The 72089-nt window shown below is 44.2% G+C and overlaps 1 protein-coding gene across 2 annotated transcripts; it reads right to left on the reverse strand.

Moving 5' to 3' along the window:
• Nucleotides 1-17593: 17593 nt before the first annotated feature.
• On the reverse strand, nt 17594-52659 carry LOC141103527 (calcium-activated chloride channel regulator 1-like). 2 transcript variants are annotated; one of them, XM_073593208.1, is made up of 6 exons: nt 52456-52659; nt 40305-40526; nt 31510-31780; nt 30379-30471; nt 20720-20956; nt 17594-18770 (listed from the first exon to the last, which is right to left on the reverse strand). In XM_073593208.1, exons 1-6 carry the CDS (start codon nt 52612-52614, stop codon nt 18373-18375), a joined length of 1380 nt encoding a protein of 459 aa, XP_073449309.1. In that variant the 5' UTR covers nt 52615-52659; the 3' UTR covers nt 17594-18372. The 2 variants fall into 2 exon arrangements, with proteins under 2 accessions (XP_073449309.1, XP_073449308.1); XM_073593207.1 differs by having other exon boundaries at nt 30307-30471.
• Nucleotides 52660-72089: the final 19430 nt, after the last annotated feature.

A 72089-nucleotide genomic window follows, 5' to 3' on the forward strand; every position in this document is an offset into this window, starting at 1 on the left:
TCTCCTCCTGCAGCTGCTGAAAGGAGATGAGAAGTGGGGGAAATGGAAAGATCAGTTGCTCTATATGCAGTCGCACCCACCACACCTCCTATGCAGCTTCTTTCTGCTGCCCCCGTGTGCTCTCCAGCCCCCCTGTACTTTTTCCTTCCCCCCCACTCTCTCCTGGCCCCTCCCCTTGTCCCCACAGCTCAGCAGAGTTCCCCCCTCCCCTCTCCTGCCAGCTGCTGTAGAGTATCTGCATGGAGAGTCAGTGATCCATACCGATCACGGACTCAATCCATTCATAACTGAAACATAGTAAACTGTATTTACTATGCTTCAGTTTGCGAATAAAGGGGCAGCTCTATACAGAGCTATTCCTGTCCATTCATTCTGTGCAGCTGAGGCTGTGCTCTCAATCTCCTTTCTCGTTCTCAAAGGTGAAACATCAGAGGTCTGCTTAGACCCCTGATATCTCACCAAAGCCCAGCAACTCTTAAAAAAAAAAATTAAAATATTGTTTATAAAATAATATTGTAAAACAATAAATAAATGGTAGAAAAATACAATAAAAATTAAAAAAAACAGACGCCAGTGGCAGAACTACCAGGGTCACAAACATCACACTTGCGACCGGGCCTTGGCATTTATGCCATCGGCTCGGAGGGAAGGGCATCAGCTGGGGGTCAGGGGGGCCCTTCATGATTTCTTGCACCGGGGCCCTGAAGGTTCTAGTTACGCCACTGAGTGGGAGTAGCACCTGAGATAAGAGATTGTAACATCTTAAATAACTGTGTGAATTTGAAGTGTTCACTGAATGAAAAGTTATTAAAAGAAAGAGAGTGTTCTGCATTGCACTGTAAATTGTACTGTAAAGTGCCTGTAACTGAAGAATTGTGCTGGAGTGATCTTTTTAAAATACAGCTGGTCGGGACATTTGTTTATTCTGGGTAACAGACCTTTGGCTGGGAATATGCATGAGTTGGTTCACACACAATATGTTCTCTGAAACAACAGGTGGGTGACTGTCCAATGCAAGAAGAAGCGGGGTGGTTCCGGGGGGGTCCACATGGCACCAAAAGCCAACCAATGTGGCCCCTCCTTACAATTAGAGGGGTCAGCAGGATGGGACACATCATCGCCTAAAACATGTGTCAGACTGTAGTATCGAGCTGTGATAGCATCACAGAGAATGCTAGCTGCTTTGTTGATAGCTATCTGTATCCCCATGTAACTTCTTTTTTTTATACACCAAAGATACCATTGATTTGTTAAAAACCATTGATGGGCTTTGTCTCCCTGACAATACTTGGCTGGTAGCGATTGATATTGAGAGTTTATACAATGCCATTCCTCATGATAAAGGCCTAAATGTGGTAGCAAGCCATCTGTGTGAAAGAGGACAACCTGCCTACAAATACAATGATTTTGTTTTAAAACTTTTTTAATTTATCCTCACGCGAAACATTTTCATGCTTAGGCCCTCCCACTACCTCCAGGTACAAGGGGTTGCGATGGGGACACATTGTGCCCCATCGTATGCCAACCTGTACCTGGGGGCGTTGGAGAGGGAGCTTTTCACACGTGAAGACATTTCTGACTACCTGAAATGACAATGACAATGTCCTCCTTTTATGGGCAGGTACTCATGACCAATTGGTGCGATTTATGGAAATGATCTTGTGTAATGATTTTAACCTTAAATTTACCATGGACTGTGATAAGCAGAAAATAAACTTATATATTATCTATGTAGAAATTTTCACTAACCCTGATGGGTCAGTGGGCTCTTCTTTATATAGAAAGCCCTCAGCGGGAAACACAATTTTACATGCCACTAGTGCTTATCCCCAGTCCCTACTAAGGAGCATACCCTATAGTCAATATCTCCGTCTGAAAAGGAATTGTAGCAATGATTCTGACTTTATTCAAGCAGCCCATGAGCTTTATCTGAGATTGTGAGAAAGAGGCTATAGTCACTCTTGCCTCAAAAAGGCATTTAATAAAGTCAAAAAAGCAAGAAAGAAATTCCCTTATTTTTTTCCACTAAACCCAAAATTCTTTCAGAACTAGTTAGAATTATTACACAATTCTCTAAACAGCATAATCCCCAAGAGGTAATATTGGAAAATTCTGGCCACTTCTTTCAGCTGATCCTACTATTAGTAAATTTATAAAGCATTACCCTGAAATCACCTACAAAAGGGCACCCTCACTAAAGGACGAACTGGTGAGAAGTCATTATACTGCAAAGATTGCCAAGAATTGCCAAGAAGGAAGATTAGTGGTAATTGTGATGTCTGTCAATTCATCTTGAATGGTTCGGACATCATTCTTCTCAAGGCCAAACCTATTCGATAAGACATAGAGTCACATGTAAAACTATAGAAGTAATCTATCTTGCCACCTGCCTCTGTGGAGGTTTTTACATAGATAAAAGCAAACGTCCGTCCTATAAGCGCATTAGGGATCATGTTGTGCCAGCTCAGAAACCTCTTATGGAAACAGCTATTAGTCGACACCTAGGTTTATACCATCACTTTGATATCAGCATGATAAAATTTGCGGTGCTTGAACATGTTCCTACACATGTAAGGGGTGGCAGTATAGTATAGACAAAACTTTACTGCGATTAGAAGCTTGTTGGATCTATAATTTAAAACCACCCAGTACCCAGGCTTAAATGAGACTTTCATGCCCCGTACACACGAGCGGATTTTCCATTGGAAAAAACTTGTATGGTTTTTCCAACGGAATTCCGCTCAAGCTTGCCTTGCATACTCACGGTCACTCAAAAGTTCTCTGAACTTTCGACCGTCAAGAACACGGTGACATACAACACTACGACGAGCCAAGAAAATGAAGTTCAATGCTTCCGAGCACGTGTCGAATTGTTTCGGAGCATGCGTAGGAATTTTGCGCGTCGCAATTTGTACAGACAATCGCATTTTAGGATAGGACCTTTTCCCGACCGAAAAATAGAGAACATGCTCGCAATCTTTTGCTGGCTGGAATTCCGCCAGCAAAAGACCGATGGAGCATACACATGGTCGCATTTTCAGACAAAAAGCTCTCATCTGAGTTTTGCTGGCCGAATTTCCGATCGTGTGTACGTGGCATAGGTTTCAAGCTCTTTCTCTAAACCAGCTCTTTTAGCTCTACTATTATTATTATTTAAAGTACTTATATAGCGCCGTCAATTTACGCACAGCTTTACATATACATTGTACATTCACATCGATCCTCGCCCTCAGGGAGCTTACAATCTAAGGCCCCTAACTCACATATATACTAGGGCCAATTTAAACAGAAGGCAATTAACCTGGGAGGAAACTGGAGTACCCGGAGGAAACCCACGCAGGCACAGGGAAAACATGCAAACTCCAGGCAGGTAGTGTTGTGTTGTGTTCGAACCAGCAACCCTTTTTACTGCTAGGCGAGAGTGCTACCCACTACACCACTGTGCCACCCACTATCTTGGCCCTCCCTCTATTCCCACAAATAGTCAGCCCTTTCTATAGTTTTGTTTATAAATGTAGGTAGGATAAAAAAATTATTATAAATAGTCTAATTTGAAATTTGTTTTTGTTTTGTATAATTATGCTTTACTAGGAATATGTAATCAATCATATATATATGTAGTATTTATTCAACCTGTTCTGCGCCCTTATGACTATTGCCTAAATGGGGGCGCAGCCATCCCTGTTTGTTTTGGGCTTTCTTCATTTTGTTCCCCCTGCCTGCTTGCATTTGGAGTTCGACTCAGCCATGCTTGACTGCACGGATGCCCAGGGCATTTGTGGGCCTCCTGCCTGGCAGGGCCCTGTTTTTGTTGCCTTCCATCTCTGTTTGATCCCTTATCTGGTATTCCTGCAATTCGTGGATCATTCCATCTGGTCCCCGGAGGTTGCTCCCTTCCCGTCTGTGTATGGTGTCCTTCCTATGCTCCTATTGGTTGGCCGACGTCTGGGGAAGCTGGAGATGTGGGTGGGGAATGTCCTTGCCCTTGGCCTATTTCCATTCCTGGCATTATTGTCCTACTCAGCGTGTCTGCACAGTCTCTTGGGTATTGTAGTATAACGGACTATATCTGGACCTCGGCACATGCGCTTTAACATTTTTTCATCCGCGCGCGGCCGGTGACGTCAGACGCCGGCCTCGTGGAAGGTATATGAAAAGCCGGCATCTGAGGGCCACGCTTGTATGGACATCTTTCTATAGTGAGTAAACTAGTGATGTTTTGTGCTGAAAAATGTGGTATTACCTTCTATTGCTTGCCAGTATTAGTTGTGTTTTTGATGCATATTCATGGACTTTGGGTGATTTCAAACATTTCCAGTGACCATGACAGGGTCCCTGATAGTATCTGAAGCCATTTCAAGACTGCGCTTTGTTACACACTTACCGATTATATCATGCAGGCCCTGTCTCTCTAATGATGTTAGAAACAGATTGTTGGATTTGTATCAGACACATGCACATGTTTGGTCTGTAATTTCCTACCTTTTGACCCATAGATTCCTTCTTTTTTCTTTGTAGTGCTGTCCATTTTGGTGCCCTAGTGCTATCGCCCTCGGCTCTATTCTCTATTCTTTGCACAGTATGTAAATAATTATATGGAGCTTGTTTAAGCCCTATGATGGACCCATTGTGTCCATGCATTTCTGAATTTTTAATTATTTTATCCATTTTCTAGTCTGGTATTCTTGTAGCTTCTATGATCATGCAACAGTCTTTCTCCATCCTTTGATGTTTGCGGCCAGGCGGGATTATATTGGCGATTGCTTAGGTAAGCAGGTGATGGTTGGAACAGGTTGAATACTGTTTTATTAAAAATTGATGAATTATTATATTAAAATGTACAATGTCAATTTTATGTGATTACCATGTATATTTTCTTTTCTTCTGTTATAGTTTATTAACTATTAGTGTCCTTTAAAGTCCCCTGAAGAAGCCATCACAAGTGAAACATGTCGGGAGTAGACGCTTAATTCACATAAGTTGACCAGATGATGACTATGTGCATTTTATTACTATTATGTTTTTTCTATGTACCAATTAAAGATTGGTAAATTTTACTACATGGTTGAATTTCGTTTTTGGCACTGCTATAATCCCAATACCTACCCCTTCCACTATGTGTCAGACTATGTAATTGCCCATTGAGCAAGGAGGCTGAGAGAGAGAAAAGAGAACATGAGGCGGGTCTGTTGCAGACACTGTGGAGTCGCTGGTGAGTGTGGATGGCAACAAGATGCAAACATTAAAATGTGCTTTGGCTAAAGTGACACATTTTGTGACCCCAAACATCAAAGACATCACACTGGATACTGGGCTGCAGGTAATGCCGAGGTCCGGACTGGCTGTGTGTTGTGCAGGGATGACTGAGGCCTTGATCCCAAATTCCCAATATACACTGAATGCATTGCCCTGATGTCTGCTACTGGCACCTTGGGCCCTCTGAAAGGAATGAAGAGCCTTCATGTTTGAGGTGCTCCCAGCTGGAGGGGAGCCATGCGAGTTGTGGATTCCGGAAGACACCACACGGGAGTTCATCAAGGGTGCTAAGGATCCTGATCAGCAGCCAGAGGATGTGTACCTGGGCTTTGTGGAACTGCAGCTGCATGTGGAGGTGCTGCACTATACCAGACCCACAACTGTTGGACCCTCTGGGTCTGAGGAAGTGCAAAATGTTGTACTTGCAAAATGTGTTAGCACATGAGGACTGGCCAGGGGCTTTGTGGGATGCCCCAAGGGGTGCAGTGGAGCCCCGTAAGGAGACAGTCAGTGAGCTGGAGGGTAGGGATGAGCTGAACACCCCCCAGTTCGGTTCGCATCAGAACATTCGAACAGCCTGAAAGTTCGCGTGAACTTTCGAACCCCGTTAAAGTCTATTGGACTCGAACGTGAGAAATCAAAAGTGATAATTTTAAAGGATAATATGCAAGTTATTGTCCTTAATAGGGTTTGGGGACCCTGGTCCTGCCCCAGGGTACATGTATCAATGCAAAAAAAAGTTTTAAAACCAACGTTTTTTCGGCAGCAGTGATTTTAAAGGAATATTTCACTTTTATTTTTTCACTTTAAGCATCATTAAAACCACTTTCCGCCCGCCCACCGTCATATGACGTCCTGGGCTTTGGGCGGGTATATCTGAATGATGCCTGTAGTTACAGACATCATTCAGATATTGCCGGTCTCAGCCGGCGAATCTCTACACCATAGGAATGATCATAACGGCCGTTCCACCGCTTGGACGTCCCCCCCTCCCGCCGCCCTCCGGTGCTTGTTCCGACTCACCGTTACGATCGTGAGGCGGAGAGTGGATCCGCCGGCGCTGGATGTAGATCATAGAGATTTCCAGCGGACCAGGTGGTCGCCGGAGTCTCTATGATCGCTGGAGGCTGGGTGCAATGTTATGACGTCACGCCCGACCTCTCCATTAAAAAAAAACGGCGCCGCTTCGGCTGGGAAGCGGTGATCGTTTATTTATTTTTTTTTATTTCAGGCTTCCCAGCCTAGTGGTGAGATATGGGGTCTTATTGACCCCATATCTCACTATTAAGAGCACCTGACATGTCATATTGCTATTACAAGGGATGTTTACATTCCTTGTAATAGGAATAAAAGTGATCAAATTTTTTTTTTCCAAAAAGTGTCAAAATAAAAAAATAAAATATAATTAACAATAAAAAAAAAATTTTTTTAAAGCGCCGCTGTCTCCGTGTGCTTGCACGCAGAAGCGAACGCATACGTAAGTCCCGCCCACATATGAAAACGGTGTTCAAACCATACATGTGAGGTATCAACGTGAACGTTGGAGCGAGAGCAATCATTTTGTGCCTAGACCTCCTCTGTAACTCAAAACATGTAACCAGTAAAAAAATTTCAAGCGTTGCCTATGGGGATTTTTAAGTACCGAACATTGGCACCATTCCACGAGCGTGTGCAATTTTGAAGCGTGACATGTTAGGTATCTATTTACTCGGCGTAACTTCATCTTTCACAAAATGCAAAAACATTGGGCTAACTTTACTGTTTTGTTTTTTTTTTAAACACAAAACTGTTTTTTTCCCCAAAAAAACGCGTTCGAAAAATTCCTGTGAAAATACTGTGTGAGATAAAAAGTTGCAACAATCGCCATTGTATTCTCTAGGGTCTTTGCTAAAAAAACATATATAATGTTTGGGGGTTTTATGTAATTTTCTAGCAAAAAAATGATGATTTTTACATGTAGGAGAGAAATGTCAGAATTGGCCCAGTAGGGAAGTGGTTAAATATCCTGCCTGGGGGGTGTCTATAGTATGCCTGTAAAGTGGCGCGTGTTTCCCGTGTTTAGAACACTCCCTGCTCAAAATGACATTTCTAAAGGGAAAAAAATATATAAAACTGCTTGCGCCATTAATGTCATGTCTGGTCCTGGCAATATGTATGAAAATCATTGAGAACCCCCCCCCCCCAAGCCCATTACCAGACCCTTTGGGTCTTGTATGGATATTAAGGGGAACCCTGCACCCAAATAAAAAAAAGGAAAGGCGTGGGGCCCCCAGGCCCTATAAACTCTGAACAGCAGTATACAGGCGGTGCAAACAAGACAGGGACTGTAGATTTGTTCTTAAGTAGAATCTGTTTGTAATTTTGAACTGGTACATTTTTTACGTGTAGCTCCAGCCAAAAAATCTATTTTTAAGCTTTTTGGAAAACATAGGGAAGGATTATCACCCCTGTAACATTTGTTTTGCTGTCTGTGCACCTGTTCCAAAGATTTCACCTCACTTTCTGTCCCAATGACAATTGGATTTTGAAAATGTGGGATTTTTAGTGACACAAGGAACTCTTACAGGAGAGAATTTCCCTTCCTAGGGGTAGATTTCATCTCACTTCCTGTTGTCTCCTTCCGTTTGCAAGTAGGAATCGTTTGTAAGTTGGACGTTTGAAAGTAGGGACCTGCCCTATATACTCTGCAGAAATTTGGGTCTTAGGTGTTGGTGTTGCCACAACACTGTAAACCCTCACAGTTACTCTTGGTGGGCGCAGGAACGGGCCCTGCTGTGAAATATTAGATCAAGAATAGTAATTACATGCCCCTGTTGAACAGGGTCAGAAAAATTGGGCCTTTGGTGATGGACAGTGTGGTGGTGTTGCCACAACATATTAAATAATAAATTGCGGCGCTATACTAAGTACTAAAAGCTAAATATGTGCAACTCTCACCATACCAGGAAGGTCCAAATATAGGAACTCCAGGTATAGATAAAGTCTAAACAATTAATATTCCACTGTAATGTGCAACCAAAGGTCACAAAAAAACAATAATTGCATCAAAAAATGAATCCAAATACAGCTGAAGTGAAGTCCCTATAAATAAGATGGTTAGAGAGAATTGTTTCCAATCAATAAAAGTTCCTCAAAGCTGATGAATAAACAGGGGAACAAACTGCTATAAGATCAATAGTCAATGGGTGGCGACATTGGCTACACCTGGAGGAACTTATTCTGACACATTCTTTTATTTAATCATCACGATTTGGGATTTGTTTTCTATATGGGACTTGTTTATGGAACATTTCTGGGATTTATTTATTGTCAACTATTTTTTTTTCATTTTTTCTGTACACACCTGTTTGAAGAACTGGTTACTAGGTTATATTGTAATCGAATGCACAAAAAAACAAGAAAAAAACAAGAAAAATAGCCCTGGGACTTTAGATGAGGTGAGAGAGGTTTAGCCAATGTCCACAGCGAACACTGAGAAAAAATCAATTTATTCATTTCAAAATGTTATGTAACAGAGCGGTAACAACAATGATTGTGAGTTACCAGGCATAATAGCCAATGTACACAACACAGATGAACGTAAATATACAAAGATTTATTACAAATGTTATACATCAATGAGCAACAATAAAACTTGAAAGTTGCTGGGTCAGTAAATACACATACAAAATAAGATGATAAAATGTACGTACATGTGGACAAGGAAGTATGTGAGCATAATGCAGACATCAATAATACCCAGCATGTACCGGCATAAAACAAGCATCAATAAAGCCCTATGCATTTCGCGAGACCCTGCTCGCTTCTTCAGGGGCGGATGCGTGAATGTTGTATCGAAGTCTGAGATAAATCGCCAAACGCTGGATATCAAGATGGCAGCAGTGTGATGCATCCAGCTCGGGAGCTGAGGAGGCGGAACAAAACAAAGGCCACAAAAGGGGAACATCCGGAGGATCAGCACGGTCTGGATAGGGGTATTTCTCACTGCGGTCTCCACTTAGCCCCTTAAAATTGTGTCTGGAAAATGTCTCAATGGAGTGAAAAACATCCAATGGTTGTCAGTTTGTTCTTAGAGATGTGACCGCTCTATCCAATCGCCAAGTAGTGAATCAAAATCCCAGCCGTGCTGAACGTCCAGATATACCCACAAGACACCGAAGGCTACGCCCCCAGCGTCATGTACGGGCGGTGACGCATGGGCGTCCAAAAGACATCCACCATCAAAGGGGGTGCACTAGATGCTTGTAATCGAATGTTGCACATATTGCTGTGCTTCACTTGGTGCACATACCGTTACTATTGAGTTTGAGATTATTACTTATGCTGCACTGTTTGGACTTATGCACGTCATTTATTTTAAGTGTTTGTTTTCTTTGATTATTTAATTTGTTACAATATTTTCAGACTACCTTAATTAGCACTTATGTTACATTATGTCTTTATGGTGTTTGCACATTTTTTAGATGACATTTGGCACCTGGGATGTGTGCTCCCGATTCTCGGTACACACATAATTGGTTACTTATTATCCTGTTGTTTTTTGCCACCCATTGACTATTGATCTTATAGCAGTTTGTTCCCCTGTTTATTCATCAGCTTTGAGGAACTTTTATTGATTGGAAACAATTCTCTCTAACCATCTTATTTATAGGGACTTCACTTCAGCTGTATTTGGATTCATTTTTTTGATGCAATTATTGTTTTTTTGTGACCTTTGGTTGCACATTACAGTGGAATATTAATTGTTTAGACTTTATCTATACCTGGAGTTCCTATATTTGGACCTTCCTGGTATGGTGAGAGTTGCACATATTTAGCTTTTAGTACTTAGTATAGCGCCGCAATTTGTTATTTAATATCTTGTTTATTGGTGTGTGACCACTGTTATTTGTGGCAGCTACTATTTTTATCTCGACGAGTCTGTGCTATTTTTATGAATTTTCAGTAGTCACCTATTTTTATTTATTTGCTCTCTATTCATTAATTTTTGGTGTGCGCACAAGTATCCATTACTCTCCATATGGTGTTGCCACAACACTGTAAGGCCTCACAGTTACTCTTGGTGGGTGCAGGAACGGGCCCTGCTGTGAAATATTAGATCAAGAATTGTAATTATATGCCCCTGTTAAACAGGGGCTGAAAAATTGGGCCTAAGGCACTGGTGCTGGTGCCACAACACTGCAACCCCTCACAGATACTCTAGTTGGAGCGCAGGAATGAGCCCTGCTGTAAAGTATTGCATCAAAAATTGTAATTACACACCCCTGTTAAACAGGGGCAGAAAAATTGGGCCTTGGCCACTGGTGGCGGTGCCCAGAACCAAAATGTTTTTACAAGCTATCAGCATGAACATTGAGGAGGAAGCGGATAGTCACTCAGCATAACAGGATAGTCACTCAGCATCAGCATAGGCAGTCTTGAAGTCTCACATTAAAAAAAAAAAATTATTCGGTTACATCAGCATCAGGTCCTCGGTAGCTGGTGATCCAAGACTGATTCAGTTTTATGAAGGTCAGCTGATCAACCAATTCGGTGGACAGGCGCACCCTGTGATCGGTTACAAAGCCTCCAGCAGCACTGAATGTGCATTCCAAAAGAACGCTGGATGCAGGACAGGCCAGTAGCTCAATTGCATACTGTGCAAGCTCTGGCCAGTGATCCATCCTCAAGACCCAGTAACCCAGAGGATTTTCGGTGGGAAAGATGTCCAAGTCTGATCTTGCCCCTAGGTATTCCTGCACCATGTGAATCAGACGCTGGCGATGGTTGCTGGAACTGATCATACCTTGGGGCTGCGGACTAAAAAATTGTCTGAACGCATCGGTCAGACGGCCACCTTCTCCACCGCTCCTTCTGTGACTGACCGAAACCTCAGCAACACGTTGTCCAGAAGGACCAGGAAATTGTAACCTCCCAGGCTCTGGAAACGCATTGCACAAACTTTTCTGCAAGGCCTCCGAAGATGTTTCATCCTCTGCTCCCTCTGCGACGGCAAGATAAGGTCCGCAACCTTACCCTTGTAACGTGGATCAAGGAGGGTTGCCAGTCAGTAATGATCCCTCTCCTTGATACCACGTATACGAGGATCCTTTCCGCAGGCTTTGCAGGATCAGGGAGGCCATGCAGCGTAGGTTTGCTGAGGCATTCAGTCCGGAGTCCTCTGGGTCACTAAGGACGACATGATCTGCAGCCACCTCCTCCCAGCCACGTACAGGTCCATGGGTTTCTTGGGACTGTAAATGATCCCTTGAAGACTGCTGCTGATGCTGAGTGCTAGGCTCCACCTCCATGCTGACACAATCTTCCTCCTCCTCCTCCTCCACATCCTCTTCCTGTGTGATCGGAGGGGACGCAGGAACACTGTCTGGATAAAGGGGGCCTTGAGAGGTAAGGAAGTCCTCCTCTTCCTGCCTCTGTTCTGCCTCAAGTGCCCTGTCCATTATTCCACGCAGCATGTGCTCCAAAAGGTGGACAAGAGGGACAGTGTCACTGATGCATGCACTGTCACTGCTCACCATCCTCGTGGCCTCCTCAAATGGTGACAGGACAGTGCATGCATTCCTGATCATGGCCCACTGGCGTGGGGAAAAAAAACAAGCTCCCCTGACCCTGTCCTGGTGCCATAGTCGCACAGGTACTCATTGATGACCCTCTGCTGTGTGTGCAGCCGCTGCAGCATGGCCAACGTTGAGTTCCACCTGGTGGGCATGTCACATATTAGGCGGTTCTTGGGCAGGTTAAATTCATTTTGGAGGTCAGCCAGCCAAGCACTGGCATTATATGACCGGTGGAAATGCACACAGACTTTCCTGGCCTGCCTCAGGACATCCTGTAAGCCCGGTGCACCACCAAGTTAAGGACGTGAGCCAAACAGGGCACAGAGGAGGTTGGTGCCATTGTCGCAAAAACACCATTCCTGGCTTAAGCTGGCGTGGCATCAACCACATCTGAGCCTGCCCCTGCAGAGCTGACAGAATCTCTGCCCCAGTGTGGCTCCTGTCCCCCAAGCACATCAGCTCAAGCACAGCAAGGCATCTTTTTGCCTGCGTGTTTGTGTAGCCCCTTGAACGCCTACTGAGCACCGCTGGTTCCGATGACAAATCAGCACAGGAAGAGGCCACGGAGGAAGAAGAAGAGCAGGGAGTGGAGGAGAGAGGTGTGGCAGAATCACCACTAGTAGAATTTTGGAGGCGTGGTGGCAGAACAACCTCCAACACTACTGCACCCTGTCCTGCATCCTTCCAAGTTGCCAGCAGAGTCACCCAATGCGTGGTGAAAGATCGGTAACGTCCCTGTTCATGCCTGCTGGACCATGAGTCAGCGGTAATATGCACCTTCCCGCTGACCGCCCTGTCCAGCGAGGCATGGACATTGCCTTCCACATGCCGGTAGAGAGCCGGAATCGCCTTCTGTGAAAAAGAGTGGTGTTTGGGAACCTGCCACTGAGGTACCGCACATTCCACAAACTCATGGAAGGGGGCAGAGTCTACCAACTGAAAAGGCAGCAGTTGAAGTGCTAGCAATTTAGCCAAGCTAGCATCTAACTGCTGGGCATGTGGATGGCTGGGAGCGAACTTCTTTCGCCGGTGGAGCAACTGGGATAAGGAAATTTGCCTGCTAGAATCGGACGTTGGTGTACCGATAGCAGATTGCCCGCAAGTACTTGGCAGTGGCACACCTAAGTTTACACCTTCATTCCTCTCAGTGCAGGTTTCTGAGAGGACTGAAGGTATAGTGGAATTGGAGATCCCAGCTGATGAGGAGGAGCAAGGAGAGGTCCGCCTTTTTCTTTGGTGTGGGTCTTTTAGGTAGTGTTGTCAATGGGCTGCATGGGAGCTCGACATATGTCTGATTAAGCATGTGGTGCTGTCTAGTCCACGCTTGATACGCTTCAGACATATGTTGCAAATAGCAACGGTGTGATCTGCTGCACACGTCTCAAAAAAGGCCCACAGCAAAGAACTTTTGGAATAACGTGCGGAGTCACCACCTCGTTGAAGATGTGCCTCCTCCTCATCCGCCTCCTCTCTCCTATCAGGCACCCATGTAGAGTCAGTGAGCTCATCACCCCTTCCCTGCTCGTCACTGGAGCAAACCTGGCAGTATGCTGCAGCTGGGGGAACATGACTGCCAGTTTGTTATCCTTCTTGGGCAACCCCTCTCTCTGGGCTCACGTTACTGCCTTCCTCAAGCTGGGTACCATCATCCGAGCTTTCAAAACACTGCGCATCCTCCTGCAGCATGTACCTGACACTGTGGTCGAACAGTTTGGGGGAATCCTCTGGTGGGGCTAGGGAAGGAGTAACTGATGATGACCTAGAGTCCAAGGAATAGGCCGATTTGGCACCTGCATTGGCAGCCAAGGTAGCCTGTGTGACAGAGGATGAGGAGGATGAGGACAGCTTGGTCATCCACTCTACCAACTCTTCGGCATGTTGTGGCTCAACACGGCCAGCTGCCAAGAAAAAGGACAAGTGTGCCCCACGGCCACGTGCTGATGAGGATGCACCGTGTCCATGACCAGCACTGTTGCCTCTAGACACAGAGCCTGCTTGCCCTCTTTTATTGACCTGTGACTGTCTGCCTCTCCTTGTTGGCCTTCCAGACATACTGTCTTTGATGTATTGGAATAGGTACGCAAGGAATGGCCTGCAGTGAGATGTAGCTGCACAAAGCTGGGATGTATATATATATACTGATTATACTGCAGCTAGCTGAATCGCCTGCCGGCCTGCAGTATTATTAGGAAGAAAACAACAGGAATTGTCTGCAGTGAGCTTTAGCTGCACACTGTGCCCAGTATACAGTACACTAATATACTGCATCTAGCTGAATCAACTGCCTGCCTGTGGTATTATTAGGAAGAGAACACCACCAATTATCTGCAGTTAGCTTTAGTTGCACACTGTGCACAGGTTATAGCACACTGACTGAAAATACTGCAGCTGCCTGCCTGTGGTATTATTAGGAAGAGAACACCAGCAATTGTCTGCAGTTAGCTTTAGTTGCACACTGTGCACAGGATACAGTACACTGACTGAAAATACTGCAGCTGCCTGAGGTATTATTAGGAAGAGAACACCAGCAATTGTCTGCAGTTAGCTTTAGTTGCACACTGTACACAGGATACAGTACACTGAAAATACTGCAACTGCCTGCCTGTGATATTATTAGGAAGAGAACACCAGCAATTGTCTGCAGTTAGGTTTAGTTGCACACTGTGCACAGGATACAGTACACTGACTGAAAATACTGCAGCTGCCTGCCTGAGGTATTATTAGGAAGAGAACACCAGTAATTGTCTGCAGTTAGCTTTAGTTGCAGACTGTGCACAGGATACAGTACACTGAAAATACTGCAACTGCCTGCCTGTGGTATTATTAGGAAGAGAACACCAGCAATTGTCTGCAGTTAGCTTTAGTTGCACACTGTGCAAAGGATACAGTACACTGACTGAAAATACTGAAGCTGCCTGCCTGTGGTATTATTAGGAAAAGAACACCAGCAATTGTCTGCAGTTAGCTTTAGTTGCACACTGTGCACAGGATACAGTACACTGACTGAAAATACTGCAGCTGCCTGCCTGTGGTATTATTAGAAAGAGAACATCAGCAATTGTCTGCAGTTAGCTTTAGTTGCACACTGTGCACAGGATACAGTACACTGACTGAAAATACTGCAGCTGCTTGCCTGTGGTATTATTAGGAAGAGAACACCAGCAATTGTCTGCAGTTAGTTTTAGTTGCACACTGTGCACATGATACAGTACACTGACTGAAAATACTGCAGCTGCCTGCCTGTGGTATTATTAGGAAGAGAACACCAGCAATTGTCTGCAGTTAGCTTTAGTTGCACACTGTGCACAGGATACATACACTGACTGAAAATACTGCAGCTGCCTGCCTGTGGTATTATTAGGCAGAGAACACCAGCAAGTGTCTGTAGTTACCTTTAGTTGCACACTGTGCACAGGATACAGTACACTGACTGAAAATACTGCAGCTGCCTGCCTGAGGTATTATTAGGAAGATAACACCAGCAATTGTCTGCAGTTAGCTTTAGTTGCACACTGTGCACAGGATACAGTACACTTCCAGGCGGCCCTATATAGTGTGGGGCGTGTACTAAATCCCCTGAGGCATAATTGGCCAAAGCCACCCTGCCTTTGGCCAATTATGGCCCTCCGTTCTAACCACGCTGTGATTGGCCAAAGCATGCGGGTCATAGTGCATACTTGGCCAATCATCAGCCAGCAATGCACTGCGATGCCACAGTGAATTATGGGCTGTGACACGCCACTCGAATTTGGCGGGAACGGTCCATAATGTTTGTAATTCGACAAACGGTCGAACGGCCGATGTTCGAGTCGAACTTACGTCCGACTCTAACTTGAAGCTCATCCCTACTTCTGAAATGAGACACCTGACGATGACACTGGAGATTGCTCAGAGAGAACATGGTTCTGCCATGGTGTTTTGTCTGAGAATTCTCCAATAAAGTCTCCTGTGGATGATACCAGTGGTGTGCCACCCACCTTTTCAACTGGCATAGACTAGTGTTATTCTCATAATAATTATAAGCAGATTTCCAGAGTACCCCCCCCCCTTACATCAAATGTCAAGAGCTCCCCCCCACTATCAGAAGTTGTGTCCCCCACCCTCCCTTATATCACGTTGCACCCCCTTTACCTTGTGCTGCTTCAGAGTAGAAGCTGAGGGCAGAGCTGCAGAAGAGGTGGGAGGGGGACACATGAGGGCCGCATTTGGTCCACAATCCTTGTGTTTGGCACATGTGAAGTACAATAAGCGATATGCCTGAACCATTTGGCATTATGTACACAGCCATCTAGGGGAAGATATTTCTGACTTGCCACATTGGGTCACATGACCAGCCCACTTCATTGGGCAGGATATTTAAGATTAGAGCTCAAGGTCTCTTCCTCTTTACCCTTGGTATCTGGTCATCTTTGGCAATACACACAAGTGAATTATACAGGTAATTGTGCTGCTTATATTTATAACTTTTTGAAGGGAATGCACTCTGGGATTTTCTTTTATGCTCTAAAAGCTCAGTGTATAGATTTACACAGAAAACACAATTTGGTGGTAAAAGATAAATATTTTTTTTTGCACTTCCCTTGCAAACAATTATTCTTTTCATAAGAGCTAACTTTTGTTATATATTTTTTCTTTCTGTTACTGTTACTTTTGTGTATTCCTTCATCTTTCATGTGGCGGCCAGCCAGGGCATTCCTTGATCCAAGGGTCAACCTTGTTTTTAACATTATGGCAGACTAACCTTTTGTATGTCCAGTAAGCTATGGCCTTGTTGAGCATTTTCACTACATAATTTAAAGTAATCATTCATATTTGTGTATGATTTATCTGAAAGTTTGCACATTGTATTACAGACATATGATCACTTCTACTCCTGAAGAAGATATATTATTGAAATATGCTGGGCTATCTCGCCTATGACTACCAGAGAATGTACGGGATTTCGAGTGATTTAAATATTTGAGCCATACAATGACAGAAGTAATCTCTCTATAAATTTGTCAACCTTGCTAATTTTATTTGTACGTTTGCAATGCTTCTGCAATAAAGTTACTTTGTTTTACTTCTACATATTGTGGTCAAAGCGGGGGGGCCTTGAAAGCCCTTTTGTACAAATATTGGAGGTCTAAAATTGGGTTGGATTCACTTTCTGTGTCTTATTGAAGAGTTAAGCTGCCTGTCGATGGTGTAAAGTCAACACATGACCATACTGTTCAGACCTACTGGATCTAAGGAGGTATGTTAAACGGATCAAAAGAAGCACAGGAGCAGCAATTCACACTGGAGCAGCTGCTGAGACATGTGAACCCGCTCCATAGAGAGCCAGTTACAATCTCCTGCTATGCAAATTGGATGAGGGAAAAATCTGCATTAGATTCACAATAGTGTGAACCCAGCCTAAAACGGCATTTGAAACAGAACACCAGTCCCATCTTCCTTGCACCTAATTTTTTTGCAGGATTTTAGCTTTTCCATACAAGAGCCAACTATCACTTCCTGATGACTTCTCTCTAGAATAAGTGGGTATGAGACTTTCATTAGCGGCTTAAGGACTGCCCCACATATATATATTGCGGCAGGGCGGCCCTTTTACCTGTATGTGATTCCCGTGAACGGCTTTTCCGGCACGCGCGCGGGCCGCCGGAGCTCCGCTCCTGCTGTGATTGGACACAGCGGGAGTCAATCAACGGGTCCGGCAGTAGAGAGGCCGCAAAGTAAAATGAAGATCTCATGTTTCTGCTAGGCAGAAACATGGATCTCTGTTTTCCTTTAGTCAAAGCACTCCCCCTACAGTTAGAAAGCACACAGAGGGAGCATAGTTAACCCTTTGATTGCTGCCATTACTAGTAAAAAAATAAATACATAAATAAAATGTCCCTAAATCTATTCCATAGTTTGTAGATGCTATAACATTTGCGCAAACCAATCAATATATGCTTATTGGGAATTTTTTTTTATCAAAAATATGTAGCAGAATACATATTGGCCTCATTTTATGAAGAAATTTGATTTTATTATTTTTTTTTTTTTTGGAAGTGTTTTATAGTAAAAAATATTGTTTTTTTTTTCAAAATTGTTGCTCTTTTTTTTGTTTATAGTGCAAAAAATAAAAAACTCAGAGGTGATCAAATACCACCAAAAGAAAGCTCTATCTGTGGGAAAAAAAGAACATACATTTTATTTGGGTACAGTGTTGCATAACCGCACAATTGTCAGTTAAAGTAACGTAGAGTCGTATCGCAAAAAATGGCCTGGTCAGGAAGGGGGTAAAACCTTCGGGAGATGAAGTGGTTAGACAAAAAGCAATTTGATACCGTGAATACATTTAATAAATCGGCATTGAACAGTGCATGCAAGGCATTTGTTTTCCATTTCATCTGACTGACCACCCTGCACATAATATGAGCAAGAACCACAGTATTGTCACATTAAAGCATAAATAAATCTGATTCATTTTTGGGTTAACTCTATTAGATATAAATTATTGACTCTATTTAATTACAGTGTAAGTAATTAAGTGCCCTTTAAATGTGTTGTTCACTATTGTCCACTCATTCAGCTATTTTCTATAAACTTTCACAAAGCAAAGAGTAATATATATAATTATCCATATTAGAACGGCCGCTGAACACACTATTGCTACTATCACAGAAGAATTAAGTTCCTCAGCAGGTTCATGTTCATTTGGTGGTTCAGTATGGTTTGCTCCCTCTGGTGTGGTTGCTGCCTGGGCAATAGTTGATATGTCTGATTTCTGAAAGGCGTCATTAATAGCAACTAATGCAAAAAATAGAATTGTTCCATTTGAAATAGGTTCATTTTGTGGTACAAATGAAAATGATTCCCTTGATCCAGCTAACTGTGGGTTGACACTGGTCATGTTAACCTTATATGATCCATAAAAGTTGTCTCTTAAATCTTTAGGGCTTTGGCTCATTCTTAAATCATACTCTGAAGCTGAAATGAAAAGATAACCAGGTTAGGTTCTAAAATCAATTCACCAAAAATATTATTTCACATTTATACATTTAAAGCCAAATCATGGGCAAATATTTTTTTTTCACTTTTGGACAGAGTGGGGAAAGGTTATAATCTCTGACAGGGTTTTTCTGTTGTTTGTGTGCTTACTACAGAGATTTCTCATTCATTTTTGCTCTCCAATTTTTTGCAGTGGAAAAGAATTAGGCCTTCTGTCAGAGATTTCAACTATTTTCATGGGTTAGATTCTGTGTGCCAGAGTATGGCAAGAGTCAGTGGAACAGGGGGGGGGGGGGAATTCATTAAGCAGGGCACAGGAATAAAACACTGTAGAAGTCTTCCCTACTCTACACAAAGTTAAAAAGTTGTGGTTGGAGGTAAGCCCCAGCACAGTGCAGAAGCCAATTCTTCTTTCTTAAGATCCCACATGAAGGCCCAGGGACGTTACCGTCACTTATGTACCATGGGCAAAAACTGAGGTGTAAAGTAAATATAGTTATTTTATCTTTCTACTAATGTTTAATTTATTTTGTCTGTTGACGCAGTGTTTTTACATAGGGTGGGGGGTTTAAAAGATAGGGGGACCTTTCATTTCCATGCAAGGTGTGATTTAAAGTGAACCTCTGTCCAAACTATGTATTTATATATTCTGAGCAAGCAGTAAAAACACCTTAAAATAAGCTCTAATTTACCTCTAGCTATAGGCATTGTGCTGAAATTCACCTTCAAAGTTCACAACAGAGGTACTGAAATCTTAGATATTACCCCATTACTTTTGATTGCACCAACCCAATAATGCTAATACACAGAGGGTGCACCTAAGCTGTTAAAAAACAAATACATGTCAACCTTTGGGTCTTTGTTGTAATCTGTGGGGATCTTTGAGAATTAATTCTTTCTACAATCAGCTAGAGACATAAGAGATTTAAGATCCGCATTGCTACTTGTTTAGAACTCATAAATAATGTAATGTCCGATAGTCCGGGCAGAGGTATGCTTTCATTAATATTTGTTTGTATAGGATTAACACATTTGTGCCAGAGACTGTTGGAATACAGTGGCCAGACAGTGGGGATTCATCCATGTTAGCTTCAGTCTTTTAAGGCAGTAAGTGATTGGATAGTTCCCAAAGATAGATAGAAATTTATTTATAATTGCTATTTTAACAGTGTTAAAGGAGTTGTAAACCTTCAGTTTTTTAACTTTTAGAATGCATCGAGGTGAAAAACCTCCTGTAATGCTGCAGCCCCCCCTCCCCCTGAGCCCCCGTTTTACTTACCTGAACCCCCTCTATCACGTCCCGGGGACGAGCACACCAGCAAAAGCTGGTGTCTCGGGTCCTGATTGAATAGATTGATAGCAGCGCAGCCATTGGCTTCCACCGCTGTCAATCAAATCCAATGACGGGCGCCGGGGCCAAGTCATACATTCGGCTTCTATGGACGCCGAATGAATGACTCGGGAGTGCGCCCGCAAGGTAACCCCCCGGGAGAGCGCTTTTCCTAGGGGGTTATCTAATGTGGGGAGGAGCCATGAGAGTCGCCGAGAGACCCCAGAAGAGGATGTTCGGGGCCACTCTGTGCAAAACGAGCTGCACAGTGGAGGTAAGTATGATATGTTTGTTATTTAAAAAAAAAACAACAAAAAACGAAGCTTTAGTGTCATACCTGATGTCTGAGATATAAAATGTCAGATGTCTATTTTTATGGTTTTAGAATAATATGATAGCCTTGGAAATAGGATCTGTTAGATAAATCAAAGTTGTTTTTAAACTGTGGCAGAAGTAATTGACAAAATACCTATTATAGTAGATGAATTCCTAACAAAAGACTCTCTATCAAGGATTGAAGATATTGTAACAATGTGAATTTGTGTGTTATATTTTTAATGCAAAGTAAAACACATTTTAAAGCAAATAAACAACTTACCTGTTCCTTCATCCAAAACATTACCAGTGGCTGTCCAGAACAGGTTGATACGCCCCTTTTCTATTTTAGCCTCTAAATCTGATATCTTTTCAGGTTTAAAGATATTTTGCTTCTGATATAATGAGGCATTAGTCACCTCAAATGCTCCACCCGAAGCTGTTCTAATGAATGCCCCCAGATTGAGACCATCATCATCATCATCAACTGTTACCCTTGATGGATGCAAAGTGATTTTACCTGCAATTTCAATATATGTTAGAAAATAGAAATAATGCTATATTGTGATATTTATAGGCATTCAACTTCATAATTAATTTTACTGAAAATAATTTTCAGCTACTGATTTTGTTTATTCTAAATAACACTAAGTAGAAATGAGAAAAAAAATAATCAATTTTTTTCAAATTTGATCAGTTCATATGTGGATGTAGCACCCTCTTAGTTAGGTTACTAGAATATTAGGTAAATTTAGTTCTTTTTAGCTCCTCTGTAATTATTGGAGCAGTTGTTGATTTCTTTTGGCTGTTTTGGATCTGATTGCTCTTCCCTGTCTTCTAAAAAGTTGTGGAACATAGGAGTAGAGCAAGGTAAATGGGCAGCATAAATATTTATTGTGCTACAGCCAATCCCTGAGGAGGTGTGAGCAGAAGGTGGCTAAGGAGCACGTAAACAGTCCAAGCTTTAGAAACAGCAGTGTCTTTCTGTTAAAGAAATTCCACCACTACCACAAGCTGTTCTGCTGTTTCAAGCTGCTGTTCATCAAGGTCCCGGTTACCTGGTTATGGAAGAGCTGGGAGGGCCTACACCAGAAAGTTCTTCGGACACCCTGAGACTTCACCTAAGGATACAGTCTGCAGAGCCTCAGTGGAAGGCACCCGGAGGAGCTGAAGGACACAGCTGCTCCCCTGCCCTTGTGAGCTGAGTACTGCTTTACTGCAAGATCCTGCTGATTGTGTACTATTGGGATTGCTGAGACATGTAAATCCTCTGCTGAGAGGTACATACCGACAAGTCCCCTTTAGTTTTATGGTAAGACTTTACTCCAAGTTTGGGCTAAGTACTTCCTCTCTTCAGAGGCTCATACAGTTAGTCTCTCTCTCTCTTTCTTGGGAGAAGAGTCCACTGAACTGGAGTCAAGTACTTCCCTTGCTGAGGAGTACATACCTCTGGTGTCTATTAGTCTCTCATGGGAGGATTATATTCTGAGCTGGGAAGAAGATCTGTTCCTGAAGTTTGCACTATAGAGAAGTGTGTCCTTTTGTTTTTGTTCGTGGACTTGGGGCATCCCATACTACCCTACACTCCCTCAAAGTTATTCAACAATAAAATCACAAAAAGACATCCCCTAGGCTGATTTCTGTGTCAGTGTGCCTGGGCTGTGCTCTGTGTGTGCTGGCAGCCTCTGCGCTAGTGAGGGAGAACTCCAGTCATCATCATCATATGTGCTGCTGCTATCAGGAAGATTGTAGTGACTGTGCTTTAATCAACATGAACCAGTGGTCCTCATGGGGGTGTGCTACATATATATGAGAAAATACATAATAACCAGTATAAATGCTATTATCCTGACAACATAAAACTAAGGTTTAGGATATTAGGTTTTGTTGATACTGACAAAACTTTTTCAGATAACTAATAAATATTTAAAAGGTAACTTAAACTTGTTTTTCTTTTAAAAGATTGTTCAGGTGACCATTTGCAGTGTACTGCAATCTGTGCAGGACCAGAGCAGTGGGTGGCAAAAACCAGCAGCTCAAAGTCAATACCTTTAACATCACTATACCTTTTCCCAGACTTTAACACCCAGAAGTCATTGCTGCAGCTTTTTTTTACTGCCATAGGCAGGAATTGCCCCATTTCAAGGTCTACATGGGGATAATAGCATCCATGCTGTGTGCCATTGTGTCAGCTTTGCTTTCACAGTGGAGGGATGACAATGCAAATCCCTTCTTTATACTGCAAGAGCAAGATGTGCAAAACACAAAAAGACAGTAAGTCGAAATGTAATTAATGTCAAAATCCAAAAACTCTATTAATGTTATGTAGCATCCTCTAGTGTGCTACAAGTTTTGACTCCTAGTTAACTTGTGACTCTTAATTGGGTCATGAGTTTACTGCAGGTCAGGCTGGATGACTCATGCAGGAAGGTTTTTGGTGTTTTCCCCAGATTCTAGAAGTTTGGAATAATTTCCAAAAGTTAGTGGGCAGAAGCCAGGAGGGTTGATCTGCTGACTTAGGGGAACGTGGCCAATTCCCAGGCAGTGGGACTGAATCAGAACAGCAGAGGAGTGGAAGATGTTGTGCTGAGGAGACTGTCGGTGACCTTAGAGGGAAAGCCCTGGTCTGGGAGCTAGAGCTCAGGCTGGCTTGAGAGGTTCCTGACAGCAGTACGGTTTGAAGGGAATCTTGCCTGAGAAGCAGCGGGAGCAAGCAGAACAGTGTGAGTATATCAGCACACTCAGGGACTCAGGGACAAGGAGAAAGACTGCCACATGTAGCAAGCCTTTCTGGAAGACAGTATTGTGCTTAAATCTTTCCTTTCCCTTGCCCTGGGAGATCTTCAGAGCAGCCAGGTGGACTGGTGAAGAAGCAGCGAGGTGGGCTGGTAGTTCCTGCAGTTAGTAGAGCTGTGATCAGTGTCTACAGTGGAGTTGGAAAAACTCAGGTATGCAGCCTACAACACTTTGTGCTACTTTCTAAGGGATTGAGAGTTCCTAGTCTTTAAGGGGCTTTTGCATCTTTAATCATCAGTGACTGTCAGTATTTAGGAGGAAGACAGTCCTGGAGCGTATACATAGAGAGTAAGTTGTCCCTGGTTTTGTTGCAATAAAGCTGGGCATCCCATAATTCCATTCCTCCACCCAAGTTATTATCTCTAATATACAACAAAAACCAAGCTCAAAGACTGTTCCTTATGTCTGGATGAAGGTGGGAAATGCTTGTTGCCTGGCTGTGCAGGAGCGGGGATCCCAGTCATCTGCAACCCCTGCCGGGTTAGTGCTACAGTTAGAAGGTGATTGAGCTGCTATATATTTATATTTCATTTTAGTGTTTTACACACACACTTTAAAATTTTCTAGCTCCATAGTGGCCAAGACATACATAAAATGCTAGGCTATGGTTTATAATCACAGGCTGGGCAAACATTAGCCTAATAACCTGAGTTTGGCCCTTCCCTTGTGTGTTTCAAGAGGAGAAGTTTACAAATGCTTTGTAGCAGGGAGTAATAGTATCTGCAGAATATTTACACATGTTTTACACATACTTGCATGGCCTCTTTAAAGTTGTATATCCCCTAGTTTGCTGATCACAATTAAATAAAAAAGCACCAGTACCACTGGTTTTAATTCTCTACAGGACATTAGCAAGTCAACAACCTTTTCATGTCTTTATTGATTGATAAATGGGAAGCCAATAACACTTTTAGGTTTAAAATAAGCAATATGATGGAAGATTGTGCCAAACCAAAACATACACACTATATAAAAAGTATGCAGCAGTGTCAGACATATTATTTGTGCAGACCTTGCAGCAGCACAAGGGCCCTTTGGGACTTAGTGGCTCACTTATGCCCCGTACACACGGTCGGACTTTGTTCGGACATTCCGACAACAAAATCCTAGGATTTTTTCCGACGGATGTTGGCTCAAACTTGTTTTGCCTACACACGGTCGCACAAAGTTGTCGGAATTTCCGATCGACAACCACGCGGTCACGTACACCACGTACGATGAGACTAGAAAAGGCCGGTTCAGAACCAAGCGCGGCACCCTTTGGGCTCCTTTTGCTAATCTCGTGTTAGTAAAAGTTTGGTGAGAGACGATTCGCGCTTTTTCAGACTCGTGGCTTTCAGATCGTTTTCTGCCGTTCAGTTTGTGCTTGTGGGTTTGTATTTGCTCTTCAGTGCGTGCAGTCAGTTCGTATCGGAGTTTTCTGTGCGATCTTGTCCGCTCGTTGCTGTTTTTCAGGTCGCTCTTCACAGGCCTTGCTGTTCTTCAGTGCGTTCTGTTACTTCGTTCTGAGCAGCCGACCGTTTTCTAGCCATGTTTCGTATGCGTACTCCTCGTACAGTTCGTGCTGTGCGGGGGCTTGGTGTTGGGGTCCTGACCTTGACACAAGTCCAGTCCATGAACAGGGTGGGGAGGAGTTCATGGACCAAGAATTGGTTGCTTCAGCGTGACCAGTTCTGTCATATGCCTTTGCTCCGTGAGATCCGTGAGAATAATCCTGATGATTTCAGGAACTTTCTCAGGATGACGGACCCCGTGTTTCACCGTTTGTTGGCTTCGCTGACCCCCTATATTAGCAGGCAGGATACCTGCATGAGGCAAGCCATCACTCCGGAGCAGAGGTTGGTCGCTACCCTGCGGTATTTGGCCACAGGGAGAAGCCTACAGGACCTCAAGTTCTCGACAGGCATCTCCCCCCAGGCTCTTCTTTGTGGACATTTACTGCTTGTGTTTGTTTGAGCTGACCCTGACAGAAATGTGTGGAGTGCAGAAAATGTCGTGATTGTGTAACCTTATACAAAGCACTGTTGGCTGTTATTTACTAAATGCAAACACACTTTTCACTACAAGTACACTTGCAACTGCACTGAAACTGCACTTGTAGTGCAAAGTGGATTTCCCCTTAGGAAATTACCCCCATTTTCTCATAAAACAACAATTACATCACCCCAAAAGTGTTGTAGCGTTGAGATAATAATCCACACATTCTTGATGAGCAATCTTTTTAATACCTGCACAATCACATGTGCATTTACCAAAGGTTTTTCTGACAAACCAACATGTTTGTTGTATAACAATTTTTGTGGTGTCATTATCCAAAATCAAAATGTGCATTTTATAGAAAACAGGCCTGTGTAAAACCCACAAGAAAGACACAAATCTTGATCTTACAAAGTTCACATTTGGTAGAACTTGAAGGCAATATCAGACATGAGTATTTAGGAACTGTGTTTGATATTGCGTTCAGATGGGGGGAAATCACCCCTGGAAAAGCCAAATTTGGAAGATGCACACAAATTTCTCAATGTCAACATGTGCTATCTGCCATCAGGGGGGATCAAGGGACGTGTTTTGGGGGAGAAAGCCCTTCCTCACCGCTACTTTATAATTGAGGAAGGGGTTGCACCCCCAAAACGCGTCCATTGATCTCCCGTGATGGCAGATAGCACATGTTGACACATTGTGTGCATCCTCAAAATTTGGCTTTGTGCAAAATCACAAAAACATTTAGCACATTGTAGCAGACAAAAGAAGAAAGTGATTTGGAGGGGCTTTAAACTCGCCCCAAAACATCAATGATGTTTTTATATTTGGGAATAACATCATTGATGTTTTGCTTGATGTTTTCCAATTGTAAATTACACCCCATGATCTCCCCGATCAGGATCTGGGCACTTTCGGATGTGAAAGGATCTGGATCCACAACCTCACGATCACCTAAAAAGAGAGGAAACACAAAATAAATTAGGTTAAAAAAAATGCCGCCATCCATCTCTTATCTGAGCCTGTGGTCGCAGACACTCACCTGTTGTGGTGACTAGTTCCACCACGTTTTCCTCCTCCTGCTCATCTTGTGTTGGGTGGATTTCCCCTTCTTCCAGGGGGGGGGGGCTCTGTTCTCCTCGGATGAGGGGTGTCCTCCGAGTCTTTTCTCCCCTATGTAAAACAAAAATGGTATAATTAGCACACAGATATTTGATGGCAGAACTATAAAGATGAAACATTGCTTGGAAGTGGGGTACAATTGTCTATTTTAGCAGAGTTCCAAGATGTAGCTTTTTTAGTGTCCTTTGTCAAGCTGCAATACTTTACCTGTTTGGTAAAAGCTTCACAGATGTAGCCCCCCCTATAGTATACACTGAAGCACCTGTGTGGCCCCCTAATAAAAATGGTGTTCTTGTGTCCCACACTAGTGCTCCAGTGTCCAGATGTGAAAACAGCTGCTCAGTGTCCTCTCCTTACACACAATCTAGTTTGCATTTCATTCTAGTAACAAAGCCATCTACACAACCCAATTCTTTGAAGACAAGTATAGGGCCTCAAAATGGTGGCCAAATGCATATGGGCTAAACAATGGTATTTTATAGTCCGAAAAAAAAATGTGTGATCCGAACGAATAATGTGCCCATGAACATGAAAGTTGCCATTTTAAACTGTACAACAGTTCCTAAAAGCACATGGAGCAGCACGAACGTAATAAACATAAAGAATAGGAACACAGCACAACTACTTACTTTTTTGCAGCACTCTCCGGATCTTTATGTACTGCTCATGTTCTCGTAATTTCAGGTCCGACCACAGCTTCCTGAGCTGATCTTTCGATCGTCGTACCCCGAATTTCCGGTGCAGACTCCTGACCACTTTCGCCATGATCTTGGCCTTTCTGACATTGGGGTTGGGGTAAGGCCCATACTTTCCATCATAGTCGGCCTTCTTCAGGATGTCCACCATCTCCAACATCTCCCCAAAGGACATATTTGAGTCCTTTAATCTCCTTCTGGATCGGGACGTTTCAGGCTCCGGCCTTTCCTCCCCCTCCTCCTCGTTGCTGTACTTAGCACGATCCTGCTGTCTATCCGCCATGTGCTCTTCCTCCACTGCGCCGAACGAAAAGGGGTGGGGATTAGAATAGAAAGAACGTCAGGGGCGGGCGGAGTTATACGCATGCGCAGTGTGTATAAATCGTAACGCGCGCGTCTTACGTACGATCTGTGAGCGGAGGAAGGAGCATCGGAGATGCCGATCGTGCTAACGAAGGTAGGATCTAAACTTGGGCCTATACTGCTTCGAAATGGAAGCCTATATTGTAACAAGATTAGGGGAGTTTGGCCTGACATTAGGGTTTGTCTTGTGTTGTGTCTTGCAGAGAAAATGGATGGGTTCAACGACCACAATTTCCTGCCCCTGTTTATTGACAAGTACAGAGAGCTGCCCTGTCTGTGGCAGGTGAGACACCCCCACTATAACCACAAACAGAAGAGGCAGGCAGCGCTGGAGAAACTGCTGGAGTTGGTGAAGCCGGTGGTCCCCACAGCAACCATCCCCTATTTGAAAGCTAAAATTGGTGGCCTGAGGAGCACTTATCTTAGGGAGCGCAAGAAGGTCACGGATTCCCTGAGGTCCGGAGCTGCAGCAGATGACATTTATGTCCCCAGGCTGTGGTACTATGAGAGACTGCGATTTCTGTCAGACCACACTGAAGTCAGGGAATCCCTCTCCACTCTTCCTTCCACTCTTCCTTCCATACCAGCTGAGGCTTCTGATGTCCAACCTGGGCCTTCCAGCCAGGAAGAAGTGGAGGAGCCCAGCTTGAGTCAGGTATAGCATTCTTCTACAGATTTCTGGTCAATAAATAAATGATGTTTACTAGATGTTATTATTGAACACTAATTGCTGCTTGAAAAAAGTGTTTTACATATCAATAGACAGTAGTGGGCACCCAAAATTGGGACAAGAATGCAAAATGCTGGGCTCAGAAGTATAGTCTGTTATATTTGTTAACATTGAATTTGCAGCAGTCAGGAGGTGAAAATTGTGTGTGATTTATGAAAACAATACTAAAACTATGTCCCTTTTTCATACACAGGAAGACCTCAGCCAGGAGGAGGCTGTGGAATGTGGCAGTCAGGAGGAGGCGGGGATTATTAGTGTCAGCCAGGAGGAGGCGGGGATTAGTGGCAGCCAGGAGGAGGCGGGGCTAAGTGTCAGCCAAGAGAAGCCAGGGACCAGTCGCAGCCTGACTGAGTCTCAGGTCCCTCCCCTCCGCCTGCCATATAAAAGGCCCAGGAAGGCCACTCCCAGTCCTGTGCAGGATTCAGCGTACAGGCTGATCCAGGAGGCTTCGGCATCCCTCAGAGCCTTCCCCAGTCCTGAAGAGGCCTTTGCCTGCATGGCTGCCACCAAATTGCAGGGCATGCAGGAGGGCCAACCCAAGATTTCTGAGGACCTGATTTATAAAGTCCTACGTAAGGGGGAGAGTGGGGAACTGAAACACAAGACGGATGTCATGGAGAGGGACGATCCTCCTCCTCCTCCTCCTCCTCCTGCTGCCACAACTCCACCACCACAGCCAAAGCCTGTAAGGAAGCGTGGAAGGAAGACCAAAGAGTGATGGCCCTGGGTTCAGTCTGGTCTGACAAAAGCTGCAGTCTCTTGTATGACCACAGCCTGGGGACACAGATGTCATCTGCTGCTTTCCGGATCTCTGGGACTTCTGGACCAGACGGCCCTCCCTTAGATAAGGACTCCTCAGGCCACCAATTTTGCTTTTAAATAATTGATCTCTGCCCCGGGGGTCCAAGGCTTCGCCCACTTCTGCAGTTTCTCCAGCGTTGCCTCCCTCTTTGTTTATAGTTGTGACCCCTTAATAAAATATTTTTTGGTAAATTCTACTCTCCTGTGTGTGTTTTCATCCAAAAAGGACAGTTTGTTGGTGACGATTCAGGTACATTTCTAAAGTACAATGTGAAATTAACAAGGGACAACAACACCAAACAATCTCCTACAGATTAAATAGAACAACATATCAATGGTGTTGTGGGAACTTGTCACAAAAAACACACAAACATTTTCGGGAGTACAAATCAAAATCACCAAAAAAATAAAAAATAAAAAGAGAAACACAAAAAAAGATTCTACATTAAAGTAAAAAAACAAAACAAAAAAAAATGTTGTCAGATGTGAGAAATCAAAATATATTGAGGGAATCCCGATAAATAGTAACGAAAAAACTTTGTGAGAAGTGTGTGTGAATATGAGCATCAAAACGACTTAATTCTTGTCACATTATAAAGAAGAAGAGAGTGTGCTGTATTAAACCATTTTGAACATTGCAGCGTGACGAAAGTGCTTTATCCATTACGAACGCTAAGTTTACCAGAACGAGCTGTCCCGTGTCGGAATTTCTTCTGAGCATGCGTGGCACTTTGTGCGTCGGAACAGGCCACACACGGTCGGAATTGACGCGATCGGATTTTGTTGTCGGAAAATTTTATCTCCTGCTGTCCAACTTTGTGTGTCGGAAAATCCGATGGAAAATGTCCGATGGCGCCCACACACGGTCGGAATTTCCGACAACACGCTCCGATCGGACATTGTCCATCGGAAAATCCGACCGTGTGTACGGGGCATTATACTATATGTGTGCTGGGAAGGTTTCAGAACCTTTTCCCAATGTCATATAATCCTGGGCTTACTTCTCTTAGGCAGGGCAGCAAGAATTCTCCATGATGCCCTAACTCTTTACTTGGTTTATACCAAAGTGGTGTTGGGCAGAGAGAATTTCCTTCACTCCCCGCTTTACTGGCACTGATACATACGAAACACTTCTCTGATTTCCAATTGGCACTGGACTGGAACTAAAGGAGATGTTTGCTGTCTAAGCCCAAGCACATATTATGGACCATAAGGGAGTTAAGGATATCGCAAAGATATCTGCATGTGTCTGTCTAGCTCACCACATTGACTAAATGTTTGTGCTTGAATAGCAATTGAACAGGTGACCAAACAATACTCTCACACCAAGGCCAAGGAATAGGATGCAATTAGACCACACAAATGAAGTGAAGGTAATCTTACCATTTTCTATATAACCAGGAACATACTGCGCGTGACTTTGGCGCAATGTCAAACGGCTTTTACCCTCCATACCTTTAACTAGCACTTTTAGGCTATGTCTCCCATCAATCCTAAAAGCAGTAAAGTATTTTGAGTACACTCCATCATTCTTCACAATATCAGCACCTAAGACAAAAAAAGGGAAAAATATAAGAATTTCAGGGATAGTCCACAGAAAACTGATACTTAAGCTGTGGTTCGATAACAAAATTTTAGAGGGCTTTGACGCATCATTTAATAGTGTTATTTACCAAGGAAGTTTATGAGGAGACAGCACAGATTATGTAAACATAGGAAAGTGGATTAACAACCACTTTAATATTAGCCTTTGACTGTTTAAACCTATGATCAGTAATATCAAATTACACTTCGGTATCATTATGGTAGTTTATGTTCAGCAAAAGCAGTGGTCGAAAGGTATATAACAATGCATGCCTTCCAAACCTTGTCAAATCAAGCACCACATTAAGATATACCAATGAGCCACACAGGTGGGAACACCATGAAACAAACTTAGTTTGATAATAATTAACACTTGCATCTGAACTCCATTATGGAACTGTTATGCCGCATACACACGGTCGGAATTTTTTCCGACAACAAATGTTTGATGTGAGCTTGTTGTCGGAAATTCCGACCATGTGTAGGCTCCATTGGACATTTGCTGTTGGAATTTCCGACAACAAATGTTTGCGAGCTGGTTCTCAAATTTTCCGATATCAAAACTTGTTGTCGGAAATTCCGAGCGTGTGTACCCAATTCCGACACACAAAATTCCACGCTTACTCGGAATCAAGCTGAAGAGCTGCACTGGCTATTGAACTTAATTTTTCTCGGCTCGTCGTACATCACCGCGTTCTTGATGTTCGGAATTTCCGACAACATTTCTGCGACCGTGTGTATGCAAGACAAGTTTGAACCAACATCCGTCGGAAAAGAATCCACGGTTTTGTTGTCGGAATGTCCGATTGTGTGTACGCGGCATAACTGTTATTTTGTTCATTAACAGTTCAGTTAGTGATAGTGTTAGCCAACCAACCAACCACTTTTTCTCTGCATGAACTGGACAATTTTTAAATTCATGAACTGTATAATTGCTCTATTTATTTTCTGCAATACTCCTACTTTGATTCATGTCATACAAAATAATATTTTTTCAGCTACCTGCTCCATTATCCAGAAGCTCCAGAACAGTGGGTGCTCCAGACACGGGTTCAATAATCGCTGTGACGTTTGCTCCCTTCACTGGTAACATACCTTGACTCACTGACACATAAACCATCATTGGATAAGGGAAAACATTTTTATCTGTATTCATATGGGCTGTGACGGTAATTGGAGGCACATTTTCATCAGCTGCTTTTGAATTCACAATTAAACCTATGGATTGATTAATTGTCCAAGTGTTGCAGAGACTGTAATCCCATTGTCCCCTCTACAGAGAAAGAAAGACTAGAGTTATTTTATATTTCTGGAAGTGTTAGGTATACAGTATTAAAGGAGAGGTCCATTAACAACTCCATTAAGCAAGAATGAATGGATTGGGCCAAAGGCAATATAGGGTAAGTATTTTTTTTCCATGATCATGACTTATAGGCCTCCATGGATGATGAATATAACATTATTGTTTTATAAAATGTATAACATTATTGATTTATAAAAAAAACACAAGAAAGACATTGCATATGAACATTACCCTAGGTTATGTGGTTCATAAATAATGAGTTAAGAAAATCTTGTTTAAAAAAAAAAAAAAAAATCAATAATGTTATATTCATCATCCATGGGGGCCTATAGGTCCACGTCATATAGATATGCTGATTGTATATATAATTTCATATAGATATGTGGATTTTATACATTATTTTCCATTTGATTTTATATATAGTTTTTCTTATGCCACATATATGTATTGTCTGTCCTTACAAAGGAGAAATAGGGGAACCTAGAGTGTAATGGTAATTGCATAACATGGGTTTCTGACAGAGTCACATATGCCAATGCTACACACTCAGCTTCTTTCTTTGCTCTTTTATATATATATATATATATATATATATATATATATATATATATATATATATATATATTTATGTATGTGTATTTCATATATTCTATATTTGCACCATTGTGATTTTAGTAAAGTACTTGATTTTAGTTAGGACATAATTCCCAGTTTACACCACTAGATAAAGGCATCCTTAGCTCTGGACTAACAGCTTGACAAAGGAGCATGCCTGACCTGTCATCGCCAGTGCGCATGCTCAGAAACGCATTGCAGAACGTCTTGTAAAATCATCCCGCTTGCCGCTGTGCTCCAAGTAGCATTCCAGCCTTCGCTTCTGTATTCCCTTTACACATTGAGCCGACTCTTGGATCCAAATGAGCGGCTACACCACCATGAGTGTGGACTCAAAGGACTATCTTGATGCCTGTTTTTAACCTACAAAATGTGAGTTGATCCTACATTCCTTAAAGTCTACACACAGAAGCGCCTTTTGCTTTTCTTTTCTCTTCATGGTGTAGTAAAACCCTTTTGGGTTATGAGCCATCTCATGAAAAGAAATATAAAATACAAGTGCAGCGCTAGATAAATTCCACAAATAATGAATTGTATATAATAACAATTATACAATTGTAGAATTGTACAATTATATATAATAGCAACAAGTGCAATAGTGCCAATCAATAGAGGTGAAAATCAAGTGCAAATGAAATTAATAATCTAAAAGTCCATAAAAAATGAAACAAATAGATATTCAAGAGGGTCAATACAGGCTTAGTAGATCAATCAGAAGACAAAGAAACACTGTTGGAATCTCTTTAACTTCCTTCCAAGATAGCCGGTCAGCATTAGTGAAGAGCACCTAAACGGTAACATTCTTGGGAGACCGTCCATTTGCCATTAGCGAGGATATCAGTGCCTTATCGCTAATGGAAAATGGACAGTCTCCCGGGAATGTGCCGTTTAGGTGCTCTGCACTAATGCTGACTGGCTATCTTGGAAGGAAGTTAAAGAGATCCCAACAGTGTTTCTGTGTCTTCTGATTGATCTACTAAGCCTGTATTGACCCTCTTGAATAAGGGCGGTCGCAGGCTTTCTGGTAAGCCTCCACTGTTTATTCTTAGGTGACGGGCAGCACTGGTGGCGAAAGTCCAGACCAAGGGTCTCCCATTGAATATTTCCCATCTGGATGTCTTCATTCATTAACTATTTTTTTAAATTTTTTTCACGATTTTTTGTGGTTTTGTGTTTCAGCCATGCACTATCTATTTGTTTCATTTTTTATGGACTTTTAGATTATTAATTTCATTTGCACTTGATTTTCATCTCTATTGATTGGCACTATTGCACTTGTTGCTATTATAAATAATTGTACAATTCCACAATTTTATAATTGTTATTTTACACAATTCATTATTTGTGGCATTTATCTAGCGCTGCACTCGTATTTTATATTTCTATTTGTGTGCCCTCATATCGGGGTTATAGTGTTCAGCTGCAGGATATTCTTCAAAGTTTTTTTTATTGTTTTCATTAATTATTTTATATATTTTTTATATTTTTTCACTTCACGTATTTACGCACCTAGCGCAATTCTTTTTCTTTTTTATCCTTTTTTATTTATTACCTCATGAAAAGAGTAGAGCATGACTGCAGCCTCACTTTGCAGGTGGAAAACCAGGGGAATTGCTATTCTCTAGTTTTGAGGTCACTGGCTTCTGGCCTTTGCCAAGTGCCCTGGGCTCCAGGTATGCAGTTACTACCTTCAAAAGAGCTTTAGAGTGCTAACTGCTTTGGGTATAGCCCAGGCATGTCCAAAGTCCGGCCCATGGGCTAATTGCTGGCCCCTGTTTTGGTTTCATACGGCCCCACTGGTAATTTGTATAAATATATGTTTTGTGGCCTCTGACGAATCCACAAACACCGTTCCCGGATTCGTTCAGGGGGGCACAAAAGATATCTACTCTATTTATTGTTCCTCAGAGGGGACAGGGAGGGGGCGGGACTAGTCTCGTCAGATTACATACATGAGAATCTCCTGTCCTGTTTACTCGGCGGCCTCTGTAATAGGAAGTCCAGTCTCCTGGGCTGGCATTGGACATCTGTTCTATCATAGAAGGCGGGACTTTGTATAAAAGAGGCCTTCGAGTAAACAGGAGATTCTCCTGTATGTAACCGGTTGGCGCTCATCCCACCCCCCCCTGTTCCCTCCGAGGCTGCATATGGGCATAGATCAGGCTGCACTGATGGCAATGGTGAGGCTGCATTCATGTCAGCGGTGAGGCTGCATTCAGAGGCTGCATTCATGGCAATGGTGAGGCTGCATTCAGAGGCTGCATTTATGGCAATAGTGAGGTTGCAGATGGGCACTGATTAGGCTGCATTGAGGGGCACTGACCCTTATTTTGCTTCACAGTTCTTTTTTTGAAATTTAAGTTTTTTTTCCTGAAACTTCCCTCCGAAAGTGAAGGTGCGTGTTATATGCAGATAAATACGGTATATCCAAATAACACGCCCAAGCTCATCCTTAGTCCTGAGCGGCGCTCGGGGATTCGTTGGGGACCACAAAAGATATATATATCCAAATAGTGTAGGGCAGTGTATTAGTTAATTTGCATTTCATTTTAATGGTTTAAAGAATGTCAGGCAAAATGGTCGGCCCTCATGCATGTTCACTTCATCAAATCATTCAAATCTGGCACTCTTTGAAAAAAGTTTGGACACCCCTGGTCTAGCCACTTTAAGACCAGGATTTTTCTGGCACTTTTTGTTTTTCAAGCTTAAATTAGTATTTTTTTCTAGAAAATTACCTATAACCCTGAAACAGTATACATTTTTTTTTAGCAGAGACCTTAGGGTATAAAATGGCGATCATTGCAATTTTTTATGTTTCACGGTATTTGTGCAGCAGTTTTGCAAACGCAATTTTTGGAGGGAAAATACACTTGAATTATAAAGAAAAATTATAAAGAAAAAAACAAAACAATATAAACACCCCATTTTATTTGTAAAATGTGAAAGATGATGTTATGTCAAGTAAATAGATACCTAACATGTCACACTTTAAAATGTTTGTAGAATGGCGACAAACATAAAAATCTCCACAGGTTACGCTTTAAATATGTTTAAATGGTACCTGTTTAGAGTTACAGAGGAGGTCTAGCACTAGAATTATTGCTCTCACTCTAACATTTGCAGCGATACCTCACATGTGTGGTGCTAATACCGTTTACATATTTGTGCGCGACTTACGCATGCATTCGCTTCTGCGCGCAAGCACAGAGGGATGATCTTTTTCCTTTTTATTTTTACACTGTCCCTTCAAAAAAACATTTTTGAGCACTTTTATTCCTATTACAAGAAATGTAAACATCCCTTGTAATAGAAATAAGGGTGACAGGTCCTCTTTATGGAGAGATCTGGGGTCAAAAATACCCCAAATCTCTTATTTCCGTTAAAAGAGAAAAAAAATGTTTGCTATTTTGCTTTAAAAAAATAATAATAATTTACTTCCAGCCTGGACCAGAAGAGATGTCATGACGTTGCTCCGGTCCACCAAGGCCATAGAGTTGATCAAAGATGATCTACTCTTTGATTGCCTCTGGGACCAGCTGGCCACACCGGATCATTTCTTGGGCAAGCCGGGGAAAACTCGAGAGACACTGGTAAGCAGACAGGGGGGGAGTCCCCTCCTGCCGCTTCTAAAAGCACTCATGAGCCGCTCAGAATGGTTTTATGAGAAGGCCCGCCGTCGGCTGAAAAAAACAATACCGGGGTTATGACCGATATCTTCAGCCATAATCCCGGTAAACCACTTCAAAGTCACAATTTATATATATGTATTGAGGTCTTGAAGTGGCTAGGGGACTGTAGCTGCAGAGACCTACAATACTACTAACACAGAAATTATTGCATGCTGTTCATCTTCTAGTGTTAGACTTAAAATGCATTTTAAAAATACATACATTTTTAATTCTGCTAATATAGCAAAACAGCAGCTAGATAGACAGACAGACAGACAGACTATCTATCTATCTGTAACGGATCCCCATCGCACTCTGCTTGAGTGCTTCCGTCAGTATACAGCCTCCTCCAGTCTGAACATCAGATATTAAATATTACAGCCACATATTGTAACTAAAAACCAGGCGAGGCTAGCTCAGTTACACATCTTGAACATGGAAATACAGGCTTTTATACATTTGAGAAGAACATTCCCCCCTCCTGATCAGATTGTCCTAACAATACAACTGTAACCAAAAACATAAGTTAATATGAGCTAATTAAGTAACCATTTAACCAGCCCAGGTGACACAGAGGCCTGCAAAAAATGGAAACCATCAACTCACTATTATATAGGTGCTGCACCATCAGGTAGTCGTGCATAGCAGGTACAGCATCCCTAGAATTGCAGACTCACCAGTTATGGTGCGGTCTCCGAGACTAAAGCCCTGTACACACGACCGGTTTTGCCGTCGGAACAAACTCTGAAGGTTATTACGACAGAGTTCCGAAGGAAATTCCGCTCAAGCATACACACAGTCACACCAAATTCCAACTGTCCAGAACGCGGTGACGTACAACACGTACAACAGGACTAGAAAACGTAAGTTCAATAGCCAATAGCTTCCGTCTTGTACTTGCTTCAGAGCATGCGTAGTTTTTGGTGCGTCGGAACAGCATAGCGGTTTTTCCGATAGTAATTTGTTCCTTTGGAAAAATATAGAACATGTTCTCTATCTAAGTCCGTCTGAATTTTCAACAGAAAAGGTCAGATGGGACATACACACGGAATATACAATGAAAAGCTCCCATCGGACTCTTTCTGTCGGAAATTCCGCTCGTGTGTACGCGGCATTAGAACTCTAGCAAAAATATAGGTCCAGGGGAAAAGAGGACCCCCTGAGAAAGAAGTCACGGGCGGACCAAGCTGCTTGTTAAGGGAAATTTTGTTGCACAATTGTAGAAAAAAATACACTGAAAATACAAAAACTAGCCACCCACCACCCACACCTAGACTAATATAAAATAAGACAACGTTGTCTAATTGAAAGCAACTGCGTCACAACATGCATCAAGCACACACTATAGACTCCAAATTAGGTAATAATATAAGGTACAAAAGGTAGCAATTAGATAAGTACATAGATACCGGTGACAAGCACCATCAGAAAACGTGCATATATCGCCCCTAATAACCGTCGGGCCCCCGGCTGGGGGATATGGGGGTGTAAATATGGCAGGTCCCACACACTGGGTAGTTGACCCTATGAAGCCACTACCACTGAGTTTGGCTATATTTGACTATTGTCCAGCAGACAGGTGCACTGAAGAGGATGGCATGTAACCACTACCAATCAGTAGTATTTATCTTCAGCTTCAAGCCAAGCCATATTGGTAGAGATAGCCCAGTGAGAGGTTTAGAAAAAGAGCAGTGGTTTGAGGTTATCTACAGGTCAGGACAGGAGTAGTTATACAGTGATTTAGACAGTCAAAGGACCAATGGTCCGCTCACCCAACCATTTATGCAGGAGTCTCTAGTGTCCGTCAGGTATCCCAGGCATCTCCGTGAGAGCCCATCTGTGAGGGAGTCCTGTACTGTACAGATCCGGTCATCCAGGGTGCTCAGAAGTCAAACTGAAGTCCAGGGAACATCACTGTGTCAGTACCACTGGTGGCACTGTATCATAGTAAAGCCGTCTTAGCTCACCGTCCTGATTCCTCACATAGAAGTAACCCCCACTGTCCTCATAGTGTATGGTTCGATTGCGCTGACATGGCGCATCATCCGTGACGTATAGAGCGTCACTGCCATGGTGTCGTTGCCTTTCAGGGCAGACTTGTCATCTTTTAGCTCAGAAGACACAACACACATTATCATAAATATAAACACAGGACACCTTTACACAAAAGCAGGCGCTCCCAGAATTAGCAGGCTGTCCGGCTACAGAGGCCAAGGTGACCAGCTCTTTCAATTAACATGTATAGTTCAGAATCAAACAAACCAGGAATAGTCCTTGAATATTTGCTGGGAGATATTGTGAATAAATAATACTGTTCCATTTTAAGTAATCCAAGCCACATTCTTAATGTCCATTATTTTCTTGGTCAACCTGTTCCCCTAGTAGACACAGGAAGACTTACTCCGCGTACCCACGAGCGGACTTTACGGCAGACTTTTCAACTGACTTTCCGACGGACTTTCCGAATGAACGGATTTGCCTGCACACGATCAACCAAAGTCCGATGGATTCGTACGTGATGACGTATGACCGAAATAAAACAAGGAAGTTCATAGCCAGTAGCCAATAGCTGCCCTAGCGTCGGTTTTTGTCCATCAGACTAGCATACAGACGAGCGGACTTTTCGACCAGACTCGAGTGCGTCAGAAAGATTTGAAACATGTTTCATTTCTAGGTCCGTCGAACTTTTGGGAAAAAAAAGTCCACTGGAGCCCACACACGATCGAATTGTCCGACGGACTCCGGTCCGTCAGACCAAGTATGCCGTAAAGTCCGGTCGTGTGTACGTGGCATTAGACATAGAAGGTGCATGGGGAGCTGAAGCAAGGGTTTCCCAACCTCTCCAAGGGATTGTGGGTTCCACCAACCCCACGCCCAAAATGACTCCCGTCACACTATCTATCAACACTTACACTATAAGGTTAAAAAAAAACGGTAAAGAGTACAAATAGAGGGAAAAGAGAAGAGATAGAGAAAACAGAAAAAGAGCCTTGGTCACTGTGGCATTTCACAACCTTTCACTATAGATGAGATGTCTGTGGGTGCCCTGGATGTCTTTCCGGACCTTAACAACAACCCTAAGTCTATGTTTCCACTATTGCAACCCCGAAATTGCACGATTTAGAGTGTGACTTTGGAGTGCAACTTTGAGTGCAGCTTTGATCCAACTTTACACTCTCTGGATCAAAGTCGCAAAGTAGTGCAGGAACCTTTTCAATGTTGTTGATTTTCAAAGTCCCATTGATTGGAACAGGTGCCATTGAAATTAATGGGCTGTGACTTGTCATGCGACTTAATGTGTCCAAAGTCGCATGACAAATTGCACTAGTGGAAACAAAGCCTAATAGAGACAATAGTGTCACTCACAAAGTCAGAGGACATATGTACTGTTACATGTGTAGTGGGAAATTACTTCTCACCAGGTGATGCTGATCTCAGTCTACTACTACAATTACACTAAATGAAAAGTCAACCAACCAGACGACTGTCTCCCTATCTTATTTGCACATAGTTTTCCATCAAAATAAAGACTTTGTTTTATACCAGCTACATGTGCAAAAGACACCCTTTGCTCCATATAGGAATAAAATGTAATTTATGGAATGCCTGTGTATGCCCCTGATTGTATGATATACTGTATAACTAAGCCATACCATGGTGTCAAGCAGGAACGGGACAAGAGGTGGGAGGGAGGGGCAGCTGCCCTGGGTGCAACGGTTTACTGTAGGGATGGGGGCACTTTCCTTCTGTTACAAGGCTTACAGAAGTAGTGACAACGGCATCACTACTTCTGTCAACTCAGCGTTAAGAGCAGCAAGGAGAGGAGGAGAGAGCCAGGACGTGGTGCTGGCTGTGTCCTCACTCCCCCTCAACCTTCCTGACAGTGCAGCACTCCTGTATTAAGTGGGCAGTGGTGTTCACAGACACACAGGAGCTGCACTAGCAGAAAGGAGGAGGGGGAGAGAGAGCACAGCCCGCGCCGCCAAGTGGAGAAGAGAGTCAAGTTGCACCTGAAATCGCCAAAAATAGTGCAGGAACATTTTTTTCAAATTGGTGCAGCATCGCAAAGTCGGAGTCGCACCGATTTAAAGTTTCATTGCCAACAATAGGGTGCGACGTCATGCGATTTGGAACTGTCAAATTGCATGACAAGTCGCACCGGTGTGAATGGGAGCTTAGATATAAAGACATACTTTACACTTATAGCTTACCTCTGCTGTTCCTGGAATTTCAAGCCTTGATGATCTAGAGACTGCATCATTGGTGAAATTTACTGCAGTATATATACATCCTGTGGGATCTTGTAGACTAATATTTAGTAATGCACTTTCCCAAGTTACTACAAAGAAAGTATCATTTCCTATTGTGTTGTCAATGAATATGCTGCCATTCAAACAGTCTCTTGGTTTAAGGATTGATGCCTTGCTTTCGAGCTGAAATAAATAATTAATGGTAAATATATCTTAAATGGATTGTAAGTAAACATATATACATAAAATGCTGTGCTTTAAAGCAAATAAAAGGAAGCAGCTTATAGTCATGTCATATACTATTTCGATTTCATGATGTTCATGGCGGGTTTAAATAATGTTTTATTTTTATATGAACTCTACCCCTTTTTTGTATGATTACTTAGTGTGATTACTAGCAAATTAAAACCACAATGTGGTGTAGTGCTAACCCCGGAGGGGGCTGCTAATTGCCACAGGTTCTTCTCCCAGATTAGTGCAGATGTAGCCAGGCAGACAGTAACATTCACTCACTCTGGCTCAAAGATCAGTCTAGGGGGTTGTCTTTTTGTGGTTTTATTGCTGAATAAACTTGAGTGGGGTGCAAGTAGCTATGGGATACTCTAACAACACTGCAGTAACAAGATGACACTATTTCTATGCTTCTTAGAACAGCCTTTACAGCAGGAATAGCCAGCATTAAGACTGTTAGAATTGTCCCAGTCCAAGCAACCACTGGTACATGTGCACAAGGGAAATGGAAAACAGTTACTAGAATCCTAAACTCAGGTCTGTACTCACAATGTCCCCGGATACTTGGATGTCTCCTTCCAATATCAACCAGACATTCACCAGCAAGCTCTCCAGACCAGATGCTCAGTGAAATCCCTCAAATAGCTCCAAAGATTCTCAGAATTAGAATCTTTAAGTTTAACTCAGCTGGGACCTTGATGACCACATGCAGAATTTCAGCTGAGCTGGGAGCTTCAGCAAGAACAGGCTGTCCCAGGCCCTAGACTGTTGATGTACCCCACAGCCTCCTACTGGGCATTTTCCCCCAGGGACAGGCGGAGAAAACAAAACATTCAGGCTGCTGATTTGCAATTTCCGTCCCACTACATCCTAGAATCCTCCAGAATGCAGGGGGAAACAATCAAACCTGCAGCCAGTGGGGGGCGTGACCGGATGCGGGAGTGAGAGGGTGTGTGTGAGACTCCCTCCGCTCTGACCAGCTAAGATACTGGCCGAGGGGATGCAGGCTGGCCGGCGGTTGGAGAGTGCAGCCGAACTGGGCTGAATTGTGCCTTAGAGATCTGTGTTCCTGCATATACCTGGCTCCAGCGCGGGCGCGGGCTCGGAGGATGGGACCAAAGGGGCGGCGTGAGAGGCCCCGCCTGCCTGTCAGCGGCCATCGAGGAGACCGTCTTTAGTAGCAGTAGTGTCGGCGTGTGTGGCGGTGAGTGGGCTCGGAGGACTGGACCATAGGGGCGGCGTGAGAGGCCCCCCCCCGCCTGTCAGCAGCTAACGAAGAGACTGGCCTCAGCAGCAGCGATGGCGGTGAGTGGAGCGGTGAGCGGCCGATGAAAGTAAAGTGGCAACGCTGTGTGCCTTCACTCTGGGGATGAGCGTGAGGAAGCCAGATACAGGTGAAAGCCCTTCCTTCTATCATCTCCCGCCATATCTGCCATATATGCTTTTTGCTCTCAATTGGAGAAACTAGAACTAAACTGAACTGAGCTTGCTATATGAAATTTTGGCTAAGCTGAAACTGTTGTTTTACCAGTTGTTAGTGCTAAGGACGTTGTATTTAAAACACAAAAATATAAAAACAGCCCCAGTCCAGTGTGGGAGACGGACAGGTAGCTGGTTTATGGGGCAGTCTTAATAACAATAGAACTAATAGAACCAGTGGAACGGTGCCTCGAAGACTATTTTAATAACACTAGCCGTAAATTTGAATTATACTATCTACTCGTCTACCTATCATTCTATCCACTGCTAAGCTGGTTGTGTGGAACTATAGGTGTGCTGTGAGATTTTTACTTTCCATTATTTTAAATTAAAACCAGCAGCATGGGATAGCTTTAATTGCAGTCTAATCAATACAAGAAAGGTTGAGGTCTGGAGGCTCAACCACTGCAAATTGGTGCCACAGTATTGGACAATAAATGAAAAACTTGTCCTAGTCCTCCACACCCAGCTCCCCCCTCCTAATTTACCCATTTAAAAAAAAGGGAAAAAAGTGAAAGATTTTTTTTTTTTCCCCCTGACATAATACTATGGCTGGGAAACGGGCAGCAGAGGAAAAAGCAAAACAAAACCAGCCACAACATCAGCCACAACAAGAAGGAGCCCAGGTCACACGCTCAGCAAAAAGCCAGACAAACCAAGCAAAAGCCGCAGCGGCAGCAACAAAGCTCGAGCGATTCGCTCGAACCTCCCTCTCACCAGTAAAATCCCAACAATAAGCTCAAACAGGAGCCTCGGCGATTAGGAAAAGCCAAGGCAGCGGACCGGCATCGGCATTGGCAAGCCCGACGATAGCACCGCCCACAAAAGAGCAAGGAAAGGGAAAACTTGACATCATAAGTGTTGACACAGCAATCAAAAATCCCCCCAATACAGCCGAGGCAAATATGAAGGGGGAACATAGTAGAGGAGTGGAAGAGCCTACAATGAGGGACCTTCTATACGCTATAACTGCATGCAAGGAATCAATCACTGGTCTGGATACCCAGTTGAAAGGCATAAAGGAGGAACTAGCAGTGATGGGAGGTAGGCTGAAAGAGACGATGGAAAGAACAACAGTCCTGGAGGAAAGACTAAGTACAGTCGAAGATGCGTTATTTCTGCTCAGACAAGACATAACTGAGATGAAGAAACAAATAGACAATCAGGCAGCCAAAATAGATGACTTAGAAAACAGAAATCGGAGAAATAATGTAAGAGTAATTGGCATGCCTGAACGGAGCGAGGGACCTGATCCCATAAAATTTCTGGAGGGATGGTTTAAGGAGACATTTGGGGCTGCATCTTTTTCTCCTTTTTTTGCTATCGAGCGTGCCCATCGAGTCCCCTTGAAACCCCGTCAGGGAAGTGAGTACCCAAGACCCATACTTTTAAAAATGTTTAACTACAGAGATAAAGTGTCACTGCTCCGGATGGCAAGAGAAATGGGAGAAATTCTCTACAAAGGGGTAAAAATTTCATTCTATCAGGACTTTTCTCCAGATCTTCAAAAACGTCGAGTGGCATTTATGCTGATTAAACGTACGTTACAGCAAAACAAGATGGACTACGCATTTCTGTACCCTGCCCGTATGAGAGTATCTACAACAAACGGTATACACTTCTTTGATTCCCCATGGAGCGTCGAAAAATGGCTGGAGGACAACAGGAAAACAACACAGAATACAGGGGACAAGAGACTAGAGACTAACTAGACCCTTTTTGGGTTTCTTTTGTTTCTCTCCCCTTTTTTTTTTTTTTCTTTCTTCTCTTCTTTTTTTCTTTTCCTGGAGTCTGCAGCTTGTTTTATATAAAAGTTAATTTTTTTAAGGCACAGGGGTAGAGGGAAGGGAGAGAGGGAGAGGGAAAATAATAATAATAATTAATAATTAAAAGTAATAAACATGAAATAAATAAATAATAAATAAATAATAACAATTAAAACACTGATAGAAGCACTAAGGAGAGAAATGGGAATAGAGTAAAGTAGAAGGATAGGCATACACTAATTAGATTAAAACGGGGCCGGTATGATAAATTTATTTAAATTATATATAAAAACCCAAAACAGAGTCAAAGCTGCGCTCAGATCTAAAGAAACAAAAAACAAATGTAGGAGAGAGAAGCTGCCAGTACCTTAAAAAGTCCAGTATCTGACTCCTAAAAGTATGGTAAACAGCAAAGTGCAGCGCTAAAGATATATAAGTGACATAAAAAGAAATGAGGTCCCACCAAGTGACATCACATCAATCAGTAGATATAAATTAACAAAATCGGTCAGTGATAAACAAAGAACTTAAATCACAAATGCATGTGAAAAAAAATGTATATGAAAAAGAGTCCAAAAAAATATATAATGAGTCCACAGAGAAATAACAAGCACCCATCCAGGAAAGATGTGACAAAAAGTGCCAATAGATAATCCACCAAGGAGTGTATAAGTAGAATCTGCTTACCGGACGGCGATGACTGCTATTACGGCAGTCTCGCCCAGCATAGGGATTATGGTCTCCCAAAACCAAGGGTACAAAGCGGGACCAGTAGCTTTAGCAATCGATTTTGCTCCGCTTGTCAAGGGGTGAAAACTTTAAACTTTAGAAAACTTCTATAAACTGTATGCTTCCCACAAGGTTGGCACTTTTTGTCACATCTTTCCTGGATGGGTGCTTGTTATTTCTCTGTGGACTCATTATATATTTTTTGGACTCTTTTTCATATACATTTTTTTTCACATGCATTTGTGATTTAAGTTCTTTGTTTATCACTGACCGATTTTGTTAATTTATATCTACTTATTTAAATTATAGGCACAAAAATTATTGCACATGAACAGCACTAAAAAGTGGTCAGAGAGGGGGGCGAGTTAGGGACCCCTGGAGTACGGGGGTAAAGAGATACATGGTAAAGGGGAGGATTTGGGGAATGAGTGTAGTTGGGAGGTCAGAAACAAAGCCCCTAGGGTAGGCCCAGCTGGGCAAAGAGGGAGGGGGAGGGAGGGGGAGGAAGGGGGGGTGGGCGGGCGGGAGAGGGAGGAGGGTGAGGGGAGAGGGGGGAGGTAGGGAAAGGGAGGGAGGGGGAGGTTTAACACAGATGAATAGTGGAAGAAATTGTAAACACAAGCTTTGCCATACATGTTTTTTATGTCTCACTACCGATAAGCGGGAAAAGAAGGGGAATGTACATAGAAATGTATTACATGCCGGTAGGGTCCTAGGGGCAGGTAAAATCCAGAAGGATAAATGTACTTTGATTCATTTTTTCTGTTGTTATTCTTGGTCTTACAAGCACAGTACTAGGTTTGTTCCTTTCTATGTTTAATGGGAAGAAAAGGGGTATAATGTTAATGACATGGAACGTGAGGGGATTGGTGGACAGAGACAAGAGAAGTGCAATGTTTAAATATCTTGATAAAAAGAAACCCCAGATAATCTGTTTGCAAGAAACGCATATGCGCCCCGACTCTGTCCACCTTCTGCGCTCACAGAGATATCCGATACAGTTCCATTCTATGCACACTTCATACTCAAGGGGAGTTAGTGTAATGGTTTCCTCGGATGTCTCCTTTGAGTGCATACAACAGAGGGTGGACAAGGAGGGAAAATTTGTTCTTCTGCTGTGCAAACTCAATGGACTAATATGTATTATCGCCTCAATATATATCCCCCCATCATTTTCAACAGCCCCCCTTGGGAGTCTATCGCAATTTATGGCCATACATCCGGATGTCCCAGTATTAGCATTGGGAGACTACAATAATATCCTGGATAACTCCCAGGATAGAATGTCCTTGACACCCAGAAGAGTGAGACAGACAGCTGGCAAGACGGCTTTTGCTGCCTTGCTTTTGGAACTGAGACTTCGTGATGTATGGAGAGAGAGGCACGAAGAGGACAAATGTTATTCATGCTACTCTGCAACACATGACGGTTTTTCCCGTATTGACCTTGGATTGGGGAATGAGGTACTTATGCAGAGGGTGGTGGACTCGGCATACGAGCCGCGCCTACTATCTGACCACTCTCCATTTTGGGTACGGCTGGACGTTACTGGAACGCCAGGTCGCCCATTGTGGAAAGTGAACCCTTTTTGGTTAACTCTGTTCCCGCTGGCGGATAGAATGAGAGGGGCATTACGGGAATTTTTTCAATTTAATAGGGGATCTGCCAGTGCAGCGGTAGTATGGGACACACTCAAGGCATTCTTAAGGGGATGTCTCATTAAAGAAATCGCAGGAATTAAAACTCGGTCCAGGGAATGGGAGAATAGGGATCGGGATGAAGTGAAAGAAAGAGAACAGGCTTTAATAATGTATCCGTCACAATCTAACCAAGACTCCTGGAAGGAGGCCCAAGCAGTGTATAACTCGGTTTGGTTGTCTGCAGCAGAGAAGAGGAGATATTTTCAGCAACAAAGTTACTTCGAAGAGGGGGAAAATACTGGCCGCCTTCTAGCCCTTATAGCTAGAGAGCAACGGGAATCCACCAACATCTTAGCTGTGAGGGCAGAATCTGGGGAGAAGCAGACCCTTAGTTCAGACACCTTAAAAAGCTTTCAGTGGTTCTATAAGGATTTGTACTCTAGTAAAACTAGTTATATTCCATCTGATCTGGCGCGGTTTCTACAAACCTGTCCGTTTCCGTGGTTAACGGAGGTGGACAGGGAAATCTTGAACCTTCCAATTACATTAGCTGAATTAACAGAGGTATTGGAGGGGCAATGCACCATAAATCCCCAGGCCCAGATGGGATACCGGTGGAGGTATACTCTCATTACAGGGAGGACCTTTTACCATCACTGTTGCAGGCTATAATGGAGGCTGGGGAAGTGGGCAGCTTGCCAGATAGCATGCAAGAGGCAATAATAACAGTACTTCTAAAGCCAGGAAAAGACAGACTTCTATTGGACTTTTATCGCCCAATATCTCTATTAAATGCTGATGTTAAGCTTTTTGCCAGTGTTCTGGCTAAGAGGCTATCCCAAGTTATCGGCAAGCTGGTTCACTGCGATCAGTCTGGCTTTATACCCACTCGTTCCACGGCCGATAATATAAGGAGGCTATATATAAACCTACAGGTGCCGGTGGACAATCCGGGGGGGTGGGGCCATCCTGTCACTGGACACCGCAAAGGCGTTTGATAGTGTGGAGTGGCCCTACCTCCTGGAAATATTGGAAAGATTTGGAATGGGAAGCAAATTCATATCGTGGGTAAAGGTGCTTTACTCTAAACCTAGAGCCAGGCTACGCATTAACAATAACCTTTCCTCTGCATTTGAATTACACAGAGGTACCAGACAGGGTTGCCCATTGTCTCCATTGCTGTTCGCCCTGGTGATAGAGCCCCTGGCCATATTGATTCGTAACGCACCAGAGGTGGTGGGGTTTCGTAGGCACCAGAGGCAGGGGCGGGCTGGGCCGGGGGGCAGGGATGCAATTTCCCCCCAGGCCGCTCTGATTCCCTGTGAAAAGGCCGATGTGCTGCCAGCTGGGAACTGAGCATGTGCAGTTGGCCAAGTATTACTGCTCGGGTGACTCCAGAGGGAGGCTGGCAGGGCTGGATAACAGCCCAGAAGCTGCAGGAACGTTTGTGCTGTGACCGGACATCTGTCCTGTCACAGTGCTGTCCCCGGCTTCTGAGCTGACAGTTCTGTGTCCCTTCAGAGCACAGCTGAATAGAAGAGGGTGGATCCGCTCTGCCTCCTCCAGCCCCCTCTCTCACTGTGCCCGCCCCACACTCCGGGCAGCCTGTGTGCTGCTTCTGTGAATAGAACGTGTGGGCGGGAACGTTCAAACTGTGATGTCTGAGTTCTGTATGGGATGCTCTGGAATCTGATAACTGAGCCTTCTGCCTGCTGAGTCCTTCCTTTCAAGTGAGTGATCTGTGACCAGGCTCTCTCCCTTCTCTCTCCTAAATTCCTCTCCCCTCCTCTCTCTGCAGATAAGGACATTTCTTTCAGCAGCCTGTGTACAGTACCTGCTCCTATGTACTATGATGTGGGCTCACACTGGTCTGCTGCAGGGATGGTGATCTCACTGTCTTCCTGCATGTCCCATAGACTTCTCTTAGTTTGGACATTTTTGCTGCATTTTCTGAAAGTGCACAAAAACAGCTGCATCTTTGGTGCGCTATAAAAAAAAAAACTGCAGCATAAAACGCACAACCTAAAAGAAGCCTATGAGACTGTGGCTAAGAAAAACTGTACATAAGCACTGCGGCCAAACCGCAGCACACCAGTGTGTGTCCAAAGGCTTGTACACACTTGCAGCAGCCACTGCCACTCTGCTGAAAAGTGATCAATGCTCAGGTCACTTTTGCTCATGCTCAGCGGCTCCAACCAGAGCTGTCAGTTTTTGTTTTTTTTTTGTTCAACTCGCTGGATTGAGCAAAAAAAAAAAAAAAAAAAAACTAGTGGTGTGTACAAGGCTTTACTATGTTGATAAAGGAATCAAGCAATTTTCCTTAGTGGTCTCTCTGTGCATGGACAATTTGGAAGCGATGTCTCTCTCTGTCAGTGGTGGCTGGTGCTCAAAATGTTTTTTGGGGGGGGGCATTAAATGCAGCCACTGTGCCTATCAAATGCATCCAATGTTACCCCCCATCAGCATTTAACCAGCACCCCACCTCGCCCGCTGTCTGACTGGCACTTCCCCCATCTTGGTGGCGGGTCAGGCAGCGAGTGATGTCGGGGAGCTGTGGGACAGGCAGCAGCTCCTGTGTTCTCTATGCTTACTCCGTGCTTTTCCTCCTGCTAGACATCCAATAGGAGCGCCTGTCCTTTCAGCCAATCAGGTGACGGGTATCAGACCCGCTCTTCCTGATTGGCGGAGAGGCGGTTCAGTGTTAGAAAAGCAAATATTCATTTGCTTTTCTAAAACACCCGGGTGGGCTCTGAGCGCAATGCTCTGCGCTCCGAGTCCACCCTATTTTGAAGCCTATTAGAGCCTCTGGTCAAGCTGCCTGAGGTGACATTGGGAGCAGTGAATGAATTAGAACATATGTGTGTCATGGGAGCTTCAGCCGGCAGCAGAGGAGGAGATCACATCCTTAAATCTCAGCCAGGGTTCATGCTGGGACTTGTAGTCCTTTACTTTTGGGGATGTGACACCCCAAAAGTGAAGGACTAAAGGTCCCAGCATAAACCCCTCAGAGCTCATGTCACACACCCCTGCCCCCTCCCCCCACTAGTGAAGGACTACAGGTCCCACTGTCCCAGCTTAAACCCCTCAGAGCTGAGGATGTGTCACCCCCCCAATTAGTGAAGGACTACAGGGCACAGCATGAACCCATGGGATCTAAGGGGACACATCCTTAGATCTCAGGGGTTAATGCTGGGACTTGTAGTTCGTCACTAGTTGCAGAGGGGGGGGTCAGGTCCTCAGCTCTGAGGGATTCATACAGGGACTTGCTTTCAGTTTAGTTCCTAGAGGCCATGGTAGTACAAGTCCCCCACAGGCCCTGGAGGGCCACATTGTCCTCCCTGCCACCCCCCCCTCCCCCCCCACACACACACACACACACACACACACCTTTGTGATCATGAAAAACCTTAGAGACTGTTTTTCCGATCCATCACTTTGCCACCACCGGTTCTATGGGCCACTTGACTGGACTTGCCCCCCAGGCCTAAGGCTGCCAGCCCTCCCCTGACCAGAGGGAAGAAAAAATATCCTTATACGCAGATGACGCACTTATATATCTAGGCGACACAGCCTCCTCATTGCGGGCAGTGATGGAGATAATGGGAGACTTTGGTAGCTTTTCAGGCTTCACTATCAACTGGCCAAAAGTAACTCTAATGCCCTTAGATCAGCTGAGGGATCAATTACCAGAGAGGGCGGAACAAATAGTTACAGTTAATAGTTTTAGGTACCTGGGAGTGACGGTGTCCCCCAGATCCGGCCGAGTACCTTCGGCTGAACCTGGGTCCACTGCTCGCCAGACAGAAAGAGACATGCAATAGCTGGTGTAAGCTTCCATTATCAGTTATAGGACGTGCAAACTTAATAAAAATGGTATGGGCCCCACAGCAACTGTATGTTTTCCATAACTCACCAATATGGATATCAAAAAAATGGTTTAAGCAAATCGACACATTAATGAGGGAACTGATATGGGAAAAAAAGGCAGCTAGGATCAGGCTAGATACATTGCAATATGGAAAAGACAGAGGAGGGTTGACAATACCCCATCCTAAAATGTATTTTCTGGCATCACAGCTACAACAAATGGCAGGGTGGGGACGGGAAGGAAATGAGGACCCTATATGTAAATTGGTGACCATATCGGACCCCGCATTAGAGGCAGCCTCCCATATGGAGATGGATTTACCAAGTATGAATGGCCTAGAACCCACAAGTATCCTTCTTAAAAGGGTATGGGGAGAGATCCAGCAAGCGCTGAAAATAACGGGCGTGCTCCCATTTACCCCGATATGGTATAACAAAAGATACACTGAGGTTCAGGAATTACAAGGCTTTACACACTGGAAAGAAAAGGGGATTCGGTTCTTTGCACAGCTCTACGAGGGGGAGGTGCTAAAGACATATGAACAACTATGTAGGGAATTTCATTTGAACCCCAGGAGCTTTTATCAATATCTCCAACTTCGTCACGCGTTGCAGGCACAACAAACAACACATTCCCTGACAGTATCAACATCATCATTATTGAGTGATGTTTTAATAGCAGATACGAGGAAAGGGTTAATATCAAAAATATATAGGGAATTACGGACCTCGGTTCAGGACCATGGCTCGTTAAAGTGTCGAAATAAATGGGTAGAAGACATAGGGGAGATAGATGAAAAACAGAGGGAAATGGCACTCAAATCTATTCCAGTGGTATCGGTATCTGCATCCCATAGGTTGTCACAACTATTTATTTTACATAGGGCCCATAGGACATCAGCGCAGCTATATAAATGGGGAGGAAGAGACTCCCCGTTGTGCCCTAAATGTAGAGTACACAAGGGGGACTTCATACACCTAATCTGGAGGTGTCCAAAACTACATAGGTATTGGGATGAAGTCTGCCAGTGTATTACTAGGCTAGCGCAAGCCCCCATCCCCCTAAACCTGGTAGTGTACTTGCTTGGAGCCATAGACGTAGAAACGTTCCCGGGAGAAATGTACTATATGTTAACTAGATTGATGTATTTAGCCAGAAAACTTATTGCAAAGTACTGGATGGCACCAACGGTACCCACAGGGAAGCAATGGGCCTATAGCCGCAGGAGAGAAAAGGGCAAATTCGACAATATATGGCAACCATGGCTGGGGGACGCGGACTTAGCACCACATCAACTGGTAGTGGAAAGGCTTCAGATGTAGAGATATGGGGGAATTGCGAGAGAGGGAAAGGCAGAAAGGAACAGAAAAAAATGGCCCGAAGGAGTAACGATTAAATAATTAGATAAGAAAGAATATCGGTTGTGGGGGAAGAAAGGGACAAATGAGTGTGGTGAATAAGATATTGAAAGAAACAGGAGACGATTGTAGAAACGGAGGTAAGAGGGGGGGGGGGGGGAGGGAGGAAAAGGGAAAGGAAAAGGTTGGGATATGATTTAGTAGTGGAAATATAAGATTGACATGAAATAGTGCACGAATGTAAGAATGGGCATGTACAATTTATGTGTATTGATATATCAAACAACATGTACGAATGTCATGTATAATGATAGCAATTTTCAAAAATAAAAAAATATTAACTTAAAAAAAAAATACCTGCAGCCAGTGAAGTCCAGAACAGCCGAAAGCAATCACAAATGACTCCACTGATTACATAGGAGCCAAAATATATCTAACCATCCTAGCAATCTATCTAGCAGTACTGCTGGGACCTTGAAGAAGGAAACATACCCCAAAAGCTTGTTCTGAAAAATTGTATGTTAGTGTAAATATAAAAAGTATCACGGACAGTACTTGTCTCTTTCCCAAGAGAAGAAACATAAATTACTTCAGCATGCACAAAAAAACTGAAATATCAGTGTTGGGTAGAATGACTCTTTAAATATAAATTGTAACTAACTTAGACACAAACTAAATGTATGACTAAAAAAAAAATATAAGCAAAGGCATACTTTAGTAAAATCTGCAAATCAAAATGGTAAGTAGATCTTGAGCTATCTAGCTGAAACGATATACTCAAAAATTGAGCAAGGCCTCAGTAACTCACAAACTCTAGTTTATACCAGTCCCTAAAGCTCCTGACCCTTTAATTAAATCGAAACACTACTTTGAGTATGTCGCTGAACCTATGTATTTAGTATGTTTCATAAAGAAAAGAATGAGTTGGCAACTCTGTTACGACAAAGCACATGCGACAATCTCAATGTAGTATTTGCTAATTTTTATACAGACTACAGAATTGTACTACAATTGTACTACATATTGGAAGTTGAAGTTTACCTTGATTTGCTGTATCAGTTGAGCATTTTCAGGCAGTCCTGGGTGAATTGCAGTTATGATATTGTCATAGCCACCATCTTTAAGTGTAACCATGGAATTTTTTGAAGAGGAAAATGTTGGAAGTGTGATGATCACAGTAACCAACCACCGCCAGTCCATTTTTTTAAATGGTCACTGAAGTGTTAGTTGCTCTGGTTGTTTTATACGTTCACAGAAAAGACCTGTACGATATATTTATACTGTCACTTTTACTACTGTTTATTCAGGTAGCTGATTGTTATGTATATAGTAAAAAAAGATAAAATGCCAATTTTATGAAATGATGCAGTTTATGTAATTGCTGTAATTTCAGTTTGTTTTTGTTTACTGATAAGTACGATTTATCAGATCTGCCTATTCTGGTGGAGCAATCTGATGGATACGACATGTCTATAGTTAAAATAAAACTAAAAATTACCACCATCCATTCATGCAGATGTCCTGGTAAAGTGATCCTTATGCACTAATAGGTGCTTAGCTGGCAGGAGGGGGCAGCTATAAAGACACTGTGCTGCAGCTGCATTGTGTACCTACAGTATATAAGACTCCTATACTGTCTTTCCGTTCAGCATCCATCCAACAGAGGGAGGAGGTGGGCATGAAGGACCTGGGAGACTTTGAAGGCCACATCGAAACTGTGGTAAATGTTGCCCCGGGAAGAGGATCTTGCATAAGTGTAAAGGAGTGATGGATTACAATTCCCAGATATAGACTCTTTACAGGAGGGGAAAGGAGCAGTTTTTCACCTGGGCTTTAGAAAGAAAACTTCCTCTTGCTGCATGGAGACTGGAGAGTGTGCACCTCTGTTCCAGTGTGCCCATTTGCCTGCTACAAGCTGCGGACCTGTGTGCTGAGACCAGAGTCGCCCAGGTGCAGAGCTGCTAATGATGCCAACATCTGTGGATCTGTATTGAGGTCTGCTTTATCACCAGGACTGGTAAGAGGATGTTGCTGCAATTGATTTATCACTGCTAGCAGACACTGAGACTACAGAAAGACTTCCACCTGCCTAGTGACTTCTATAACTGAATGCAGAGTTTGGAGGGACTGTACGTACCACCTTAAAAACTGGGCCCAGGCAAGGTCCCTGCTTCACAGGGACCTTGCCAGAGGTAGCTCTTTATAGACATACATACAGTATCTCACAAAAGTGAGTACACCTCTCACATTTTTGTATTATATTATATATAATATATAATATTATAATATTTTATTATATCTTTTCATGTGACAACACTGAAGAAATGACACTTTGCTACAATGTAAAGTAGTGAGTGTACAGCTTGTATAACAGTGAAAATTTGCTGTCCCCTAAAAATAACTCAACGCACAGCCATTAATGTCTAAACAACTAGTAACAAAAGTGAGTACACCCCTAAGTGAAAATGTCCAAATTGGGCCCAAAAGTGTCAATATTTTGTGTGGCTACATTTATTTTCAGCACTGCCTTAACCCTCTTGGGCATGAAGTTAACCAGAGCTTCACAGGTTGCCACTGGAGTCCTCTTCCACTCCTCCATGATGACATCACAGAGCTGGTGGATGTTAGAGACCTTGCGTTCCTCCACCTTTCGTTCAGCAAGGCAGTGGTTATATTGGAGGTGTGTTTGGGGTCATTATCATGTTGGAATATTGCCCTGCGGCCCAGTCTCCGGTGGGGGGATCATGCTCTGCTTCAGTATGTCACAGTACATGTTGTAGCAAAGTGTCATTTCTTCAGTGTTGTCACATGAAAAGATAGTATTTAATAAAATATTTACAAAAATGTTAAGGGTGTACTCACTTTTGTGAGATACTGTAGATAGATACAGTTATCCATACAGAGTACACCCTAGTAATGGACTACTGATTGCAGAGGTGTTACTGTGGGGTTAATCATTATTGCTAATACTGTTTGCTACTGATACTGCTTATCACTGAGTTTGCTCTATTGGTATAGTGCTCTACTCTAAGCTTCTATACCTAGTAATTACAATAATAAGTAATTGTTTAGCTTACTGTGACTGAACTGATTCTTCTACCTGCTCATTTATGTATGTACTGCCATTTACCTTAACCACTTGCCTACTGGGAACTTTTACCCCCTTTCTTGACCAGGCCAATTTTCATCTTTCAGCGCTTTCGCACTTTGAATGACAATTGCGCGGTCATGCAACACTGTACCCAAACAACATTTTTATCATTTTTTTTCACACAAATAGAGCTTTCTTTTGGTGCTATTTAATGACCACTGGGTTTTTTCTTTTTTTGCTAAATAAACGAAAAAAAGACCGGAAATTTTGAAAAAAAAAAAAACCTTTTTCATACTTTGTTATAAAATTTTGGAAACAGGTAATTTTTCTCCTTCACTGATGTGCGCTGATGAGGCTGCACTGATGGGCACTGATGAGTTGGCACTGGTGGGCACTGATGAGGCTGCACTGATAGATGACACTGATGGGCACTGATAGGTGGCACTGATGGGCACTGGTAGGTGGCACCGATAGGTGAAACTGATGAGGAGGCATTGATGGGCACTGATTGGCAGCACTGATGAGGAGGCACTGGTGGGCATTGATGAGGCTGCACTGATAGATGACACTGATGGGCACTGATAGGTGGCACTGGGCACTGATGGGTGACACTGATTGGTGGCACCGATGGGCACTGGTAGGCAGCACTGAGAGGTGACATTGATGAGGAGGCATTGATGGGCACTGATTGACAGCACTGGTGGGCACTGTTTGGACTGCACTGATAATCAGGACACTAATAATCAGTGCCCTGATTATCAGTGTACATGTCCCTTTTAGAGAAGCCGGCTATCGGCTCTCTTCTCCTCTCTTCATGCATGTCAGCAAGAGGAAAAGAGTGCTGATAACCGGCTTCTATTTACATCCATGATCAGCTGTGATTGGACACAGCTGATCACGTGGTAAAGAGTTGCTGATTGGCTCTTTACCCCGATCTGTGATCAGCAGTGTCCTCCGCACACTGTGATCTCAGAATGCGCCGCCCTCGCGCCCAGCAGCGGGCGCAATCACGTCATATGATGGCTTCCCAATACTAGTCATGTGTGCTGCAGCCATCATTCGGCTATAGCATGGTCGGCAAGTGGTTAATCTGTGACAATATATTCACTTTACTTCCAGTTGATCAATCTGGTGCTTATTCCCTGGTGCTACAGCTTAAGCCCCATACACACGATCCGAATATCGGACGAATGATCGTCCGTTTTTGTTTGCCTGCTAATCTCACATCGAATCTGATGAGTTTACTAAAGTCCCGAAAATTCCCGTACGACAGAATAAAAATTCGGAAACGATGTCATGTGTTGCAATGCATTTGTACCGATTAAATGCAGCTGTACCGATTAAACGAAAATCGTACGATCGGGCATCGTACGGAAAAAATTTCCGTGCATGTCCGATAGAATAATATCGGATGAACTGTCCTGATCGGCTCTCGAAAGCTCTGTACTAACGATCCGATTATCGTACGATCGTTTCGAATGCGGCATTTTTCGTACGATTTTCGGATCGTGTGTACGGGGCTTTAGTTGTGCTCCTATAAGTTTTTGTGATAATCTTCACTCAACCAGGTGTGTCAGAGAGGACAGGGCTGTTCCTAGAGTCGAAGCCAAAGAACAGAGAACCCAAAATACAAAATGGCTCCTGTGGGAGTAGTGTTCCACTAAGGAAAGAAAAGGGACAAGGGGTTTATGGTTAGCAGTGTGAGCTTGAGTTTGGCTTTAACCTCTTCAGCCCCTGTAGGTTTTACCCCCTTCATGACCAGGCCATTGTTTGCAATAGGGTACTGCGTTACTTTAACTGACAATTTTTGCGGTTGTGCGATGTTGTACCCAAATACATTTTATGTCCTTTTTTCCCACAAATAGAGCTTTCTTTTGGTGGTATTTGATCACCTCTGTGGTTTTTATTTTTTGCTCTATAAACAAAAAAAGAGACAGACAATTTTGAAGAAAAAAAAACATTTTTTTTTACTTTCTGCAATAAAACATATACAAAAAAATGTAAAAAATCTCATTTCTTCATCAATTTAAGTCAATATGTATTCTGCTACATATTTTTGGTAAAAAAAAATCCCAATAAGCGCATATTGATTGGTTTGCGCAAAAGTTATCGCTTCTACAAACTATGGGATAGATTTATGGAATTTTTTTTTTTTTACTAGTAACTGGCCGAAATTGGATCCATGTATGGGCAGGTTGGTTGTTGTGAAATTGATTTATCGATCAATTTCAGTATAACCAACCTGTTGGACTTTTGGCATGCATTTACTGCCAGTGACTATGGCCACTAGCAGTATTCATTGTATTCTGCCAGCCAGGAAGGCTCCCTGCGCCCCCTCCTGCAGGCAAAATACAATAGCGCTGCAAGAGGGATTCCTCCAACACTGGCTGTGGTAGCAGGAAAGAAAATAGAACCATCTATTTCCCCAATAGGGTTTAGGTCTGGAGACATGCTTGGCCAGTCTATCACTTTTACCCTCAGCTTCTTTAGCAAGGCAGTGGTCGTCTGTGGGGTGTCTTTGGGGTCGTTATCATGTTGGAATACTGCCCTGTGGCCCAGTCTCTGAAGGGAGGCGATCATGTTCTGCTTCAGTATGTCACAGTACATGTTGGCATTCATGGTCCCCTCAATGAACTGTAGCTCCCCAGTGTCGGCAGCACTCATGCAGCCCCAGACCATGACACTCCCACCACCACGCTTGACTGTAGGCAAGACACACTTGTCTTTGTACTCCTCACCTGGTTGCCGCCACACCCGCTTGACACCATCTGAACCAAATACGTTTATCTTGGTCTCATCTGACCAGAGGACATGGCTCCAGAAATCCATGTCCTTAGTCTGCTTGTCTTCAGCAAACTGCAGGTTTTCTTGTGCATCATCTTTAGATTCAGTTCCTTCTGGGATGAAAGCTATGCAGACCAATTTGATGCAGCGTGCAGTGTATGGTCTGAGCACTGACAGGCTGACCTCCCACCCCTTTAACCTCTGCAGCAATGCTGGCAGCACTCATACATCTATTTCCCAAAGACAACCTCTGGATATGATGCTGAGTATATGCACTCAACTTCTTTGGTTGACAATGGCGAGGCCTGTTCTGAGTGGAACCTGTCCTGTTAAACCGCTGTATGGTCCTGGCCACTGTGCTGCAGCTCAGTTTCAGGGTCTTGGCAATCTTCTTATAGCCTAGGCCATCTTTATGTAGAGCAACAATTCTTTTTTTCAAATACTCAGAGTTGTTTGCCATGGGGTGCCATATTGAACTACCAGCGACCAGTATGAGAGTGAGAGCGATAACACCACATTTAACACACCTGCTCCCCATTCACACCTGAGACCTTGTAACACTAACGAGTCACCTGACAACGGGGAGGGAAAATGGCTAATTGGGCCCAATTTGGACATTTTCACTTAGGGGTATGCTCACTTTTGTTGCCAGCAGTTTAGACATTAAGGGCTGTGTGTTGAGTTATTTTGAGGGGACAGCAAATTTACACTGTTATACAAGTTGTACACTCACTACTTTACATTGTAGAAAAGTATAATTTATTCAGTGTTGTCACATGAAAAGATATAATAAAATATTTACAAAAATGTGAGGGGTGTACTCACCTTTGTGAGATACTGTAAGCCTTCAAAATGGGGATTTTTTAAATTTTTCAAGTTCGGGTCCCATAGACTTTAATAGGGTTCTGGTATGACATTTTGCAATGTTCGAGAGTTCTGGCACGAACCAAACCAGGGGGGTGTTCAGCCCAACTCTAGTGTCTAGTGGCAGCGGCAGCTAGCAAAGCAGCCACTAGACACTAGGGTAATTTTGGGGTATTTGTACTGTCCTGACATTTTAGGGCCTTAAGTACAAGTACATCAGGATTGATCCATTTTCAAATATATATATATATATATATATATATATATATATATATATACCAGGGGTAGGCATCCTTTTGAGCACAGTGTGGCGAAAAATGTTTTCAAAGAAATGTCCCAGCGTTTTCTCAACTTGTCTGGAACCTCTCCCTGACGCTAAGCACTGTCCCTGGCAGATGGGTGACCTGTCCCTACTTTTAGCCATACGTGAAATGTATGCCTAAACCCGGGAGCCAGAGCCTTAGATGGACTCTGCCTGACCCAAGACTTCCTCCTCTACCTGCATTGCCACTGCGGATGAGCACCACCCACAGTAGAGAAAATAGACTGCACCTGCCTACACTCCTCCACCTCCTCTTTGACAGTAGCTGACATCGAAACACAGGAAAGAACAACATGAAACTACAATGAACATGGCAATGGCAACAAAATTTCAAACACAATCAGAGTACTTTGCAGGAAGCTGTCCACGGTTAGACCACATGAGGTGGCAAGCTTCAGTGTCCTCTGTGGAGCCTCCTTTTACATAGTCATCTTCTGTTGGTAGTTCCGAAGCCTCGGATAGATGAGTAGTTAGGGACAGGACAAAGAAGTGGTTTGAGGCTATTTTGGACTTTCATGATACCGTACAAAGGCTAGCCATAACCAAGGTAGCTATATAAAATTTCATTTTATTGAACAAATCTTTAAAACATATACATTTTTTCAATAAAATAAAATTTTATATATCTACCTCGGTTATATCTAGCCTTTGTACGGTACCATGAAAGTCCAATATAGCCTCAAACCACTTCCTTCTCCATTCGATAGGACGTAGGTACCACTTTTATATGTGTTTTTATATCTGGCTACCCCTTTTTCCTTAAGAGTAGTTAGTGCGACTGTCCCTATCTTCACCCAGGCTTGAGACTGGCTCCTCGAAAGAGCCTAGATGGTCAGTTGGGCATGCAGGGGCTTCTGGTCTGTCCACAGACACTGCACTGAGGCTTCCTTCTGATTCTGCAGGGGTTGGGACCCTCAAGATCTTCTTAACCCAATAGAGGATGCATTCCACTTGGAAGGGGGATCTTCTCAATCCGAAAGAGGGTGCATTCCCACTTGGGATCCAATTTACTGCCTCTTGTGCTTTAGGTATTCTTTACCAACACCCAGTCCCCCAGTCGTAACGGCAGTTCTTCTAGGGCAGAGCCTGGGCCAAGTCCTTGTGTCTATCCAGCACCACCTGCTTGGCTTGCTGTAATGGATCCCAGTGTTCCTTCACTCAGGTGCTGGGCATGCAAGGCATCAAACTCTCTGTGGAGCACAGTAGGAAATACATGTATCCTGTTGTTGTAGGCCCCACATGTTGATGCCATCTATCCCGGTGTCCTTGTTCAGGAGTCCTCACAATTTTCATTACCCTGTGGGCGGTAAGGAGTGGTATGCGACTTCCAGATACCAAAGAGGCTACACAGCTTGGACATGATCAGTGACTCAAAGTTCGGGCCTTGGTCTGAGAGTATATGTTTGGGACAGTCATATGGCAACCATATGCCTGGACCACGTTTTCCAAAAACAGTTTAGCTGTGGTTGGGGACATCTGGTCCTTGGTGGGGACCACCACAAACTTGGTGAAGTGGTCAACAAAAAACAGGGCACAGCAGCACCCTGAGGGAGAGTTGGATATTTTCAAGAAGTCCAATTCAAAGTGGTAATAGCCATGAGTGTCATCTTTTGAGAAGGGGCCTTATGCACTGAACAGAATTTACACTCTGGCAAGCCTTCTGGACCAAGTCTGTCAGCCACGGGCAAAAGAAGTACCTCCTGACTAAGGACTTGGTCCGGTCAGCTCTGAAGTGCCCACTTGCAGCATGTAGAACCTGACAAATTTGAAGAATGTGCAACTAGGGGACCACAAACTGTACTATGTTCTGCTGTTTGGTAGGAATGCGCACCTGGCAGTAAAGCACATTGCCCTGCACCTCAACCCGATCCCACTGTCTCAGGATCACTCTGACTATGTTGAACAGCACTTTTGATTATTCATGTTCGTGTCCCATAGACTTTAACGGTGTTCGCATGTTCGAACAAATTTTTTGTCTGTTCGCAAGTTCTGGTGCGAACCGAACAGGGGGGTGTTCGGCTCATCCCTAGCAGAGACCAGACTACTTCTTGGAGGGGTGCCAGGATTAATTTTTGCTTGGGTGGTATGCAAACAACCCCTACTTGTTTGGGCTGTTTCCTTGCTGTCCTCTGGACATAGGCCCAGAACACGTTGAGCCAGACAGCTCCCAGACTGTAGCTCCACGCACACTGGCCTAAGTGCTCAAACTTGGCCAGTAAGCATGGTAAGTCCAAGTCCTTCCCCAGAACAATAGGTACTGCAGAACTTACTGGGCCGTGGGTCACCACAACCCCTACCTGTTCCACCACCTGGTCATCTAGCTGAATGTTCACCCAGGTGACACCTTCGACCAGGTTGGGCAGATTATTGGCCACCTTGTGGGACAACCAAGAGGGGTCAAGCTGGTCTTGCAACCACTGGATTTAGAAGTTGTACTCCATGACTGTGGCCTCAGATCCTGTCTTGTTCAGGTATAGGACCTCTTTTCACTAAGAGGGCATTTACTACTGGGCTTGGTGTGACCATGAACTTTGGTTTGATGGGACCTTGTGCTGACTGTCCCCGGGATTCGTCTCTGCCCTGGGAGCCACTAATTTAACAGCGGCCTGTGGGTACTTTTGGATTCTTGTCCAGAGCGACCATACTGCCAGCACATCCGGTCCTCCTCCGGGTCCTTCTGCAATAGATTCCCGCCCTTAGAGGAGTGGGCTGAATCCTGTTTGAATTCCCTTAAAGTCATATGAATGGTCAACAGAGGTGAAGGAGCCAAGGCCTCCTTTTAAAAGTGTAACAGTTCATACCTTTTTGTCACCGCCACAATTGCTTCTGTATTTTCTTGTTCCCACCCAACCGCATCCACAACAGTATCATGGAAGGAGATGGCGAGTTGCACTTTGATTCCCACAACAAAATTGTCCCTCAGCAGGTGGTCTGAGGCAGATACTGTATATCGGCACAGCTTTGCACATCCCTCTTCTCCAAGTGTTTCCAGAGATTCTGGAGTGCTAGCATGTAGTGGTTGAGGCTTTTGTCCTCATGTTGCCTCCAGAAAAAGAACCTCCACTTCAACTCTGGAACCGTCACATTCTCTCCAAACAGGCCCTACAGGCATGCTATAAACCATTCCAGGCTGTCCCAGTCCTCCTCCGGTAGCACCATCACCGCTCGGTGGGTGTCATCCTGGAAGGAGTTGATAGCCAGCTCCGCAATCAGCTGGACTGGAACTTGATACAGGCATGCAGCAATCTCTAATCTCTCATCCCACTCAGCAAGGGGAATGTTGGAGCTGTTAAACATAGGCAGCAGGACCAAGGCCGATCCTAGAGGTTCCACGATGATTCCTGCTTTTCCTTCTGCACCCGCTGTTAGAATAGACATATCCTGCCAATGCAGAAAACAGAACTGTATTGAAATTGAAGTTCAGCTATACACAAGTCCGGCAGGAAAGAAACCCAAATGGGAGCCCTCACAGGATGTAACAGAGATGAGTAGTAGCAGTAGGTCTTGGGTGTGCCAACAGCATCCGTCTCCAGGAGCCGAATGTGGCTTGGCTGGTCCGTACTTAAATGGGGAGACTTCCAGGAAGGATGGCCTGTCCCTGTGCTTTCCCTCCTCATCTGGGGCCTGACCCTGACAAATGGGTGGTCTTTAGCTGAGGAGACTGAGGTGTTTTTCAGAGGAAGAGAGAGAGAGTCTAGGAGACCAGGAAAAAAAAAGGCTCTGACATGACAGTGCAGAGACAGTGAGGAGAGAACAACTGTGCCCAAGATTATCAGCCAGAGAAAGACAAAGCCTGAGTTGGCAGAAATCCACAGCCATTTTGGGAGTCTCCTAAGTCTGCAGCGAGTTATCTGGGCCAGTGTGGAGAGAGGACGAGGTGCCATTGGAAGCTACTACAGTGTTGGGAAGCAGTTCTGGGAGCGGATCGTAGAGAGACGGAGCCACTCCTGGGATGCTGTCTTTGCCGTGCTGCCTGCCAGAGTCACCCTAAGCAACCTAAGCGAGTTGACGCCTGGTCAGAGGTTCAACTAAATTAGTGTTACCGGGACTGGTGAGAGGGCCTTGCGGCCAATACTTGCTACCACTGCTAGGGAATAAAGTCACTAGGAGCTACTTAACCAGTGACCCCATAACTCTAATACTGCCTGCAGGCCTTACTGATAGCCTCAACGCACACCAATGAGCTCCAACGAAACTCAGGGCTAAGGACTGCCCCTAATTGTAACTACCTTGAAGCTCTATCTGCTGGCCAGTTTTTTTTTATTTCACATATTTTTATTGAATTTTCATGTAGGACAAGTAATAAGGTACAATTACATATGAGCCTGCTCGGCAACAAAGTATTACTGTAATAACGTGTCAACTGTAACAGATCATATAGGATACAATATGAAAATATTTCATTCCAAAATGTAGGTCAGAAGTAACTCTTATAATGGAGAGGAGCACTAACGGTATTCAGGACCTCTAGGTGAAGATCTTTACTCAGAGGCTCAAGACCAGAGTGGGATAGTAAATCACCGCTTATTTGGTGGGTGAAGTACCCCAACCCCCCGCCCTGGAAGGCAACCGCACATCACCCCCATGGGATCACACTGTGAGTGTGCGGTTCCCTCCCCGCGGCCCAGAGATCAGGGCCCCCCACCCCTCCTCTAAACCCTAACCATATATAGGGCCCGCTCTGGGGGACAGTTGCTCCTTTTAAAGTGTAAACTATAAAATTCTATATGTGTGGAAAATGGGAGAGAAGTAAGACAGGGAGGCATCATAATGCCTCCCAGAGAGCAGAAGAGAGAAAGGATAGGGAAGAGAGAAAGGAGAGAGTGGAGTCAAGGAGCATCTAAGAGTCTGGTGTAATGCCCGGGCATAGGGAAATGCCAGAGTAGGTTGCCCTAGGTTCCCAGATGGGCTCAAACTTAGGTACTTTGTCCTCAAGCTTCGCTATTAAGTGTTCTTGTGACATGATCCAGGATATTTTCCTCTTTGCTGCCAGAAATGAGATGGAGGGCTTTTTCCAAGCCCCCCGCTAGTGTGATTTTGGCACCAAAGAGGATAAAGTAGACCATGGTTTGCATATGCTTGTGTAGTGCGTCTACTTTACGGTTCAGGAGAGCAATAGTGGGATCATGAGGTTTTGCTGCTCCAGAAATTTTCCTTAGGAGACAGAATGCCTTGTTCCAGTAGGATCTGACTCGAGGACATGACCACCAGACATGGAACATGGATCCCACCAGGCTGCAGTTTCTAAGGCATAAGGGAAAAGCATCTTTGTACATTACTGCCAGTCTAGCAGGAACATAGTACCATCTGGTGAGGAGTTTAACATTGGCTTCAATTAGTGATACACTGAGGATACCTTTGTACATGCATTGTAGAGCCTGAAACCAGGTATTGCTGTCCCAAGAAATCTCCATGTTGTGCTCCCACACCCGGACATATGAAGGCTTGTCATCCCTGTTTGCCAGCAAGGCGTATTTAATCGAGATGCCCCCCTCTGATGCGTAAGGCTAGCACGCCATTGTTCATAGAGAGTAGACTTGGGGGGTTCCATTTTATCTGGTCAGATCGAGGTTAGGTAGTGCCCAATTTGGGTGAGCTTGAACCTCTCCGAAGCGGGTATTTCCAGTTGGTTCGTGCAGTAGCTCAGGGAAAGTGGGCCTGTAGAATTGAGAAAGTGTCCTATGCGGAATAAGCCTTTGTTCAGCCACCAACGAAAGGCCTGTATGTTCGCCGGGGGGGAAGGCAGGGTTATTGAATAAATGTGCCAATGGGCGCATAGTAGAGGTCACCTTGTGATGTTTGTGTATAGTGTCACATAGGGCTATTGAGTGAGAAAGAGTGGGCGATAGGATGGGGGGGCGATGCTTTCGGGTTACACCGCAGCAGGTGTGTCAGGGGACTGCTACCCTTTCTATAGCTACCCAGAATACCCTGAAAATAAGGTTTATCAAATTGTTCAAAAAGGATTAGGTGCGCTACCTGAAAAAACTGTGAAAAAACAGACCTAAAACTTGTCTGTAGAACAAAGGGTTTCACATTTATTGAACTTATTTAACTTTTGTTTAACTACATATGGACCTTTGTTGATTTTATTAATTTTTATTGTTTTCAGTTATTTTTCATTCATGCGATATTATCCTTTGTTCTACAGACAAGTTTTAGGTCTGTTTTTTCACAGTTTTTTCAGGTAGCACACCTAATCCTTTTTGCTCAATAGCCAGTGCGCCGCCCTTTGAGCTCCTTCTGCTAATCTCGTGTTTATCTTGTGTTTTAGTAGAAGTTTGGTGAGAGACGATTCGTGCAAATAATAATAAAGAAATCAGTTTGTCAGAACTCTGTGTGAATATCAGCAGCAAAACGACTTCATTATTCTAACATTATAAAGAAGAAGAGAATGCGCTGCATTAAAAGATTAAAAACTTTGCAGTGTGACGAATATGCTATCTCCATTACGAACGCTGGTTTTACCAGACCGAGCGCTTTCGTCTTGTACTTGATTCAGAGCATGCGTGGAATTGTGTGCGTCGGAATTGTGTACACATGCTCGGGATTTCCGACAACAAGTTTTTTTGTCAGAAAATTTGAGAACCAGCTCTCAAACAGTTGTTGTCAGAAATTCCAACAGCAAATGTCCAATGGAGCATACACACGGCCGGAATTTTCGACAACAAGCTCACATCGAACATTTCCCGTCGAAAATTGTGTACGCAGCTTAAGGCTCTCCTGATTTGGTCCGGGCCCTGTCTTCCGGGGATGAAGCCTACTTGGTCCTTACAGATGTAACTTGGGATAAAACTAGCCGTCCTGGAGGCCAGGATTTTGGTAATGATTTTGAGGTCGCTATTGATAAGGGATATTGGACGGTAGTTGCTAACGTCAGTCATACATTTCCCTGGTTTGGGGATTGCCGAAATGTATGCAGTGTTTAGGTCCTTGTCTATTGGGGTTCCATCCCTTAGTGAATTAAAAAAATGTGCCATATAGGGGGCTAAAGAGGGGCTAAATGTTTTATAGTAGCAGACTGAAAATCCGTCTGGGCCTGGGGAGGTGCCAATTTTGAGGGATTTGATTGTCTCTAGAACCTCTGAAGTGGATATGGGGTCGTCTAGCAGGTCTCTATGACTCTTTGATATTACAGGAATAGGGAGATCATTTGAGGAAAGAATCAATCGCCGCAGATGGAGGATGAAGGTCCTCTTCATAGAGTCGTGAGTAAAACTACTGAAAGTATTCCATAATCCGTGGGTCAGGTCACCTGATGGGGTGCAAGTATTGGGGAAGGCTCGGGTTCAGGGTTTGGGGGTTAGCTTTGCTGCTAGTTTGGAGCCAGGTTTATCTTTTTGAAAACAGAGTGTCAGGGACGTGTTGGTGGTCATCGGGCTAACATACGTGCACGCAGGTGCACGAGAGGCTTTTCCAGAGCAATTCAGCTGAATTCCCCACTGGGGCGCTGGCGCGCTTCCGCGAGCGCCGTTCGCGCGCGCGTGCGCGCGCCCGTGTGCGCGTCCGTTCGCGCTAGCGCTGTTTGGCGCCAAAGTCCCTTTAAATAGGTGTCAGTTACTCCCATCAGGTGCTGTTCGTCTGCAGCTCTGCACCTGAGTTTCTGTATCCTGCCTGTTGTTACTATTATTATTGACCCGGCTCCGTCTGACTATTCTACTATCTCCTACCCGACCCGGCCTGCCTGACCTTGCTGTTATCCTGTTACCCGTTGCCGAAAACCTGCCTGCCTGACTATTCTGTGATCATCCCTTCTGCCATATACCTGCCTGATCTCCTGCCGATACGGACTATTTGACTCTGCTTTGCTTGTGTCCTGTGACGCTGCTCACCACTTGCTCTTCCAGCTCCAGGTTCTGCTGCTGCAATATCCTTCTCCTGCCTGCTAACGGATCCGCTTCTGCTTACCTGCATCCGCAATACAGCCTCCCTGAAGGAAGTCTCATCAGCTCCTGCGCTGGCCGTCGCAAGAAACCGCATCAGGCACTCCTACCCACTGTGCTCAGTAGACCACTGTCTCCACTCCAGTGGCTTCTGAACCAGTGCTTAAGAGAGGTCTTCTTCTACCAGTTGGGCTCAACTACCAGGTACCTAACAGTACGAACAGCCATGTCTGAGCCCGCAGGAGAGGCCTCTCCTATCAAGGCGATCTGTACGCACTTAGCGGCACTCACGCAAGCCGTAAAGACTTTGCAAGACAGTTATACCAGACTGGAGGGTCAAGTCCTGAACCTCAGTGGCCCAGGAGGCACATCTCCTGCTCCAGCAACAGCTCCAGTACAAGCCACTGTACCTCCCTCTGGGGTTATGCTTCCACCCGAACCGAGGGTTCCCATCCCTGAGAGGTTCTCTGGGGACCGCACGAAGTTCCTGGCCTTCCGCAGTGCCTGTCAGTTAAATTTTGCCTTACAGCCACTGACTTTTTCTTTGGAGGCTACTAAAGTAGGATTTGTGATATCCCTTCTGCAAGGAGAGCCGCAAACCTGGGCTCATCGGCTGCTTGAAAATAACTCAGTGCAGATCCAATCCTTGTCCTCTTTCTTTGAAGCCATGGCTCAATTGTATGATGATCCTCAGCGGACTGCCACCGCTGAGTCAGCTTTGTTCGCGCTCCAGTAAGGCCGCAGACCGGCCGAGGACTATGTCACGGACTTTTGACGCTGGAGCGCGGACACACAATGGAATAATGCAGCATTACGCCATCAATTCCGCATGGGGTTATCAGAGAGCCTCAAGGATGAGCTCGCACGGGTAGGAATGCCAGATACCCTTGAAGAACTTATTGCTTTAACAATCCAGATCGACCGGCGCCTTCGTGAACGCCGGTCTGAACGCTCTTCCCAGCAAACGCGCCCCATGTGGATGACTGCAAAAGTTCCAATGCCTACCTCCCGATACCTACCTTCTACCTGCCCCAACCCGGCCACTCCAACACCTGATGTTCCTGAACTGATGCAGCTGGGACTACTGCATTCTACTCTATCTCCAGAAGAGCGGGCACGCAGACGCCAGCTAAACCTCTGCCTCTACTGTGGTGGGACAGGCCACTATGTGAACAACTGCCCGGTCAAGACCCGTAAGTGTGTTTCCTCTACTCCAGCCAGTCTTTCAGCATTAACCGCCAATGCCACTCAACTTGCTCTCCCTCTCTCGTTACAGCTCCAGGGAAGAACAATCCGGATCAACGCCATCATTGATTCTGGGGCTTGCAGCTGCTTTATTGACTCTGCCTTTGCTGCTCAACATAATCTTCCTCTGAAAGACAAAACACACAGACTTTCCGTTTTTCTGGCTGATGGGTCCCACATAAAATCAGGACAAGTCTCTCAAGAAACCCTTCCACTGTTTGTCACCTGTTCATCTCAGCATAAAGAGATCCTGGTTTTGGACGTCATCTCCTCTCCTCTGTTTCCGATCATTTTGGGCATGCCCTGGCTTCGGGCCCATTATCCCCACGTTAATTGGTCCACCGGTGAAATCAAGTTTCTATCTCCCTATTGTCAGAGACATTGTTTACCTGAACCCTCCAAACCAGCTGCCACCTTACTCTGCATGGATGTAGATCCAAATCACCTCCAAACCATACCAGAGGTTTATCATGAATTTGCAGATGTTTTCAGCAAGAAGGGAGCGGACTCCCTGCCACCCCATCGCCCCTATGATTGCCCAATTGAGCTGCTTCCTGGGGCCGAGATTCCCTTCGGGCGCATCTTTCCACTATCTGAAAAGGAACAAGAGGCACTTAAACTATACATTAATGAAAACCTCGAAAAGGGCTTTATTCGACCTTCTACCTCCCCAGCTGGGGCTGGTATATTCTTTGTTGCCAAAAAAGATCAGACTCTTCGTCCATGTGTGGACTATCGGGACTTAAATAAGATCACAGTTAAAAACCGCTACCCGTTGCCCCTGATACCTGAATTATTTCAGAAGTTGAGGTCTGCCGTTATCTTCACTAAGTTGGATCTAAGAGGGGCCTACAACCTGGTCCGCATTCGGGCCGGGGATGAATGGAAGACGGCCTTCCGGACCCGTTTTGGGCACTATGAGTACTTGGTCATGCCCTTCGGCCTATGCAATGCCCCTGCCACTTTTCAGCATCTGGTCAATGATATATTCAGAGATTTCCTGGACATCTTTGTGATAGTTTACTTGGATGATATTTTGATCTTCTCTAATTCCCTTAACCAACATCGGGAACATGTTCGCAAAGTCTTGAGCCGTCTTCGTTTACACGGACTGTATGCCAAAGCAGAAAAATGCGAATTCGAACAAGGGGACATTCAGTTTTTGGGACTAGTGATCTCCCCTACCGGCATTAAAATGGATCCTCAAAAAGTGTCTGCTGTGCTAGATTGGCCAGCTCCTCTGGACAAGAAGGGCGTGCAGCGCTTTATCGGATTCGCAAATTTCTATAGAAAATTTATTAAAGGATTCTCTGCCATTATTTCAACTATCACGCAGCTAACCAAGCAGAACTGTCGCTTTCATTGGAGCCCAGAGGCTCAGGAGGCCTTTGAAGAATTGAAGAGACGGTTCACCTCAGCTCCAATTCTCAGCCATCCTGACCCATCCCTACCTTTTATTCTGGAGGTGGATGCTTCTGAAGTGGCGGTGGGTGCAGTCATCTCTCAGCGACAGGGTAACAAGGATCTGATGCACCCTGTGGGTTTTTTTTCCAGGAAACTCTCGCCGGCTGAGCGAAATTACGATGTGGGTGATCGAGAGTTACTGGCCATCAAGGCAGCACTAGAAAAGTGGAGGTATTTGTTGGAGGGTGCAGTCCATCCGGTTCTAATATATACGGATCACAAGAACCTCGAATATTTAAGATCTGCTAAGAGACTGAAACCTCGACAAGCCCGGTGGGCCCTATTTTTCACACGTTTCTGTTTTCATATTACTTACTGGCCAGGAACCAAGAACGTGAAACCAGACGCGCTGTCGCGCATGTTTGATCATCCCAAGGAACCTTCTGTACCTGACACCATCCTGCCAGCAAATAATTTCTTACTCCTTCAGACGGACATCCTGTCTTTGATCAGAGAAGCATCACCAGAACCTTCAAGTCTTCAGGGACTTGCTTTAGTATCTCAAGATGGGTTATTATGGAAAGGAAGTCAAATATTTGTGCCAGAAGACATCCGAGTCAAAGTGCTGAGCTTGTTGCATGATCATCCACTTGCAGGACACTTTGGGGTCTGCAAGACCCTTGAACTCGTGCAACGCACGTTCTGGTGGCCTAACATGAAAGAATTTTGCAGAAAGTACGTTAGCTCCTGTCCTGTTTGCATTCAAAATAAAACTTCCAGGAACCGAGCTTGGGGACTGTTGAGGCTGTTGCCCATACCAGATAGGCCCTGGAGGATGATAGCAATGGACTTTATTGTTGAATTACCATGCTCAGAAGGATGTTCGGCGATCTTCGTAGTCGTCGATCGTCTGTCTAAAATGGCCCACTTTCTGCCCTTAAAGGGGACACCTTCTGCTGTAGAGACTGCCCGTGTATTCATCAAGGAGATCGTCAGGCTGCACGGAGTTCCTGCAAATATAGTGTCCAATAGGGGGGTGCAGTTTACTTCACGTTTCTGGAAAGCCCTATGTGAAATACTGAAAATTGAATTAGCCCTGTCTTCAGCGTATCACCCCCAAACAAATGGGCAAACCGAACGAACAAATCAAACACTAGAGCAATACATTAGATGCTTTACCTCATTTGTACAAGACGACTGGGTGTCCCTACTACCTCTAGCGGAATTCGCTTACAATAATGCTAGCCACTCTGCCACGGGTCAGTCCCCGTTTTTTGCCAATTATGGTTTTGATGTGTCTTTCTTACCAGATTTTCTTCCAGAATCCCCAGTTCCAGCGGTCCAGGACACAGTACAGTTCCTCAGTCACAACAACCGGATGCTACAGGAAGCGATATCCAAGGCACAAGCAGACAGTAAGAGGATCTTTGATCAAAAGAGAAGAGGAGATCTAAATCTGCAGATTGGTGATAAGGTATGGCTGTCTACCAATAATATTAAACTAGCTTGTCCTTCCAAGAAGCTTGCTCCTAAGTTTATTGGGCCTTTTCCGGTGAAAAAGAAGGTTAACGAAGTGTCTTATGAACTGTGTTTACCTGACTCACTTAAAATCCATCCTGTGTTCCATGTGTCATTATTGAAGCCTGCTGTAACTGATCCCTTCCCTAATAGGGGCACCAGGGTCCCCGAACCTGTCTTGGTGGACGGAAATGAGGAATATGAGGTGGAGGCTATCCTCGATTGCAGAAAGAGATTGGGGCAGGTACAGTTCTTGATCAAATGGAAAGGGTATGGTCCGGAGAATAACTCATCGGAACCCAATAACAATATTCACGCTGAACGTTTGATCCAGGCCTATTTCTCTGCTCATCCTGAGAAGAGGAGTTATCTGGACATCCGGAGGCTGCCCGTTGAGAGGGGGCAATTTCAGGGACGTGTTGGTGGTCATCGGGCTAACATACGTGCACGCAGGTGCACGAGAGGCTTTTCCAGAGCAATTCAGCTGAATTCCCCACTGGGGGGCGCTGGCGCGCTTCCGTTCGCGCGTGCGTGCGCCCGTTCGCGCTAGCGCTGTTTGGCGCCAAAGTCCCTTTAAATAGGTGTCAGTTACTCCCATCAGGTGCTGTTCGTCTGCAGCTCTGCACCTGAGTTTCTGTATCCTGCCTGTTGTTACTATTATTATTGACCCGGCTCCGTCTGACTATTCTACTATCTCCTACCTGACCCGGCCTGCCTGACCTTGCTGTTATCCTGTTACCCGTTGCCGAAAACCTGCCTGCCTGACTATTCTGTGATCATCCCTTCTGCCATATACCTGCCTGATCTCCTGCTGATACGGACTGTTTGACTCTGCTTTGCTTGTGTCCTGTGACGCTGCTCACCACTTGCTCTTCCAGCTCCAGGTTCTGCTGCTGCAATATCCTTCTCCTGCCTGCTAAAGGATCCGCTTCTGCTTACCTGCATCCGCAATACAGCCTCCCTGAAGGAAGTCTCATCAGCTCCTGCGCTGGCCGTCGTAAGAAACCGCATCAGGCACTCCTACCCACTATGCTCAGTATACCACTGTCTCCACTCCAGTGGCTTCTGAACCAGTGCTTAAGAGAGGTCTTCTTCTACCAGTCGGGCTCAACTACCAGGTAACTAACACAGAGTTTCTCTCCCGTCCATCGCAGATGCTTCTCAGCTTTGGTTGTTGAAGCTAAATTAAGATTAATTTGGGCTGTGTCCAAGCAGGACAGGGTGTCGTGGGTGGGGTTTCATTTGTGGGTTTTGCTCAGTGAAAGGAAATCCTCTGTGCGTTTTTGGATATCTGCTCCATGTACGCGTTTCAGTTTGGACGCTATCTGTATGAGTTTTTCTCTAATCACAGATTTTTGAGCTGCCCATAGGGTTTCGGGTTTAACTGTGTTATCGTTGTTCTCATTGAAATAGTCTTCCAATGTCTTATCCAGTATTGTGCACTGTACCAGATCACTTAGTAAGGCTTCATTAGGTCACCATTTAAAAGGGGCGGATGTCCCTAAAGGGCGCTGGGTTCCAAGTACCACAATAGAGTGGTCTGAGAGGGAGGTGTCACTAATTT

Source organism: Aquarana catesbeiana, linkage group LG07 (assembly GCF_042186555.1).
Source record: "Aquarana catesbeiana isolate 2022-GZ linkage group LG07, ASM4218655v1, whole genome shotgun sequence".
Taxonomy (NCBI): Eukaryota; Metazoa; Chordata; class Amphibia; order Anura; family Ranidae; genus Aquarana; species Aquarana catesbeiana.

What these genes read in the sequence shown, in the direction of transcription:
- LOC141103527 (XM_073593207.1), bottom strand. Translation starts at nt 52,614, where the DNA reads ATGGACTGGCGGTGGTTGGTTACTGTGATCATCACACTTCCAACATTT. An exon ending in AACTGATACAGCAAATCAAG is followed by an intron (nt 40,527 to 52,455) that starts GTAAACTTCAAC and finishes TATTTATTTCAG; the next exon opens with CTCGAAAGCAAGGCATCAAT. An exon ending in AAATTCCAGGAACAGCAGAG is followed by an intron (nt 31,781 to 40,304) that starts GTAAGCTATAAG and finishes CTTTCTCTGTAG; the next exon opens with AGGGGACAATGGGATTACAG.